At 46.4% G+C, this 72,089-nt stretch overlaps 3 long non-coding RNA genes across 3 annotated transcripts; 2 read left to right on the forward strand and 1 right to left on the reverse strand.

Annotated features, from left to right (window-relative positions):
- The first annotated feature begins 3,372 nt into the window (after positions 1–3,372).
- On the forward strand, positions 3,373–29,277 carry LOC148684894 (uncharacterized). Its single transcript, XR_015951249.1, has 4 exons — positions 3,373–3,769; positions 5,309–5,395; positions 24,741–24,917; positions 28,062–29,277. It is a non-coding gene; the product is annotated as an uncharacterized LOC148684894 (long non-coding RNA).
- Positions 29,278–32,593: 3,316 nt separating this feature from the next.
- LOC148684895 (uncharacterized) lies at positions 32,594–56,513 on the reverse strand. The gene is made up of 3 exons (XR_015951250.1): positions 56,352–56,513; positions 54,714–54,796; positions 32,594–33,845 (listed from the first exon to the last, which is right to left on the reverse strand). It is a non-coding gene; the product is annotated as an uncharacterized LOC148684895 (long non-coding RNA).
- Positions 56,514–57,983: 1,470 nt separating this feature from the next.
- On the forward strand, positions 57,984–65,758 carry LOC148684896 (uncharacterized). Its single transcript, XR_015951251.1, has 4 exons — positions 57,984–58,237; positions 58,755–58,848; positions 59,054–59,168; positions 65,444–65,758. It is a non-coding gene; the product is annotated as an uncharacterized LOC148684896 (long non-coding RNA).
- Positions 65,759–72,089: the final 6,331 nt, after the last annotated feature.

A 72,089-nucleotide genomic window follows, 5' to 3' on the forward strand; every position in this document is an offset into this window, starting at 1 on the left:
GGAAGAACTTCCTGACAGTAAGAGCTGTTCGGCAGTGGAATTTGCTACCAAGGAGTGTGGTGGAGTCTCCTTCTTTGGAGGTCTTTAAGCAGAGGCTTGACAGCCATATGTCAAGAATGCTTTGATGGTGTTTCCTGCTTGGCATGGGGTTGGACTGGATGGCCCTTGTGGTCTCTTCCAACTCTATGATTCTATGATTCTATGAATGGTAACAGCTCTATCAAGCCATTTCCTACATCTAGAATAATAATAATAAAAGGCTGGTTCCTGAATAGAGGAAATGCTTCATCAAAGATTTGCATTAAAAATGCATATGCTAATTTATTTATCCCCCCGCTGCCGCCTACCAGCTAACATGACCAATGCCATGCAATGGCAATGGTCAGGATCAATGGGAATTGGAGTTCAGCAAAGGCTTCTTGGCCTTTCAGCCAAGATCAAGCGCATATTATAATTTATATGTATAGATGCATATTTAGAAATCATTGCTGCATGTCAAATGAAAACACAGTGCATCTCACCATACGGGGGAAGACTGTGGGCAGGTGGCCTATGTGCTTGTTCAGTCTGCAGTCTGGGTGCTAATTGTTGACGGGTGACTTCAAAGCCCCTGTGGAGCTATTCCCTCCTTAGGGTTCTTTTTCTTTACTTGAGCCAGACAATTCTTCACATAGAGGAAAGCATCAGACAGAGAATTGTCCTCTAACAGCTCTTAATGTAGAGGACTGTCACCTGCAGAGCCACTCAGCTCCTGAATCTCTACTCCCATCAGCAATGTGCCTTTGACCACCAAAACGGACAATGTCCATCTTGATCATTATGAAGAGTGTCGAGCCAAAGAAAAAAAACAAACCAAAAAAATACGTTGAATAAGCTTGCAGTAAAAAGCAAGTTTGCATAGAGAACAAAGGACCTTTTCCTGGAATGGCATCGAGGGACTGTTGTTTTATTAGATTCAGAGTTTATAATTAATGGTGACATATCCTGCTGTAATAAGCGGACAGGCGGCCCCATAATTTATCTCCACAGCTTATGTTTTGTAAGAGTTATTATTTACAATCAGGGCAATTGGATTTAGAGAAGACAAAGGTGCTGGTGTTGGTTTGTAAATTAAACATTTTGATCCCTGTGTCTGGCCATTGCAGTAGTACCGTCATGAATACAGTCAACCCAACTGGGGAGTCCTGGTGACTGATTCCATGGCAGTCACCATGTTGGAAGATGTCAATGACTATGGTAGTCACCATGTTGGAAGATGAATGCTAAATATGGTCACCCTACCATAAGTTGGCCATCAACTTGCATAGAATCATAGAATCATAGAGTTGGAAGAGACCACATCTTGTTTTTAGATTATGAACTAGGACAGCATAGTATTTGAGAAGTTTCAGGCGCTCCACCAAAAATGAATGCTAGGTAGAGTTTGGTTCTGAACATCTAGGGCTAATTCAGATGACCTGTTCATTCAGCACTCACCCTGATTTGCTTGTACAAAACTTATGTAGAGGTTACACTCTGCCTGGTCTTTATTGAGCATTTGTTCTGATTTGTTTACAGGGCAGTTATATGACAATGGGCATCAGCAACCAGTTGGCCACTGTGAGAATAGGATGCTGGACTCAATGGGCCTTTGGCATGATCTAGTGCGGCTCTACTTATTTACTTACCGTATTTTCCAGCGTATAAGACAACTGGGCATATAAGACGACACCCCCCCTCTCTCTCAACTATTCTTTTCTTCCCAATAAATTCCTCAGTCTGTAATCCTTAGGAAGAGTATCTCTCAAAAAATGGGGGGTGTCAATTAATGAAATTCGTCTGAGGAGTGGGGGAATATAATATACCTATTGTGAGTGCATTGAAGAGATGAATGGCTTTAGTTAAATTACTGATCAGTTCAAATATGAAAATGAGGAAATATCTATATTTTTATAGCTTCCAGCTTGCTTTCTACTGCTATCCAAACCAGACTGGTTACAGCAAACAATATTCTCCAGTGCATTTTTGTTCGAGGGTATTACACCAAACTATTTTCCAAATAGTTGATTTAAGGGGCATTTTTACAACGTGATTCTGCCTTTTCCTCGTCAACTGGAATGGTATTTGCCTCGTAAACTGCATTTGGTCAAGGAAAGACATGTAGGAGGGAGAAGTGCTGCTGTTAGGAAAAGCCGTTGGGGCAGAAGCCAAGGCAGTTGCATTCAGTGGGCAGGGCAGAAGTCGCTGCTGGGAACCTGCCCGGTTCAGTGACAGGAACACTGAATTGGCTACAATTCACTGTGTACACTACACTGCTGGCTCCCACCCCACTCAGTTACTGTCAGTGATCTCTGCATTGGTAAAAGCAGGTAAGCAACACTGTTCCAGATAGCTGAGCCAATGGAGGAGGAGGAGGAGGAGGAGGAGGAGGAGGAGGAGGAGGAGGAGAAGAAGAAGAAGAAGAAGAAGAAGAAGAATTTAAATAATTTGAGTGGCTTCCAACAAAATATAAAGGCACCCACATCAAACATCAGGCCCCCCAAGTGTCCCTCTTTTCCAGGGACATCCATGATTTAAAGAAGTCGTCCCAGTTTCTGATTTGATCCCGGAATGTCCCACTTTTCCTTAGGAAGCCCCTATTTTCATATGAGAAACGTTGGAGGGTATGGTAGGGTGTCCCTATTTTCATTGGAGAAATGTTGGGGGTATGGAGTTATCTGCCCCCCCCAAGCTGTTTGAAGTCAAACCTGTATAGGGGAGATTTTTTTAATGTTTAATGTTTTATTATTATTATTTATACATATGTTGGAAGCTGTCCAGAGTGCTGGGGCAACCCAATAAGATGTGTGGGGTATAAATAGTAAAGTTACAGTATCATTATGGAATGAGATGTCCATATTTTCATCGGAGAAATGTTGGAGGGTATGGAACATTAACAGCTTTCTGAAACAGGACTGCCTTCAAATGTCTGCGAAAAGTCATATGATATTTTTTTTACCTCTTTGACATCTAATGGGAGAGCGTTCCACAGGGTGGGCACAACTTCTGAGAATAAGCAGCAGGACCCAAAAAACATAACAAGGATGACAACACATTTTTAAATAATGCACATTACCACCTGAAGAAGGTTGGAGGGCAATACTATAAAGGCCAGAGTCTACCTGTGCCGCTGGGAGAAAGACAGGGAAAGCTATCTTATGCTGAGCCAAACCGTTGGTCCATCGATTGGCAATAGCTCTCCAGAATTACAGACAGTGGAGTTCCCCCACCCTTCCTGAAGATGCTAAGGATTTCACCTGGAGATTCATGCAAAGCAGATGCTCTGCCATTCCTCTAGAGAAGAGTCTGTTCCTTCTTGTCTGTGAAACAGCTGACTGGCAGTTACCCAGCTTCTATTACCAGGCAAGATGTGAGCTCAGCCCCGGCTGCTGTGTGTGCAGCCTGTTGGATCGGGGCCATCTCCTTCACAGCTCGGATCAGCCAGAAATACCATCCTGACTCTTGCAGAGATGTTCAGAGTAAGACTCCCCACACACACACTCCTCCAAATCAATTGTCAGCACGTAATGCATGGCGTATTGATTAACAGCCTGTATTAAATAGGAGACAGTTATTGCCGCAGCAAACCGCTCGGTGAAGATGACATGGGTTTCAGATAACTATTTCCAAGCGTGAGATATTTGCAGCATTGTCGAAGCCAGCTGTGTCACGTGGTTGTGAACATAAAGAAGGATGCGGCTGGCCGTTAACAACTTTCCCCTCTTGGTGTCACATTATGCAGAACCTTTGGGTGAGTTTATTTGTTTGCTTTCTGCTCCGTGATCAATGAAAACTTTATAGGGCAGCCTCTTTTTCAGCCATCTCTGGCAGTATAAGCAACGCCAGCATAGTCAATGCGGGGGAATTGATTGGCTCAGCTCCAGACAGGATACTGCTAATCAATTACAGCCATACCCTCCAACATTTCTCCGATGAAAATAGGGACGTTGATTTCCATAATGATCCCCCCACCCACCCATTTATACCCCACACATCTTACTGGGTTGCCCCAGCACTCTGGACAGCTTCCAACATATATTAAAACATAATAAAACATTAAACGTTTTTCAAAAAAACTTCCCTCTACAGGATTGCCTTTGGACGGCTTGGGAGTTAGATAACTCCATACCCTCCAACATTTCTCGAATGAAAATAGGGACATCCTAAGGAAAAGTGGGACATTCCGGGATCAAATCAGAAACTAGGATGGCTTCTCTAAATCAGGGATGTCCCTGGAAAATAGTGACACTTGGAGGGTCTGTTACAGGAGGAAAAATTCTACAAGTGCCACAGAATCAGCCCTTTAGTGTGGCAGCACTTTATTCTCTACATCTCCTTGCATATGCATATTGCTGTTAGGCAAACACCTTCCTTGTACTGTTTCTGATGCCTGCTGAGAACTTTTTTGTTTCAACAAACCCTGCCTGTAATTGCACCATGTATATCTCCTCTTTAAAACGACTGATTTTATCTTTCTTTTGATAATTTTATTGTGTCTTCTTGTTTTTTTAAGAGTGTTGATTTTATCAATGCTTCCCTATGAATATATTTTAATTTACTTAAACAGCTTAGAGGTTTGTTTGCTTGGTTGTGTGTTTTTTTTAATTAAGCGGTATATAAATCTTGTTAAACATAAATAAATAGATCTGTTCATCTAGCTGTAGGCAGACTAGATTTCCTATAGTCTGGAGCTCCTGTGCTTTAAAAAAAGATGCGAAAAAGTGGGATTGCTCCCCGACTCAGCTTTTCCCAGGACACTGCTACAGTGGTCGGAAAAGCTTGCCTCAGCCTTGCACTTTTTCCAAATGAAGGAGGAAGCCAAGCCCTGCCACCATTCCCTTTGATTCTGTTTACACTATTAATTTGAGCCTAACCAGTTCCTTTCCCAAACGTCTCTGAAAACAGTCACAGTGAATGGAGAGAGGACTACACTGAGCAGAATTGCCACCAGGAACACTCTGTGTAGTTACCGTTGCTGGGAAACCTTTTCGGAGATGTCCTACTGCTTCAATGACAGATTTCTTTCTCCCCCCCCCCCACCCAGAAGAAAACCTCGGAGAGTGAGAAAGACGTGCCTCTTTAAAAACGGGGCGGATAGTTACAGTGACAGATATTGGCATTACAGGACAGATTCTCTGTAGAGCTTCCAAATGCATCAAAGGGAAATAATAATAAAGAATTGGAAGGTTCTCTAATTTTAATTATTGAGCCCCAACGTGATATCAAAATATATGCATTTTAGGAAGCTGCTTATTAGACCTTACTAAGCTTTTCTTTTTCAAAAGCACAGGCTGGTTAAAATGATTACGAATGTCATCGCTGGCTGCTTCATTTTGAAATGTGGTTCGGCTTCCAAGGGAATGATCGCAATAAAACAGTCAGTCATTTAACTGAACTTTCTTTGTTAAATGTTTTCCTTTTCACATTTTCTCATCTGGGCCATCTTCCCAGCGCACGGTCTCGGCGGTTTCGTTATTAAACCTGAGCGGTGTGATCCCATTAACCACTTCACTGCCGTGTGTGTGTGCCCACACAGCCTCTCCTTGGGATGCTGGGAAAGTTGGGGTGCTGGGCGTGCTGTTCTACCCCAGCATCTCTAGCTATGGCCAAGGAAGACTCCTTGCCTGAAACCCAGGAACAACCTGACTTTCTATAAGGAACCTTCCTACAATCCCGTGCTGTTCACGTATATTACTGGACTGCCACCTGATGAGAGAAATTTTAACTTACTAGATTGAGTCAACTGGCACAATTTTGCATGAGATAAAAAAATAATGAGTTGCACCCAAGGAAGCACAGATAGGAACTTTGCCTTTTGCATAGCTGCAGTATTACACCAGCTCAGTATTTTCAAAGAGTGATCCATCTTGACCCCAAGATTCCTCTCCTTGTCGGCCACTGAGGCTTGTCAGGTGGGGCAGAGATGCTACCCTAGCTTCCTGGCTAGTGGGTCACTGTTGCTTACTGGGATGGGGAGGGAAAAGGTGAGATGGAGTTTGTTGTTGTTGTTGTTTAGTCGTTTAGTCGTGTCCGACTCTTCGTGACCCCATGGACCAGAGCACGCCAGGCACTCCTGTCTTCCACTGCCTCCCGCAGTTTGGTCAAACTCATGTTTGTAGCTTCGAGAACACTGTCCAACCATCTCATCCTCTGTCGTCCCCTTCTCCTAGTGCCCTCAATCTTGCCCAACATCAGGGTCTTTTCCAAGGATTCTTCTCTTCTCATGAGGTGGCCAAAGTATTGGAGCCTCAGCTTCAGGATCTGTCCTTCCAGTGAGCACTCAGGGCTGATTTCCTTAAGAATGGATAGGTTTGATTTTCTTGCAGTCCATGGGACTCTCAAGAGTCTCCTCCAGCACCATAATTCAAAAGCAGAGATGGAGTTTGGAACAGTCTAAATGCACTGCACCAGTGCATTTAACTGCACCAAACTTCTCACCACCTCACACCCCTCTCCATTCCAGTGAGCAACAGTGTTCTGTTAGCCAGGAAGCTGGAATGACAGCTCTTGTCCCACCCGATAAGCTGCTTCTGCCCAATATTCTGGTTTGTGCATCATGCATGAACATGAAGGCTCCCAGAGGAGAGATCAGAGCAGCTTTGCTACTCCCCGGTCCCTTTTGCTGCCATGCCAAGGCTAAGACCCTCTGCAGATGAACCATGAGCTGCACAACCGAGAACAAACCTTGGTTACAGCTTGTGGTTAGGCTGGAGAGAACACGAACCCAGGTTCAGGCAACATGCTATGCCAAACTTTGGCTTAGATTGCCATGGCAGTGAAAAAGACCAGGGAGAGGCAAATTGGCTGTGCAAACTGGGCTGTTGGGCATCACTTTCTTGCATTAAACTGGATTTGCTGTTTTAATGTTCATTCTACCCACTTTGGAGAGGTTCTTTTGGATCTTCTAAGGTATATACTTAGCTTTGGGGGGAAGCTGGAGATATGGAAGAACGTTGCTTTCATGGCAAGGCTGGTAGGTTTTTTTTTCCTGGCTGGTTGGCAATCCAACCGTCAACCAGCATTTCTTAATCTGTGCTGCTTTGGAGAGGTGAATCAAATCTGGAACAGGACAGGCTGTGATTTAAGGAAGGCCCAGCATAGGACTGCTTTCAGGAACAGCATCCACGGGTTTGGCCTGGTGGCACTCCAGATGGCATTGCCCCAGCTGCTGGTGTCCCTACGTCCAGCCCATAATATGTAAACCTGCATAAATGCCCCGCTGCTCTGATTAAGCCCATGGAGCAGAGAGATTGTTTATGCGGTGAACTCAACAGCAGAAATTCTCTCCCAGTTCCAGGACAGCTTTCCCAAAAAACCGACCTTCAAAGGGCAGGGTTTGACATGCTACATAAACAGCCCTGTTTCAGATGCCTTGTGTGTCACTGAGCAAAAATAAATATACTTTCCAAATATACCTATCTATATAATTGAGGGAGAGATGATTCAGCATATAAGTATCTATGTACACTAGGGCAGCTGGAGATTTGGCCAGCTATGTTGGATCACTATGATTAAATGTGAAATTCACCCCTCCCTGTGTTCCTTGGGGCTGCCAGTTCACTACCCTCCTGCCTCTCTGTCCCATCTGAACACATCCCCTCCTCCTAAATCCTGAGTGTGTGTTTTTTCCTCCCTCTAAGGCAACCACCTCTTTCTCCTACTATAGCTGGTGATTGGCCCTTTCCTCCTAATCATTAGAATGCTTAAGAAGCTCATTCTTCTATTATTATATATTGGCAAGTATGAATGAAAAGCACACATATTTATAGAAAACACAGATATTTATAGATGAAAGACTCTCATGCCCTGCTCTGATGCTGCATAAGGTTGCAGACTCACACTACCCAGTCAGCATTTATTTATATTTATTATGGTATTTGTGTCAGGGGCATACTCAGTGTGGCATGTGGAATAGGGTAGGGTTACATGTATGTATGTTTATGTGTGTGATATAGAAGCTAAAATACAATTCTGAAAACTATGGGTGACGCCCAATGTAAATCAAACTCAAAGCAGAAACATGAAATCGATGACATTACGGAACTTAAGCCCACTGATTCCAATGGGTCTACTCTGAATATGATTTAGGCCAGGGCCGGCTCTACGGCCAGGCTGGGTGGCGCAGGGCGCCATGGCACCGGCCTGCCAGGGGAGGGGGCGCCACGCAGCCGCGTCTGCCGGCCCGCCGGCCACTCCGCCACGCAGCAAGCCCACCCGCTCGCCCACCCACCGCACTGGAAAACGGGGCGGCGGGGGGCAGTGGAGGGATCCGTCGCACCACTGCGCCAGGGCGCCAAAGGTGCTTGAGACGGCCCTGATTTAGGCTGCTTTCAGATGATCTGTTTACTGAGCATTTTACTTGATTTGTTTGTGCAATGCTTGGAGGGTGTGTGGGTGTGTTAGACAACATGACTTATTTATTCAGCATTTATTCTGTTTTGCTTCCTTAGAGGTTAGAGTAGACGATGTTGTTGAACAAATATTATTCCACACTTTCAAGTGCATTTTGCTGTCTCTTTCTTTATTGCATAAAGCCAGATTTTTTGAGGAGGGGAGTCGTTGCACAAGAACTCCAAATTAACTTTCCTTGTGCATCTTTACCTTGCTGGTATATGATTAAATCCCACCTGAAAATTGAGAGACAGTCTGGAAGTACTCCCTGTTGGAAATCTGTATCAGAAACACTGCAATGAAACATATAAGTGATTGTACATAAGAAACACAGTCATCAGCCAGGGGCTCTAGTTTAAAAATGTCCTCCAAAATAAGTCTTAAAAGCAAGTAAAGAAGTGGGGGAGATACACCTGCCTTAGAAAGCTGTTCCATAATTTTGGTGCTGCAACCCAAGAGTTGTGATTCCCCAGCTGTAGCATGGCTGGTAGAGAACTGCAACCATGGTACTCATTCCTGGCCACTGGGATAATGTGAGATAGTCTAGGTCACTCCAAGCAGCCTGCGCTGTGGCACCTCCCCATGCCACTATCGGAACTCAGAGAACTGGGTCAACAGTGGTGTGGGGAGGAGCCAGAGCCAGAGCTCCTCCCACAAGGTCCAAGTACCTCTACCGAAGCTTCTGCGACTTGTACATCACCAGGGTAAACTGAACACCTGCACTGTGAGAAGTGAGTGCCACCCGCTGGTCAACTGCCTCCATTTCCTTTGGCACTTGTGGCTCCCCCATCATTACATGGCCCTGTTTGAACTTTGCTAGTTCTCCTATCCATGTTCTCCAATCTTTGATTGGCCGAGGGGATTCCATTTATTCTAAAACAGGTGTGGGAAACCTATGACCTTCTAAACGTCGTTGGACTTCAATTCCCACCCTCCCTGGCCATTCCTGTTCTAAGGCATCCCATATCTTAGATTTCCAGGTAAACCATTCACTTAAATCGCAGTAGCTGAAGAAACCTACCTTGGCCTTAAACTGTTACTAATAGTTTCCATTTTAAAAAAAGAAAGTGGCACTTGGAGGACCAATCAGGGAGCTCAGTAGGAACTGCTGGACAGGCGAACTAATGCCACTGTACTGGAAGAAGCAAAGATCACCAGTGTCGAAGCAATGATTCTTCAACATCAACTTTGTTGGACTGGTCATGTTGTTCGGATGCCTGATTATCGTCTTCCGAAGCAACTACTCTATTCTGATTTTAAAAATGGAAAGTGTAATGTGGAAAATGGAAAGCCAATCGGAAGCTGCAGAAGCCGTGCCAGACGCTCAGCTTCCGAAAATCATTCAAAAACTAGAACACTCACTTCCGGTTTTTGATTGTTCAGGAAATGTATGAGTTCCAAAGTGTTCGGCAACCAAGGTACGCCTGTATAAGCATTTTGTACACATTATCTGGCTGAATGATAGTTGCGTTTTGAATTAGCTCAGTTCACCTTTAAATGCAGACTGAATTGCATAGCTTCCCCTTTCCTATCAGGTCCACTAGCCTGATTAAGCTTTCCACCCCTGCCTTTAAATACTGTGTTCCATCATTATGTTAAACAGAATATATTATGTAGGAAACCACCCTGAAACTAGTGTGGGTGATGAAGGGCAGTCTAGAAATCTGGTTAATGGATTAATAAACAAATCTGAGCATACTGCTATGTTTATAATATGAACTGGAGTGCTTATCACTCAGTTTAATTTGGCTTCATTAGTTCAAAGTTCTAAAGGTGTGTGTGTGTGTGTGTGTGTGTGTGTGTGTGTGTGTGTTTAAACACACACACACACACACACACACACACACACACACACACACACACACACGGCTTCATTTTGCCAAATGCTAAAGACATAAAGTAGATTGGGGAGAGGTGTGGCTGTTTGGCTCTGCCTCCAAGCTTTGGTAAGCTTGCAAATGTTATCTGCCTTATATTAATTAGCTGCTGTTAATTATGTATATTAACCCGCTGTGAAGTTTAATTTGTGCAAGAATTGATGAAGGGCAAGGCCTTCCCTCCCTTAACCTGGTTCGGAATAGGTATGAGTAAAACAGCTTTTTTTTAAAAAAAAAAAAAGAGAGAGAGAAATAAATTGAGAAGACAATAGGCTGTGTCACACCACTATGAGCCCCAACTCCCATCGCAGGCTCTTCCTTCCCCAATTTTCCTACTTTCCCCAATCTGCTTAGCAACAGCAGGAAAAAAGCTTGTAGAACCATGTTTCAGCAGTAGAACATTGTCGTCATCAACATTCCACCCTTCATCTGAGGATCAAAGGGCAGTTTACAATATAAAAATCCCAAAATATAACCACCCCCTGCACAGTTTAAAAGGCCATAGATGGTTTAATTAGCCAAAGGCCTGGGGAAAGAGGAATGTTTTTGTCTGGCACCTAAAGGTATGTAATAAATGCACCAGGCAAGCATCTCTGGAGAGAGCATTCCAAAAATTGGGAGCCATTGCAGAACAGACTTGTGCTCATGTTGCCATGCTACAGACCTCTCGTGGAGCAGGCCCATGAAGAAGGGCCTCAGATGGTGATCGCAGAGTCATTTAAGGATTTATAGGTCAAAACCAGCACTTTGAGTTGCACAAGGAAACTGATCGGCACCCAGTACAGTCAGGCCAGGATGGGTGTCACATGCTTAAACCGTCTTGCCCCAGTGAGGAACCTGGCCGCTGAATTCTAGCAGCTGAAGTTTCCGAACCGTCTTCAGAGGCAGAGAGGTATGGAAAAGGTTCCCAGGTCCCAATTCCCAGCATCTCCTGGTAGGGCTGAGAGAAGCTCCTGCCTGAAATCCTGGAGAGCAGCTTCCACTCAGTGAGGGCTATACTGAGCTAGGTGGACCAAAGGTTTGATTCAGTATGAGGCTGTTTCCTGTGTTTAGAGGGGTCTCAATTATGCTCCAGTTGCTGCCATTACATGTTTCAGGAGTGTCTAATGTTCATTGCCAAATAGGTTCATTGCCAAAAAGAAGAGGGAATGGAAGACAAAAGGGGATGCAAATCTGCATAAAAATGCCATGGGCTAATTTAGGTCTATAGATGCAAGTTTAGAAAATGTTGCTATGATTTGAATCATAGCAGTGGGTGCAACCAGCTTTCCATGTGCTAGTAACTATTGATTAACAACTTCAAGGCTCTCCCCAATACTTATGGTTATTTATTCTTAAAATAGACTTGGACTGGGCAGCCCTTTAAATATAGGACAGCACTCTGGGAAGTATGGGGTATTAGGGAAAGGGTAGTACCTCTGGTGGGGGACACGCCGTGCTCCTTCTAGTTTGTCCACCTTTGGTCCCCAACCTACACTCAGCTCTCACCTGTGGCTCCTAGAAGGTGTCAGCATGCAAAAGCTTTGACTGGCTTGCTAAACCAGGTGAGGGTAGTCAATGGGTCTCAAACCCCCAGTGAGTTAAGGATTTCTCCTGCATGTGAAGACATGCTCTGGCATATTTAGTGGACAAGACCAATAGTGGTCAAGAAGGCGGTTTCTGCATATGCTTTAGAGAGAAGTGAGGGGCAGACGTGGCTTGTCCATCTAGGAGAAGGAAAACTGATCCTAAACTTCTGCTGCCTTGTGGCTATACTTGTGAGAAAGGCTTTGGGAGTTAACCCCAAGGAAAAATCTGTACTTTGTGGGTCATCTTTGGGAGAAGAAAAGGCTAAGGTGTAAACCCTACACAAATCCAGAGTGGAGTCCCTAAGACAGTTGGATGGTGTCTTGTACAACTCCTTCTGGCAACTCCTGCAGCCAAGCTGGTGCCAAACGTATTGCTCTGCTTTCCTTTGGACCACATCAGCGAAGCTGAGAGGAGGGTCTTGTCATTTGGGCAGCCCAGGACCTCCATACACACTGCCCAAGCTTGTGCCCCACATGCTGCAAATGCAGCAAAAACAATGTGGGAAGCAGCAGTTACCAGTTACCAGTCTCTGCAGCCACAGCAGGCGATGTGATTCTCCAGCGGTGTGACGTCACCCCAGAGGCACATTCTGTTTTCTCTTGAGACGGATGGATGCCAACAACAACTCTGGAAAGTGGGGCACATACACACATCCTACTAGAGTCTAGAGATATTAGTGGTCATGAGAACTAGGTTCTCCATATTTATTGGAATTCCAGAACACTTCTGGTGTATCCCACAGCAGTGTCAGTGGCCAGCTGGAGGATTGACCCCAAACCAGCACTGTCATTGCTTGGGTAGCTTTTGGTGAGGGCCCCTCTTCTAAGGGGTCTAGGGAGGTTCTGGGCCTTGTTCAAACTGGTCTTTGGGTGGGTGCTGACATGCATTTCATGTTTCCGAGCACAGTTCAAACTGTTGGTGCTGACCTTTAAAGCCCTAAATGGCCTCGGTCCAGTATACCTAAAGGAGTGTCTCCACCCCCATCGTTCTGCCCGGACACTGAGGTCCAGCTCCGAGGGCCTTCTTGCGGTTCCCTCATTGCGAGAAGCCAAGTTGCAGGGAACCAGGCAGAGGAGAGGGCCTTCTCGGTGGTGGCGCCTGCCCTGTGGAACACCCTCCCATCAGATGTCAAAAAGGAAAACAGCTACCAGATTTTTAGAAGACATCTGAAGGCAGCCCTGTTTAGGGAGGCTTTTAATGTTTAAGAAATTAGTGTATTTTAATGTTTCTGTTGGAAGCCGCCCAGAGTGGCTGGGGAAACCCAGCCAGATGGGCGGGGTATAAATAAATTATTATTATTATTATTATTATTATTATTATTTGCAAAACCCACCAGCAGGGTTCTGTTCCCCTGACACAATGAAGCAAATTGTGGTTTTGTTTTTGTTTTTGTTTTTTTGTGATATGCTTACTTTTGATTGTAAGTGATGATGTTTCATTTGATAGTTACACCGGTTTGTTCTTTTTCTTAATTGTAAGCCGTCCATAAAATTTAGTTTTACGGGGTGGCATAAAAATATCGAAGAAAGATAGAAAGATAATGGGTATGCTTTTATTTTGGCACATTGCGTTTCTGCTGCTGTTTCCTCAGTGCTTTGGAGAACCCATGATGCTCTGCATCATGGGTTTTGTAGTCAAAAACGTAATAATATTTCATGAAAGCAGAAGTAATGGAAGTGCACTGTACCATAAGGACAATGTCTCCACAGACATGCCCACCCGATTACAAATATCAATACTAGAACTTCTTCTTGTACACATCCTGCTGCTTGCACCTGTGAACACACCATGCATTTAAAGCACACTGCCCAAATAAGGAATTCTGGGAACTGTATTTTGCTAAGGGTGCTGGGAATTGTAGCTCTGTGTGGGTAAACTGCAGATTCCAGGATTCCCTGGGAAAAGTCGTGTCCTTTAAATGTATGGCGAGTGTACCGAGTCTGAGTTGCCTGCTGAAGATGGCACCTCAGCTGTGAAATGTCCTCCTGAGAGGTCCACCTGACCTGTTCATTGCTGACCTTCCATCCTTCTTTGAGACGTGATTCAAAGACTTCTGGCAAGATAATAATGACCTGTTGTTTGTCCCGTGTCACAGTTTCAGGGCCCTCAATCCCCTCAAAACAAGAAATGACAGCTCTGGGACTAGGCAGTAACACCATCTTTCCATCAGATGGAAGGAGCTAGATCCATCATGTGTGTGTGTTAGATATAGCCCAGCTTATCCCTCCCCACCAGTCCTCCAGGTTCAGACATGCATTCCCCATGTGACCACTTCATGCTCCATCTCCTCCAAAGATTTCCTCTGCCTCATCTTTCTTTGACACAACTCCCTCTGGCGCTTAGAAACCACAGGGAGGATTCTGAAATCTCACTAGCCTCAGTCTCACTCAGCGCTGCTTATTTGTGAGTAAGCATCTGGTCTGGCGGCTTGTTCATCTCATTCCTCATTTCTGTTTACCTGCTCTTTTTCTTCTAACAGGGCCGTTGCAAGGCAAGGTGAGCCATCACCCCATCTTTCCCAGTGCCAGCTCATGCCATTCCTGAATTTGCAATGCTTTGGCGCCACTAATGTGGCAACAGCAGTGCAGCTCCCCCTCCCTCTGAAGAAATAACACCTGGCCACCCGAAGACAGTGGTGACTCTCCCAGAATGCATCACGTTGGGGGGGAGCACTGGCCCTTCCTTAGAGCAAGCCAGAAAGCTGGTGGAGGTTGCTGCCACCTCATTAACACCAGCAAACCATTAAAAATCAGGGAAAGTTGGATGAAAGAGAGTGGCTGGGAAGCAAGTAAGGCAGCCCAGAGCTAACTGGCTTCTTCTGCCTGAGGCAATTGGTTCATTTCGCCTGACGAATGGGCTGGCCCTGGCTTCTGTTTCAATTTGGTTTTAATATTCCATTGAGATTCCTTAGCTTTCTTGGGGAAGTTCACTCCCACTCTGAGCAGCCTGAGCTTCCTTATTTTACTAATTACAAGAGCAATTGCATCATCCATTCTATTAATGTAAATGCAAAAGGGCACCATCTTATCACACACTCGTTTCAGTTGCTTGACTATTGTAATTTAACTGGGTGAGGCCAGTCCTAAGAAAATAGCTAGGAGTGGAAAGTGAGAAACTAAGCTTGGAAAAGATACGGAGGGGATGACGACTAGTCCTGATGGTGATACAATGGTACCTCGGTTTAAGTACACAATTGGTTCTGGAAGTCTCTACTTAACCTGAAGAGAACTTTCCCATTGGAAGTAATGGAAAGTGGATTAATCCGTTCCAGACGGGTCCGCGGAGTACTCAACCTGAAGCGTACTGAACCCGAAGTATGAGTGTAATTGTTTCTGGAAGTCCGTACTTAACCTGAAGCGTACTTAACCTGAAGTGAACTTTCCCATTGAAAGTAATGGAAAGGACGATATAGGATATGAAATAAACCCCACCCAATGGACCAAAATGTGGTCTAAACCCCCCTTCAAATCCATGTCAATGAAAAGAAAAGAACTTTCCCTGAAACTAACCTACAGGTGGTACCTAACCCCAAGAAAACTAGCACTAATACATCCAGGAACCTCATCAAAATGCTGGAGAGGGCGCACCTCCACAGGAACATACCTCCACATGTGGTGGGAATGCCCCAAAATCCAATCATTCTGGACAATAACCATACGAGAAATTTGTAAGATAACAAAGCAAGTGCTAGAAATCACCCCAGAACTGGTCTTATTAAACATCTTCCAAGACAACAACGCCCACGCAGAATACAAAGAACTCATAACCCACCTACTGTCAGCAACCAGAAACATCATAACTAGACACTGGAAAGACCTGTCAGGAGTAAGCATGGACCAATGGTATCAAGCAGTATGGGAAACAGCCCTACTAGAAAAACTAACCAGTAAGCTGAAAATGACACGGGGACAAACAGAAGAAGACACCTTCACCCCAATATGGTTCCCCTTCATCACTTACACAGCCCAACAAGACAATGACAAAAACAAAAACCCACCATCAGCATACAAATCAATATGGTTAAACTAATCAAAAGCACCCACCCACCCCACTCACGCAAGAAACCAAAGACCACCACAGCCATCCACAAATGAATAATCACACCCTACGCCAATCCCCGACCTCTCTCACCAATAAAGGAACACAAGCGAACAACAGAGAACCCGCACAAACAACGCTGACACTGAACCCCTACATATATCAAGGAAAACAGAAACATAGACACCCCACCCCACCCACTCCCCCATCCCGCCCCCCTCTTCCCCCCTCTTCTTCCTAATGTCTCAACAAGCAAGATTGATGTGTAACAATGGAATAATTATGAGACACTGCATTACCTTTGTAAACCAAGAAAATCCTCAATAAAAATTAAAAATTAAAAAAAGAAGAAGAAGAAAGTAATGGAAAGTGGATTAATCTGTTCCAGACGGGTCCGCGGAGAACTTAAATGGAAAGTACTCAAACCGAAGCGTACTTAAACCGAGGTATGACTGTATGACTAACTCCAGGACCAGCCTTTCTGAATACCAGTCGAGAACATCTGTCCCCTGTTTTGGCACAGAAACCGCTTTGATATCATGACATCTGTTGGGAAATGTATCTGTATTAATTCTCCTCAACCTCTCAGTGGTACAATCAACCATGGCATCCTTCCACAGAGGCTATCAGAACTAGACTTGGGCAGCACTGCTTTGTGATGGTTCCGGTTCTCCTTAGATGGTCGCTTCCAGAGGGTGATGCTTGGGGAGTGCAAATTAAATAAATACACAAATAAATACATAAAATAAGACGGCAAGTCAGAATCAGTTCACCAGGTGGAGCAGGGTCACTTCGGTAGCTTCCCAGAAGGTAGCTGGCTGTTGCTTACCAGGAGGGAGAGACTTGAGGCAGCTGGGAGTCCAGAATTGCTTTGCTGGGGCATCTGAATCACATGGGCCATCTCACCATTCTGCAACTTGTACTTGGTAAGCAAAAGGGACCCACCTGACAGGAAGCAGCTCTGTCCCACCCAGCAAGATGCTCCTGGGGCTATTGCAGTCACTTCCTGTTTGTGAGTTGCCCAGAAGCATCTGTTTAGCTCCTGTGGGAAATGGGATGTTGAAGCAGAAGGACTTTTGGTTTGGTCCATCAGACCTCTTCTTCCAATCACCAAAAAACCCAGAGGTTTCTTCAGCTGCACCCTTCTCTACCCAGGTATGCGAGAGTTTAAGGTCACATTCCAAGCAGGCAAAAGCCCTTTATCTGTATCCCCTCATTAGCCGTTTATTTCTATGCCGCTTTCTGGCCAAGGTCCCAAAGCAATGAGCAGCTGAATTCAAAAGGAGATACAGTCATACCTCGGTTTAAGTACGCTTCGGTTTGAGTACTTTCAGTTTAAGTACTCCCCAGACCCGTCTGAACGGATTAATCCACTTTCCATTACTTTCAATGGGACAGTTCGCTTCAGGTTAAGTACGGACTTCCAGAACCAATTACACTCATACTTCAGGTTAAGTATGCTTCAGGTTGAGTACTCCACGGACCCGGCTGGAACAGATTAATCCACTTTCCATTACAGTGGTGCCTCGCTAGACGAATTTAATTCATTCCACGGGTCTTTTCTTATAACGAAAAATTCGTCTAGCAAATCCCATAGGAATGCATTGAATTTTTTTTTTTTTTTTGCCCATAGGAACGCATTAATTGAATTTCAATGCATTCCTATGGGAAACCGCAATTCGCTAGATGAATTTTTCATAAAATGAATTCGTCTAGCAAGGCAACCTCCGCTCAAAAAATCCTTTTGTTAAGCAGAAATTTCGTTAAGCAGGGCATTCGTTAAGCGAGGCACCACTGTACTTTCAATGGGAAAGTTCGCTTCACGTTAAGTATGCTTCAGGTTAAGTACGGACTTCCAGAACCAATTACACTCATACTTCGGGTTAAGTACGCTTCAGTTTAAGTACTCCGTGGACCCGTCTGGAACGGATTAATCCACTTTCCATTACTTTCAATGGGAAAGTTCACTTCAGGTTAAGTACGCTTCAGGTTAAGTACGGACTTTCAGAACCAATTACACTCATACTTCGGGTTAAGTACACTTCAGTTTAAGTACTCCGCAGACCCGTCTGAAACGGATTAATCCACTTTCCATTACTTTCAATGGGAAAGTTTGCTTCAGGTTAAGTACGCTTCAGTTTAAGTACAGACTTCCGGAACCAATTGTGTACTTAAACCAAGGTTACCACTGTACAACGAAACAGCAGTAAATGCAAAAGTACAATGCAACGGGCTTCTCCCTGGAAGCAGCTAGAGCTGTGGCACAGCCACTACAGTTGCTCTCTGGTGCGTCGCTTGCTAGCTCAACCTTCTGGCTCCTCAAAAGGCAGTGGTTCTCCCGGTGCAGGAGCAGATGCAGCAAAGAAGGGTTCTGTTCCTGCTACCTGCCACACTTTTGAGGAGAGCATAGATAGAGAGGTTTGGAGAGGTGCATTCAGCCCCTGTTCTCAGGTTGCAATCTAACGGTTCAGCTTAAAAAATAAATCCCATTGAATTCAGTGAGACCTACATCCCAGACAGTGGGGTTGTTTGTTGGAGGAGAGAGTAAACAACAAGGTGTCCGTACTCTAGTCGTGAACAGAAGTGCTGTGCGAGGCAACACAAAATGGCTGCCCAAAAAAGGGATGAGCACCATCACACATTAAAAACAACAACAACCCACTGTTCCCAGATATGAATGTATGGGACTGCAGCCTAAGGGTCAAATTCTGTGCATGTCTATTCTGAGTTAAGTCCCGTTGATTTTTAGGATTCAGGATTGTAACCTTCATTTTTTGAAATATACTCGGAGTCAAGAGTGAATTTCATGCTCTTTATTCAGCTCATAGTCATCAAGGAGGAGAAGAGAAGACGAATGGCTCTTTTCCCCAAACCATCTGCTTATATACATTATTTACACAATGGGCCTTGCGTGATTGGCTACTTCAGGGCTACACCTGTGGGCCAATTATATTATGGATTGACTTCTGCCTGCAGCCTGATTGGCTGCTCCTACAGGCCAATCAGGTAGCAGATTCACTTCTGCCAGCCGCCTGATTGGCTGCTCCAGCAGGCCAATCAGGTTGCGGATTCACTTCCACCTGGAGTTGGATTGGGTAGCTCCCGCTGATTCTGAATCCTATTGTTCTAGGATTCAGCTCAGTACATAACATTTTTCTTCTTCGAATACCAGATCAATCAAACTAGTATACAGTAGTTTGCAATATGCCATTTTAGCAGAAATCAATCACCCTTTGGAAACATTTTTTGGAAACAAAATTGAAACTTCCGTTTTTACTGTCTGTGTAAAGCTTGTCTGTTAAGTGCTCCCTCTACTGGTTCACTTTATATTGCTTCATCATAGCAGTGCACATTTGCTGGGCTTTTCGTTTATCTTTGCAACCACTACTGGTTCACTTTATATTGCTTCATCATAGCAGTGCACATTTGCTGGGCTTTTCGTTTATCTTTGCAACCACAAACGGTATCAAAAGCAAGATGGTGTATGACCTCCCCAACAGCATCATGTGAACAAATCATCATGAAAGTGCAATAAAAGAGAGGTGCAGGGTATAAATGCTTTGAATAATAACTGAGTGTGTTTTGTTATATTAGATTAAAATCTGCCTCATCCCACATTCAGTTTCCAAACAGGGGATCTGGCAAGCTCAAAAGAAGAATGTGAAGGCAGCGGTCCCCTGTTTGGTACTCACAGGTAAACTTCTACTGAACATGCAGGTTCCACTTGGCTTGCTCCATGCCAGATTTTCCAGGTATTTCCCTGCTTCATTTCTCTAAGCAATAAGCTATCAAAGTGAACCACCTTCACCAAGTCTTGTGATCCTTCCTGGGCATCCCTGTAGTGCCACCTCTCTGCCCGCATCTGCTTTGTGCAAATCTTTTGGCACAGAAAAGACACACCAGAATCACCCCGAGTTCCTGCAGTGGCAACAGCTTCCATGTTTCCCTAAACCAGTGGTAATGTGGCAAAAGTTCCTGATGCTGACATGATTCAGCCCAGGAAGCCAGACGAGCAGATCTTTAAAACATGTTTGAAAACCTGAAGCTGCATTCGCTAAGCTGGCACCTTCCAGACATTTTGGACTACAACTCCCATCAGCCCCTACCAACATGCAGTTCAAAACATCTAGGAGTCACCAAGTTGGCAAAGGAAGACCATGGCGAATCACACTATACATTTAAAGCACTGCCATGGCTTCCCCTCAAGGATTCTGGGAGCTGTTGCTGGTTTAGGGTGCTGAGAGCGGTTGGCTCCCGTTGCAGAGCTACAATTCCCAGAGTTCTCTGCAAAGAGGGATTATTAAGCCACTGTAGCTCTGGGAGGAGAATAGGGGTTTCCTACCAACTCTCAGGTGGCGCTGTGGTTAAACCACTGAGCCTAGGGCTTGCTGATCAGAAGGTTGGTGGTTCGAATCCCTGTGACGGGGTGAGCTCCCGTTGCTTGGTCCCAGCTCCTGCCAACCTAGCAGTTCGAAAGCACGTCAAAATGCAAGTAGATAAATAGGAACCACTACAGTGGGAAGGTAAACGGCGTTTCCATGTGCTGCTCTGGTTTGCCAGAAGCGGCTTTGTCATGCTGGCCACATGACCTGGAAGCTATACGCCGGCTCCCTCGGCCAATAATGCGAGATGAGCGTGCAACCCCAGAGTCGGTCACGACTGGACCTAATGGTCAGGGGTCCCTTTACCTTTACCTTTACCAACTCTCAGTGAGCGGGACGTGGGTGGCGCTGTGGGTTAAACCACAGAGCCTAGGGCTTGCTTATCAGAAGGTCCCAGCTCCTGCCAACCTAGCAGTTCAAAAGCATGTCAAAGTGGAAATCGATAAATAGGTACCACTCCAGCGGGAAGGTAAACGTCATTCTGGCCACATGACCTGAAAGCTGTATGCCCTCAGCCAATAACGCGAGATGAGCGCCGCAACCCCAGAGTCAGTCACGACTGGACCTAATGGTCAGGGGTCCCTTCACCTTTCACCTTACCAACTCTCAGCACCCTTAACAAACAACAACTCTCGGAATTCCTTGGAGGGTGAGCATTTGGGTGTTAAAACGGCATCACAGTGCTTTAAATGCATGGTGTGGATGTGGCCCTAGAGAAACTGAGCAGCTGCTGAAATGACTGCACAGCGTTGGATTTCTCAGTGGAATTTTAAAAGTATCTCTCGAGGCGCTCTCCCTTCCACAGCACTCCAGTTCTCTGAGAGAGAGAGAAGCGGCAGCTTAATTTCTCCCCTTTGACAGGAATGAAGTAACGTTGCTTTTGGCTAAATGTGTCTAACAGCCTTCAAACCTGTGTGTGGTCTTGTCTTGTGACTCTCTCATATCGGTACAAGCGTCCAATGGATCTGTCTGTCTGTCTTCTTCCCCCCCTCCAGTAGGGGTTGCACATAAATCTCACTAGTCAACAAAACACGTTCGTGATTAAGCATCCTTGATTCATCAAAAGGCGACGGAGCGCAGTTATCTGTGGCTTGTCAGGTATTTCATTCCAAAATATCTCGGTCGGAGTCGTTGCAAAGAATGGGGGGAAAACACAAAAAGAACAGGCTCTGGAATAATGACAGCACCAGGCTGCTCTTGGATTGTGTATCTCTCCCTCTCCCCCACCTCCCCCACCATCTGTGTCAAACAGAAGACTGCCTTTGACTGCGGCTGTCTCTTCTACAGCTTTGATGACAGCTGAAAATAGATGTGATTGATTTCTACCTACTGAGGGTGTGGCGGAATGGGACAGCAGGCTGGTTCTCTGCTTGCTCCCTCTCTGCAAGGAAGCAGATGTGAGATATGTGCAATTCCAGTTTGCAAAAGTTGCATTTTGTTTACCTGTGGCTTAAATTGCCACCAACTTTTTAAGTGTCTACGGGAATTGCTCGTAGTTTCTCAAAGCCTAAAAGGCTCTCCCCACCCCCACCCCCACTGCAATACGGAGCAAAAAATGTGTAAGCTAATACCCAAGGAACTTACCCAAAGGACAAAGGGATTTAGTGTGAGGAGTTAAATACTGTAGACCACAGGTGCGGGGAAACTTTTCAGCCTGGGGGCCACATTCCCCTCCACATAGACTTCCAGGGGCCACAATAGTGTTGGACAAGGGCAGAGGCAAGAGTGGGTGGAGCTATTTGTATGTCTACTTTACACACACACACACACACACACACACACACACACCCCTCTAGCCTCCTTTCCCATACCCTCCAACTTCCTGTTGATCAGAATTGGGACGCCCGTTATTTGGTCCCAAGCTCTCACGGGAGTCAGCTCATTTGCATGAGAGCGTGAGACCCCAAAAAGTGTCTTTTGGTCCAATGCTCTGGCATGAACCAACTGACTTGTTTCAGAGTGTTGGACCAAAAAACTTCTGTAATTCCAGGATGTCCTGCTTAAATTGCGATGGTTGATGGGTCTGCTATGCAGTGAAGCAAGAGGTAGTTCAAGGACGTATTCCATCCAGGCAAAAATACTCAAAAAGGGCGTGAAACAAAGTTGGTGAGAGGTGTGTCTTGGGGAGATGTGATGCAGTAGTCATGGGAGAGTCCTGAGAACTCACAGAGAATATTTGAGGGTTGTATTTGGTTCTGGGGGCTTACAGTAGGTTTCCCTCCTCCTACATTTGACTATGCCAGCAACACAGGCTTGTCTGAAGGTCTGGTGTAACTTGCCTTCAGGTTTGGCCCCTTATCTCTTGGTGAATTGTGGTAGGATTATCTGGCAGCAGCACTGCTCTGAGCAGTGGCAGGAGGCTGCCATTTTAATTTCCCACAATGCCCTGGAGAGATGCCACATCAGGGTCATAGTTAGTACCTAAAATGGCAGTCAGGTCCAGCCACCAGATGTTGCTTGGAGCACTAGGCTGAGAAAATTACAAATGGAGCCCAGGGCAAATGTCTGCAGTAGGCCCTGCCCTTGGCCCTGGGGCCCTGGCAGCTGCAAAGCAATATGAGGTGCTGCCACCATCCCTGTTTGCTGTAAACAGCGAGTGTTCTCAATCTTTGTTCACGGCCAATGTATTTTCTAATGAAAGTTTCCCAAACTACTGAATCATTCTTTACTCATAACCTGGCTTTCAAAAGCCAGCTCACAGGCACCACACACAGAGTTCACAGTTCTAATCTGCTCACATTTGCTCACCTAGAAGTATGTCCCACCAAGTTTAATGAATCTCCCTGCAGAGTAAGTGTGCATAAGGCTGCAATTACCATTAACAAGAGTGACTTGGGGGGGGGCTTTGAAATCCAGTTGTTTTCTCAATCTTCTCTAGCAACCCAGCTAGAGCATGACCTCAGAGCATCCAGACCAATGGTGGCCAGAGGACACACCACCAAGGAACAAACAGCTCATGTCCCAATTCATTTCAGAAGGTCACAGCTTCAACCAAGAATAGTAAGATTTTAAACTATAGTGCTGTCATAATCCAGTAGGAAAAGCCTTTCCGAGCTTAAGGTGAAGCTGAGAAGCCCATCACTCATAAGAACATAAAAGAACCTTGCCTAGGCTTCTCCCAGTGGCCAACCAGTTTTGTATGGGAAGCCTACAAGCAGGATTTCAAGGCAATTGTTTCTTCTGCTCATGCTATCCAGCAACTGGTGTTAGGAGCCTGCTTCATCTCGTACTGGAGGCAGAACTCTACTTGCTCAACTTCTGGTGTTCAGGCATCGGTGTTGGTGTTTATGTAGCTAAAACAGCACCACCCACACACAAGAGGGAGGTATCCGCAGACTTTGCAGAACTCCGAGGTTTGCAGGAATACAAAACAATCTTAAGGGGAGTGGGGAGGACACACTAAAGGGCTCGGCATTCTGTGTGGTGGGTGTCCAAGGGCAGTGAGACAAAAAACGGAATGGAGAAGGAATGGAATGAAGTATCGTGGCAAACTACATGGTTGGCCAACTGAACAATGAATACTGCAATGTGTTCTCGCAGGGCCCACTCATCTCAGCAAGTTCGTAAAAGCACAGGAGGAAAAGGTGATAATATAGTTCTTACATAGTTCCCTGCACTGGGCAGTCGTTGCATCTAGGAATTGTACATGCAAGGCTTTAAGAGCTCCCACTGGAACAGATGCAGGATCCATTTAGTCCCGCACCCTGCTTCCAACAGAGGCTGACCAGACGATTCTCAGAAGAAGCCCATAAGTAGGGCCATGCAAAGACAACAACTCTTTGCCATCGGTTTTCCTCCTAATGGTCAGGGATCCCTTTACCTTTTCATTTAATAATAACAGTAATGATTTATTTTACCCTGCCCATCTGACTGAGTTGGCCCAGCAACTCTGGGCAGCTTCCAACATATATAAATACATAATATAACATTAAACATTTTTTAAAAAAAACTTCCCTATACAGGGCTGCCTGCGGACGTCTTCTGAAAGTTGTATAGTTACTTATCTCCTTGGCTCGGGGGTTGCATAACTCCATACCCTACAACAGGCATAGGCAAACTTGGCCTTCCAGATGTTTTGGGACTACAACTCCCATCATCCCTAGCTAACAGGACCAGTGGTCAGGGATGATGGAAGTTGTAGTCCCAAAATATCTGGAGGGCTGAGTTTGCCTATGCCTGCCTTACAACTTTTCTCCAATGAGAATAGGGACTTCCTAAGGAAAAGCGGAACATTCCAGGATCAAATCAGAAACTAGGACAGCTTCTGTAAATCCGGGACGGTCTCTGGAAAATAGGAACAATTAGAGGGGCTGTTCCTGCTCTACATTTTCAGCTCCCTTGTCGCCCTCCAGCCTTAATAAAGTGCCCTGCCTACTTTCTAAGAAGGCACCTTCATTGTGGTGCCATTTGTGTTGCATTTTATGGCTGGATGTTTCTGCCAAACATTTATTTTGTTTTGTTTCAGTTGTTGCTTTCGCGCAGCTCTGGAGTGAATGGATCTCCATCCCTCCTTAGGATGGGGAAGCAGCTAACATGGGGAGGGAGAACAATTCTTCATCCTTGCTCCATCATTCCCCAGGGGTGCCTTCGATGGAGCTCCTTGCACACCAGGGAGACGTGGGATTTGGTAAACAGAAGAAAGGTGAAAACGCAAGTGATTTTTGGCAGCCCTCCTTTTGCAAATGTTAGCTTTCTCCCCGCGCGGGGTTTGCAGCCCTAAGTGAATCAGCCCCTTTTTCGTATTTTATTTGGTCCCAGACTTAATAGTATGTTGTACAGTGTCTAAAGGCTTAAGATTAAAATGATATGTATCCGGTAGAAGGACTAAGTTAATCCCCACCAGCTGGAATCCAAGCCAGAGGGGCCCTTCCTTTCTGGAAGAGGTTTGAATTAGTATTAAGACCTTCTCCTGAAAACAGAAACGCTTTGCAGAAGTGAAGACATGGAGCAGGGCCGCAAACGGCAGTTTCTGAAGCAATAACATTCGAGGAAACCTTTCTCTCTCCCCCACCCCAATCCCCAAATCTAACCTAGTTGAGCACAGAAGGAAAGGAGGGAGGGGTGGAAATCCCAAACGAGAATAAAAACTGCAACTGCCTTTGCTTGTTACCATGCCGTGGAAGACAGCTGTTCCCTGCAACCACACAGGAATCCCTCTTTTAAAACACACACACACACACACACACACACACACAACCCCTCCTACTCCTAGATTTGGAAAGAAGTATAACTTTTGGACTCGAGCGCGTCCAAAAATACATGAGATGTAAAAAAAATTAAAATCCCGTTTGCCAAAAACACATTGACGTTTTGCTTAAATTACATTCTTCCCTTGTTTGAAAGAAAGAAAATAATCAAGACACCCCCCCACACACACAAAAAGCGCACGCACACACACACACACACACCACTAAAGGTCCTCCTCACAATGATAAGTTTTAATTTGGACAAAAAATAAATAAATGCAGAAGTCAGCCCCCATAAGCCTTGTCTTGAAATCCTCCTTTACACCTCATTTCTGAAGCACGAATATGGACGCTGTCCAGTTTCCCCATTCTGAACAGCTTTTGGCTGGAGGAACGCGGTATGGAAATCATTTCCCTTGTAGGTGCAGTAGCTACTTTCCACAGACTCAACAAAGACATGAAATATCATTAACATCTGATTCCGAGAGGCTGACAACCACTTCTTTGTTTTAACACAGCCATCCGGGGGAAAGCTGTTGCATATTACCATATCGCTAGCAAAATTGTACTTATTAGACTGCAGTAGAGGCCGTGGAAGTGTTTCGCTCATTTGTGCTGGCGCAGGAGATCTCTGAATGTGCCTATTGTTTTCCGAGGCGTCGATCCTGCTCCACTGAAATCGCGGGGAGTTTTGCTGTTGACTCCAATTGGAGCGGGACGGCAGGCCCCCCTGGGTAACGATTCCACATGGCTTCCAGAGGCCCCCAAGCGCAAAAAATGGTTGTAGCCAGTGCTAAGTGATACATGGCCAAAGAAGGAGGGGCACGTGGACCACAGCTTCACATGGGGTGGCCCCCAATGGATCACCCAAAAAGAGGACAAAAGGGAACACAGATATGGATAGGACTGAGGTGTCTGGATGCACAGTTAGCAATACTGGCTTGAATATCAAATCATAGTTTTGCACTAGCAAACATGCACCAGCCATGCACAAGGCAGGGCACTTGATTTTTGCTGATTCTTTCCGTACAATGTGGCCTTTGGGGCTCCCTCCCCCCCCCAAAAAAAACATTTTTCATGAGGCTTGTAGAACAGAGGGCTGCAGATTGGTAAGGGACCTTGTCAGAAACTGAATGCCTTGCCTTGCATTGGTGAAAATGCTTCCGCTAGCACAAAACCACCTTTGGATACAACTCCATGACTATGATGAAATATCTTTCCATAGGCAGAGGGCCTTCTCAGTAGTGGTGCCTGCCCTGTGGAACCTCCTCCCATCAGATGTCAAGGAAATAAACAACTACAGTACCTGACTTTTAGAAGACATCTGAAGGCAGCCCTGTTTAGGGAAGTTTGTTAATGTTTGATGTTTTGTCGTGTTTTTAATTTTGTCGTGTTTTTAATATTCTATCTATTGGGAGTCACCCAGAGTGGCTGGAGAGACCCAGCCAGATGGGTGGGGTATAAATAATAAATTGTTTGTTTGTTTCCCCAGACATTCTGGGTGGCTTATAGCATATCTAAAAACATATTTAAAAACACCAGTCCTTGAAAACATCCCTAAACAAGGTTGCCTTCAATGAGCATTCATCCTGAATTCTTCCTCATTTGCTTGTGGTTATGCATCATTTGTCCACTGCACCTGTTTTAGTGCAGTTCCCCATCACTTTCCTAACTGCAAAAAGTGGATTGTTGTGATGGGCCAACAAAGAACTTCAGTTGCACACACTTGAATTTCCAGTATGTTCTTGAATCCCATCTGCAAAAAAAACCTGATGATTTGGAGGCCATGTCTCCTCATTATCATTCAGAGCAACCTGTCTCACAGCAAGTAAACAGATCTGTCCACCTTGCCCAGTGCTGTCTGCTCTGACTGGCAGAACCTCAAGCAGAAGTCTTCCCCATCACCTGCTACTGGTTCCTTTCACTGGAGATGTCAGGCACTGAGCCTAAGATCTTCAGCATGTGAAGCATCAGTAGCAGCTGGTGCGCTGGGGTCGGTTGTGTCACTGCTTCTTACAAGGAGGTAAAGGGGAGGAGGTTGACTAGATAGAAATGCAGGTGCAGGAGCGCTGGTTTGAATCTGTCGCTGCATCTGCACCGCACCAACCTTGCCTTCTCCCTTCCTGCCAGCAGCTGTGACACAACCAGCCAGACCTCAGATGAGTGACACCATTCCACCAGGTTGTCCTCTTCTGCAAAGCATCTACTCGGCCCTTAAGCTATAGTCCTTTATCCTATTCAGGGACCTTTTTAAAATAAAAAATAAAAATCAGCTTTTGTTATTCTTTGTAAAGTTAAGTCTTTACCCTCAGCATTTGGAGAGACAGAAGGAAAAGTGACAGGAAGAAAGCATTCCACGCAATTTCTTCCTGAGAAGTAAACCTGCTACAAACTGTTGAGTACCTGCCACTCACGATTTAATTTGGACTTTTAAAGGAATGACAACAGTATTGTTCAGTCAATTAAACAACTCGAAACTGGCTTCTTCTTCTTCTTCTTCTTCTTCTTCTTCTTCTTCTTCTTCTTCTTCTTCTTCTTCTTCTTCTTCTTCTTCTCCTCTTGTTTTTAATTGGCTTACGATGTTCTCTCTGTATCCTTAGACTCCACCTTATTGCCATCACCACAAAATTACTGGCTACAATGCTGTCAAGGAACCAGAAGACGGCCAGCTCATTTTTCCAATGGGTGTTGCTGAAATGAGCCAAACATTCACCTCTGCCTTCTCCAGACAAGCCGAAAGAGGTTCTGCAGGCTTCAGCAATGCTCTTCTGCTGCGCGGTGGAAGAAAAAGAAAGATGAAAGTCTGGCCTGGGGCACTTTTAATTCCACAGTTTATTGAGAGGGAATGAGAAAGTGAGAGAGAGTCAGACAGGACAGACAGACGGAGAGGGAGAAAGTAAGGGAGCAAAACAGAGAAACGACACTTTAAAAAATGTTCCCTACTTTCTAAGGCAATCAAGGTCTTTTTTCCTAAATGACTTTGAAAGAGGTAACACGTGTGTTTATTTTCTCTCACTTCCTGTCCCCGTCGACTGAGGTTAAACTAGTAAGGAAGATAAATTATAAACAGGTTATCCAACATAGGCAACATGTGTGCTATGGCGGCAGCATGGTGCATGATGGGACTTGAAGTGAAGGAAGCCTGAGCATAGGTAGCTGTGCCCTGGTTTGCAACCGATGATGTCACAGACTTGGACTTGAGCCGGGAAACTTCTGTGTCCAGCCCTGTGTCCAGGGTAGAGCAACATGAAACATCAACTGTCAACATCTGTGAATAGTATAAAGCTTTTGCACTGACCGGGCATGGTATAAATATTGGGAGCTAAACTTGCTGTGCCTGGTCATTACAGCACAGCAGTATATTCTGCTGACTCCAGCTTCCAGCACATGGATCTCAGAAATGCTTAGTCACAGGACCCACACTCCAGGCTTAGATTTGGGTGTGGATATCCACAAATGTGCCCTAGGCTAGCCTCGATGCTGTAAGCCTAAGCCTGGTCCTATAGACACTGGGGGGTAGGACCAGATCACACATTCTACATGACTGAGATTCAGATCTTTTGAGCATCTCTAGCTCAAAAGATCAGGGTGCTAGGAGAGACCTGAGCCACCACCACCTCCTCCCACCTGCTTTTGGAGCATAGAAAGTGGCTTTATTCTCAGTCAAACTGGGTTGTATCCAAGAAAGTTGCACTGCTAGTGTAAGGACTACTACTAAGATGGATCTAGGGAAACGCAACCAGTTAGGTCCCACCAGGTGCGAGCTTCTGGGTTGCCACAACAGGTGCCCAAACTATGAAGTCCAATGGAAGGCAAGAGGCACTGGATTTGGGGCACCACTGAAATCTGAGGTGCCAAGGTCCACCTGCAGAATGGAGCTTCCTGTCCTCTCTCCACACGGCCTCCATGCCACCCAGTTCTGCACTGGGGGGGATTGGGGGGGCCATAACAGATTTTATTGGGGTACAGAGTTGCACAGTTAAAGGAGAGTAACAGGAAGGCCTCTCTCACAGGCAGACATCCTTGAGCAAGCAGGATGATATTGCTGGATACAACCCAATATTTCCCTCTCTTCGAGCCTTTGTAACCAGAATGAAAGGAGCATGCATGGGTTTGTGGGTGAGTGTAAGGCATAGCTGCCAAGTTTTCCCTTTTCTCGCGAGGAAGCCTATTCAGCATAAGGGAAAATCCCTTAAAATAAGGGATAACTTGGCAGCTATGGTGTAAGGATGAGCATAATAGCTCCACTCAGTTGCCATCATAGCTGCCAAGTACCCCGTTTTCTCCGGGAAAACCCCGATTTTACTTACCTTTTCCCGGTGGTCCCCCGTATCACTTCGTCTCCCGTGTTTCTCCGTTATTTTCTCCTGCCAGCGGCCATTTTTTTCCTTTCCGATTTGCCCTTCTATGGGCACCAAAAATGGCCACCGCCAGCTTCAAAAGTCGCATCTACACATGTCCGGAAGTGCATAGACGCGACTTCCGGTGTCGGCGGCGGCCATTTTTGGTGCCCATAGATGGGCGGAGCGACACCGGAAGTTGCATCGACGCACTTCCTGACATGCGTACAAGCGACTTTCGAAGCCGGCAGCGGCCATTTTTGGTGCCCATAGAAGGGCAAAGCGACACTGGAAGTTACGTCGATGTAACTTCCGGTGTCACACGGCTGCCGGTCCCGGATTCTGCAGTCCGGGACTTGGAAGGTAAGGTTGCCATTCCAACAGCATTCCAGCAGTTGAAGGATGAACATATTAAGCAAGGTCCTCCTCAGTGGTGGACTTGGGGTGCTGCAGGCTGTTCCCCCCCACCCACCCACCCACAGGGCACTGAGCCAAGGGAGAGCAAATTTGAAAAGATGCCGGGATGTTGTCAGCAGCTCCCGGCTAGTTGCCCCGGAAAGTATAAAGACAAGTTTCTTACAGTCCTTTTGTATTTCAAACTTTACAGAGAGAGGCTATAGAACAAAGCTTCTTGGATAATGGTGCTGTCCTGAGTGAATCTCCACCCACTGTATCTCCCATTTCCTCATTTGTCATAATCATCACCTCCTCTACGGGTGCTGCTAAGTGCCCTCTGTCTTCGAGCTCTTTACTCTCCTACTTTTAAAGCTCGCCGAGTTCTGGGAGATGGAGGGTCTGGAATGCTTTCTAATGACAACATGTTAGCCTGCTGCTGCTCTGGCTCTGGCTCTGCCTCCTCCTCCTCTCCCATATTTTCCCAACTTTTACCCTCATTTGCCTCTGAGCTGTGACCTCCCTCAAACCACTATTGTAAATCTGTACTGTCTTCCTCTTCCTCCTCCCTGTAGAGGTCAGGATGGGGAGGCAGTCCCCACCATTCCTCCTCTTCTGCCCAGCCCCTGACAGAAGATCCATAATAGAGAAGATCCACTTGGGGGTGCCGAAGATTGGCTTCACACAGGGCACCATATTGTGAAAGATTTCCAAATTCCACCCCTGGTCCTCCTGCACCCATGGAGTCTCCCTGTGTATTTTAGAATCCTGGGAGTTGTTAAGAAACCCCCTTGTCCCCTCACAGAGCTACACTTCTCAGAGTTCCCAGTGAAGAGGGATTGACTTGTTAAACCACTCTGAGAATTGTAGCTCTACAAGGCGATCTCTTAAAAACTCTTAACAAACTACTGCTGTCAGAATACTTTTGGGGAAACCATGACTGTTAAAAGTGGTATCACAGTGCTTTAAATAGATGGTGTGGGCAACAAAAAGTGGGAGAGAAATAAACTGAAAAAGTTACATCAGGAAGTTATGGGGCGTGCTTTGATTGGAAACAAAAGCCCCCTATCCTTTGTTGGTACAGACAGTACTGAAAGTAGGGTCTCCTAGAACCACCCCATGCACACAAATCTTCATGGGTGTACAAGAGATAGGACATCTGGGGGAGCCCTTGAACAAAATACAATTAATTGACCTAAAAATTGAGGGGCAGCCCTATGCCCATCTATGCTGAAGTTGTAAGCATGCCACAGTTTCAAGGTAATGAATTAAAAAATATTGTGTGATGGCTCCTTCTTTTTAAAAGTGCAAAATTCTAGGAGAAAATATACTTTGTGGGGGTTTCTTTATTTTGAAGGAAGTTTTAGCTAAAATGAATCTGGTAGGGTTTCATATAGCTGCAAGCAGGAGACAGAAGCTGTATATCAGAAAGGAAGTTGGAACGGCAAGCCTTGTCGTATAGGTAGGATATACGTAGAAAGTTTATTTTTTCAGATTGAATATCCAAGTCCCTGAGGTGAAACAGTAATGAATGACATCTCACTGACTGCCCAGGCAGATCTCATTTTGCAGTGCAAGATAATATACAGTAATCTGATCACAGAAGTCATAAAACTATATTTTAAACAATGTTCATGGAGGCCAAAGGAAAAGAAACCACTTTGCCCAAATTAGTTTTCAAGCTCAGAAGATGAATGCCGGTTTTCTGCAATTCACAATTCATGTTTTACACTCTCTCTGTCTTTCTTTCTGTCTCTCTGTCTGGTGCACATATTTCATTTTTTCCCCTTTAATATATATCTCAGTGTTTCAAAAAGTTTTGCTTCCTGGAGCACATTTCCCCTGTCCCTCTGGATTAAAACTGGAGGCATGCTTTAGGCTCACTAGTAGAACTTATACTGCTTATTTTTTATTGTATTTGCATTCCACCTTCCTTCCAAGAAGCTCATGGTTCTCATCATCCACCCATTTTATCATACAACAACCCTGTGAGGTAGGTTGGGCTTAGAGGCAGTGACTGGCCCAAGGGCACCCAGTGAGCTTCATGGCTGAATGGGGATTTGAGCCAAGGTCCTCCAGGTAGGACCTAGTCCAACACTCTAGCCACTACACTGTCTCCTCTTACAATTGCAGATCCATTTTCTTAATCCAAGAAAAATAATCAGTTCATTTTGTTGTTCCAGCTTCCCATCTTCAGCCCATGGGCCAATAGGGTTGCCAGACTCAATAGAGGACAGGATTTCTGTGCCTTTAATTGCCCTGCTCTCTTTTGAGTCTGGAAACCTTAAAGAGAAACCAGCTGACCCTTTGCTTGGAAATTAAACAAAGGGTCTGCTGGTTTCTCTTTAAGGTTTCCAGGCTCAAAAGAGAGCAGGGCAATTAATGGCACAGAAGTCCTGTCCACTATTGAGTCTGGCAACCCTATGGGCCAAATTAGGTCTAGCAGGGGCCCTAATTCGAGCTGTGCAGCCATTTCCTTCAAACTTCTCCCACACCTGAAATAGTAAGATATGGGGCAGCACAGCAAAAGGGGGCCCAGGGCAACTGCCCAGGACTGCCAGCCCTGCAGGTATCCTAACTCCTTCCTTCAGGATGATGTCCCAGCTCAATTTGCTGTCCAGGTGCTAAGTGTTGACTGGCAGCTTAGTGGGCTATATGACTGAGGAGCCAGGAATGGAGGGGAAATTCATTTCAGTTTGCGTGTAAAGCCAAATGTATCAAATTTGCACTTTCTGAAATAATATGAGAACCGAAACCTAGCTGCCCTTCAAAATTTGCACTCGTTCAAATTTTGCAATGCGGTTCTCCAACCAACAGAAATAATTCAGCACATTTGCTGGGACGTCCCTGGTCTCTCCTGTCATCTGCAGCTACTCACGCTCATTGGACACCATGCCAGTTACGCAGCCAGCCATTAATTTCAATGGGTCTACTGTGAGCAAAAGTTAGTTGGCTACAACCCTGTGCATAAACACACACAGAGAATAAAATGCAGAGGCCTGACAAAGCAAAATTCAATAGTGTTTACAATCCCTGAAGTATTCACAGCCATTAGTTTACTGTAGATTCAAGAGTAAACCTTGGGGGTGGAGGGAGGGATAAAAGAGAAAATAAATAATAGCTATTGGCAAGAAGAGAGTCAGCTGCAGGTGTAAACTCTGCTGCCCCCCCCTTCCTGAAAGAGATCTATGCTCAACCAGGTGTGCTCAAACAGCTTGGTCCTCTCTGGAGGCCTGAGGTGACCACAGCCTCCATTTCATCCTGATGAAGTGAAAACGAAAACAGAGTCCCTAGATCCCTCCGTCCAGCCCTCACACCTTGCTGCTTTCATAAACAGCTGCAATTCTTTCGGGATGTGATTACAACAGACAAACGGTCTTGCCTTGTGCAGAATAGTTCTCCCAGAAGTCTTAGTGTTGCTCACTCCTGCAGCAATTTCTGTTGGTGGCTTTTGAAGCTGACCAGCTCTCCCGAATGCCTGGAGTAAGGTCATGGCTGTTAGACTGGGCTCTGAGGCTAATGGGTAGGGCTGTGTGCCTCAGTGGCAGAACAGTTGCATGCAAGCAGTCCCGGGTTTCTAATCCAGCATCTCCGTTCTGGAACATTCTGACGGCTACTTCCAGAATGCTCCCCGTGCGTTCTCTAGATGGCCTAGAATATAAGACTCCTATTAGGACTGGTCAGGGAAATAGTAGGTGGTTTTTATAAAAATGAAAAGTGAGAAAATGAGTAGATTGTCAAATATCCCCACAGGAGCGATTCAACGGTGGCAAAAGCTGGTTCCACTTCAAGTACAGTTTTGTGATCCAACTGAGATGCCGCCCCCTTCCATGTTTTCTCAAAAGTAATGGATCGGAGGAAACTTCTTTTTACTCCCCCTCCCCTCCACAATTTATATATTTCTCTATAAATTGTGTCTGTCACCTTACTTTCATACTGTATTACAGTGTGGTATGCTGGTTGCTCCCTGGAAGGACAGATCGTGAAGCTGAGGCTCCAATACTTTGGCCACCTCATGAGAAGAGAAGAATCCTTGGAAAAGACCCTGATGTTGGGAAAGATTGAGGGCACTAGGAGAAGGGGACGTCAGAGGACGAGATGGTTGGACAGTGTTCTCGAAGCTACCAACATGAGTTTGACCAAACTGCGGGAGGCAGTGCAAGACAGGAGTGCCTGGCGTGCTATGGTCCATGGGGTCACGAAGAGTCGGACACGACTAAACGACTAAACAACAACAACATGCTGGTTTGACAGCCATGGACAGGAAGTCCCTACAGAGGGTGGTGAATACAGCACATGATCTCATGGGCTCTCCCCTGAGTTCGCTAGATGACATCGCAGGAGACCGCTGCCTCAGGAGAGCGAGGAAAATTCTCAGTGATGAATCACACCCTGGCCAGCACCTCTTTAATCTCCTACCTTGACTTCCGACAAGCAATTGACTTCCGACAAGCACATAGAGTGCGAACAAGACTAAGTGTATGTGGGGGGAGGGGGACTCGTTTAATTTCACTGCACACAGGTGGTATAGTGACAATAAAGGATTATTATTATTATTATTATTATTATTATTATTATTATTATTATATTGCCTAAGAAGAGTTAAAAATGAGATAAAACATTAAAAATACAAAACCCATCTGTAGCGACATTTAGTTCGTCGCTGGGGGCTTGTTGTAAACAAAGGGAAATGTGTGGTTTGGGGGTCGCAATCCAAAGCTTAGTCGGACTATTCATTCAGCCAGAGCTGTTGCAGCTGTTCCTGCAGCTGAAGAGGCAAGCCACGTTTTTCTAAAGTAATTTTATAATGGGATCAAAATACATAAATTATGTATTACATGAAATCAATCAGTGGGCATAAGACTCATACCCTTAGTCTATGCTGCCCGATCATCACATGCACTCTTTAATACAGTATTAGGTAACAGGATACCGTCTGCATCTGCATGCTGCATGTTGCCCTGCAACCAGTCCATGCAGAATGTTAGGCACCCTGTATATAGAAATGAGCAAGCCAGTGATATTTTAGAGAGCAGGCTAGCAGGCGGGGCCCATTACAGTAGTACCTCGGTTTGCAAACACAATTGGTTCCGGAAGTCTGTACTTAACCTGAAGCGAACTTTCCCATTGAAAGTCATGGAAAGTGGATTAATCCATTCCAGACGGTCCGCGGAGTACTTAAACTGAAGCGTACTTAACCTAAAGCGAACTTTCTCATTGAAAGTAATGGAAAGTGGATTAATCTGTTCCAGACGGGTCCGCAGAGTACTCAACCTGAAGCGTGCTTAACCCGAGGTATGAGTGTAATTGGTTCCGGAAGTCTGTACGTAACCTGAAGCGTACTTAACCTGAAGTGAAGTTTCCCATTGAAAGTAATGGAAAGTGGATTAATCCGTTCCAGACAGGTCCGCAGAGTACTTAAACTGAAAATACTCAAACGGAGGCATACTTAAACCGAGGTATGACTGTACTTACATTATTGGAACCTACACAACACAAAACAATGTTGCTGTATGTGGGTTTTATTTTATTTGCTTTTTATCTTATGTTTTGGAAATGTATATCCAGGTGTTTTTTTCTTTAAAAAATTTTTTGGGGGGGCAGAGAGTGGGGCCCTAAGCTATAGCTTGTTTAGCTTATACATAAATCCGGCACTGTCTACAAGTTCTCTGTCCCTGCGTCACGGCAGAGGCTTCTGAGCTTGTCGTCCTGAGATCCCATAATTACACGCTTCCTGATAATGTCTAACTCCTCTTGCAGAAAACTGAACAGCAAATTTGTCATTAAACAAAAAACAAAACAAAAAACCCCACACGCAATCTTTATATAACTTTGGCTGAAAGAGTTGATTTTAAGACCCCTGGAATCCTATGCTCAGTACAGGATGATAAATTATCGCACCCACACCCACATACAAAAAATATGGGCAAATTATGGAAAATTAATAAATGGATGGCCTTATTTCAGTTTATAACAGCTCCTCGCTCATCAGCAGAAGCCCATATTTTTGCTCTTGGCAGGCATGCAACTGTTGCAATCGAAGCCATCTCTTTAGCCCAACGCTATATATCAGAATTGCTCTTCCCTTCATAATAACCCAAGCCTGATCATGCTCCAAAAATCTCACTTAAAAGTACAAAAGAAACATAAATTTTCCACTCGGATAATTACCCTGCTTTAATAGGCAATCTTCTTCCTTGCCTACCGTATATATTTCATAGGCAAAGGATAGATAGAGAGAGGTGGGCGGGGGAGAGAGAGAACGAAAGAGACTGGCATCAAAATTGTTCAGCACACTTGCTAAGACTCTCCAAGTCTCCCCTCTCAACTGCAGCTACTCATGCAGCCACCCAGAGTGTTGTTGTTGTTGTTGTTGTTGTTGTTGTTGTTGTTGTTGTTGTTGTTGTTGTTTTACATTAGAGACCACGCCAGTCACCCAGCTCTTTGGAGCTTTTGGGAAGGGGGCATGAGTGGCTTCCGTGAACAGGGCAGGACCGTCTTAACCACATCAAGCGCCGTGGCGCAAAGGTCCCTCCGCCGTCGCCCCCCCCAACTCACCGCAGACACAGAGGAGGGACATGGCATGGGCGAGCCAGGCGCTGAGGGTGGGCCGGGCTCAGGGGCGCCGCAGCAGGTGGGCCGGGCTGCCTGGTTGTCCTCCGGGGCGCCGGCGCCGCCTCCTCCTGCACGGAGGCCTCTGCTGAGGGGGGGTGCCGCGCAGCGCCCGGCCTCTTATCCTCCTCATGCCCCTGACCCAACCTGCCAGGCTGAGGCCAAGACTCGAACCCACGGTGGGAGGGAGGGAGGCAAGGAGCAGGGCGAGCGGGAGGGCGGATGGGCTGTTTGGCGGGCACAGCGTGCCGCCCCCTGGCAGCCTGGCGCATTGCGCCACCCAGCCTTGCCTTAGGGCCGGCCCTGGAACAGGGGCATGGATAGATCATGCCTGAGGCTTTTTAGACCCCACCAATAGTGTGAAAGGAAAGTAACTTTTATAGTGTATAGCAGGAAGTCTTAAAAAATCCAGCAGGGACTAAATAAGTTTGGTGCACCAATTTGCCTCTTTCAGCATCGCATCTTTCCATTCACATACATACTAAGTCCCAGTCTACTGTACATATAACTGGCTTTAGCAGAAGTTATGTGAGACGTTTCCCTCACCTTAATGTCTGTGAATCCTGCCTTAGATAGCAAATCCTGCCTTAGATAGTGAATCCTGCCTTAGAAGCTACCTCATACTAGGAATGGGGCAGAGATTTGATGCTGTTTGCATCTTAATGAGAAGCTACCTAATTCACACTGAATTGGTGCACAAATCAAAATGCATCCATCCTGCGAAATCCTTGCTTCTCCAAATTTTGCAACGTAGCCAGGCCCGGCTCTAGGTGCAGTCCCAGTGGCGCGGTGCTCTAGGGCGGTGCGCTAGGGCGCCGGGCCGGCAGGGGGGCGCTGCATGACGAAGCCGCGCGGAAGCCATTGCTCCGCGGTGTGAGGGCGGGGGCGCCGGAGCGATCTCCGCGCCTCAGCGCCAGGGTGTCCGACCTGCTAGAGAACCACCAATGAACACATATCATAATACATACATTAGGGGGGAACTGCAAAAAAGTAAAAAGCATATATTCATGAAAATAACATACAAAATGCTTTTTATCAGTGAAAACTGCTGCAAAAAATGTGCATGTTACTGAAAACTGCATGCAAAAATGTGCTTATTGGAAGAAGCGTTCAGTAAAACAATGAGTTTTCAAGAGGATTTTTTTAAAAAAAAAAATCCCAATTTTTTGCAGAATTTAAGATTTAAAAATAAGAAAACCAGAGAACAGAAACTGGCAGATTCATCCATCTCCACCTTATAACAACTCAGACCATTGGTCCTTCTAACCCTGTATTGACTGCACTGGCTGGCAGCAGCTTCCAGGATTTCAGGCAGGGGGCATTCCCAGTCCTACTTGGAGATGCTGGGGGTTGAACCTGGACCTTCTATATGCAAGACAGCTGCTCTTCCACTGACCTATGACCATTCCTTACGGATCTTCTGTACATCAATCATTCCAACCTTCTCTCCCTGACCCTTGCAATCCTCAGCCTGTTCTTATACACGCCACGTTTATTCCTTTCCAGCTCACAAGTATTCCCTTTCCTTCGGCAAGAGGTTGCCTTGTGAAAGACGGCGCCGTCCCTAGCTATATTGTTTGCACGTCCTTAGCATCAGCTCTAGAGGAGAGACGGAATATTGGATATCATTTTGTGCGGGCCTGAATCTATAATTGAGAAGATGAGAGTTCATTACAGACTTTGGCCTCCAAGTGCTTGTCTTGGCAAGCAGCTCAGCCGAGTGTTAAAATCATTATGGGGTTGCCTAAATCTAAACAAACACCCACCTTTTCCATTTATTGCCGGGACAAAATGACTTGCCTTGTGTAATACCTCCAGTTGTCAACTCCTTGTTCTGCTGTGGGAATTAGGCATTTCTCCCCTCCTTCCCTTACATTAAGTCTGCAACAGGAACTGCAATGTGCCTGGTAGGGTATCTGTCAGATACTCATTATTCCTCCTTGCACAATACAGGGGCCTCATTATTCGGCGCTAAGGCTCTTCTGGTCTCCTGTGAGATGTGGTGAAAGCAAAACAAAGGTAAAAGGAAAGGAGGAATTTGTCTAATGCTGTAGCAGATAAATTACTACAGTAAGGCAGGCACCTCAATCTGTGAATCTGGGGGGTGGGAACAGATAATGTGCATGTAGCAGAATTTTCTCAGTAAATGTAGGATCAAAATAGCCATAAAGGAGCTAGAGTGTTTTGGAAATCTTCGGTACAAACAGAACTTTTTAATCTTCTTTCACCTTACTAATAAAAATAGGAAGGTAAAGCTGCAAAGCTGTTCTACATTTGAGTGGTGAAGACTACATGGGCACTAGCCAGTCAGTGCTGTCCACAGCTGGCTTTGGTTGGAAACGTGCAGAATCAGCTTTTTAAAAGCTCAGAGATGGGGAACCATGGGCCTAGGGGCCAAATATGGTTCTCTGAGCCTCTCTGTAAGGATTTTACCCTGCTCCTCAGGCCACACCCCTCACCAGTGCTACTTCAAACCCAACTTCTGCAAGCAGGAGACACACACTGGATTGCGCTGTTGTGCTATGCTTAGACCAGGGCCGTCTTAAGTGTATTGGGCGCCATGGCATGATGATCCCTCCGGCACTCCTCGCGCTCCGCCGGGCAGGGCCAGGCGCAGCGAGCAGCCGGAGGGCACGGCGCGACAGGCAGGCATACTGCCAGCTGTGCTCCGCCTCCGCCTGCTTGGCTGAAGCGACGGAGCAGTGCTGCAGTCTAGGGAGTCCTAGCTGCCGCCCCGACAGAAGGTTTGCTGACAGAGCATTGTGGGCCAGCGCCTGTCCACACTCCTTCAAGTCACAGTGAGCACAGTGAGCCCCACAATGCTCCGCGGCACCTCATTTGCATGCACGCTCACTGTGCTCACTGTGACTTGAAGGAGTGTGGGCGGAAGGTAGCCCAGGTCCAGGTCTAGGTCTCTGTGGAAAAGCAGACGAGGATCAGCCCATGGGGCAGAGCAAGCAAAGAGCTTTCAAAGCGGTTGGTGGGTGGGCGCACTCACGTCAGATTTGTTGTCCGCAGACTGTATGTCTCGGCTTTGGGGGGCGCTGCCCTTCTCTTTTGTTAAATACAGGCAGCCCTGCTCCTCTTCCCTGCTGCCCCTTGACAGAGGCAGCTCTGCCGCTGCTGCTGCTGCCGCCTCGCTTCACCCACCGCTGCCGGGAAAGGAGCGAAGCGGGCGAGGCGGAGGCGCGGGCGGCTCCGCGTGCCTCCTTGATGTGCCACCTGCTGGGCGGGCACCCTGGCGCACTGTGCCAGTCAGCCTAATGGGAAGGATGGCCCTGGCTTAGACTCTCACTAGCAGGATGGCTGTTGTGCGATTGCCACAATTTGGTATCACCCTAGTTCAGACCACCTCCAATATGGCTTGTGACAGTCTTGATTTCTGTGCAGTAAGAAAGCAAAAGTAACAAATGAGTAATGCATTTTCAAAAGAATTGACATTATGCCTGCATTTTGTCATTGAGTATACACCTTGAGCAGCCGAGAGTCAATTCACACTTTCCATTTTAAGAACAGGTATGAAAAGTCCCCAGATTTAAATGACAACATTCATGCAGTCAGCTGCAAGTGAAAATATTGCAGGCGTGTTTCAGTGGCTGGAGTTTTTTGCCAGGAAAAAAAGGGAGGCAGGCCTCATGAAAAGACCATCCCTCACCTCAGGTCTCCTCGCTTCTCTGCTTATTGTAACCTAGCTATTCCAGTGTGTCCATCCACCACAAATAAAGAAGAGACATCAAATGAAACTGAATGTTGGAAGATTCAGAAGAGACAAAAGAAAGTTCTTCTTCTCAGAGCACAAGATGCAGTGATGACCACCAACTTGGATGGCTTTAAAAGAGGTTCAGGCAAATTCATGGAAAACAAGTGAACCTAAGAACATAGGAAGAGCCTGCTGGATCAGGCCACTGGCCCATCTTGTCCAGCATTCTGTTCTCATAGTGGCCAACCAAGTGCCCATTGGAAAGCCACTTCCGCGCCTGCGTCGGAGGTGGGGTTGTGGGCTGCCCGACTGTACCATCGCGTAGGGGATGAGAGCTCATCCCCTACGCGTTGGTACGTTCCCGCCTGCGTCACCCCCCCGGCCGACCAATGAGGTCGGACGGGGCGGGGTCAGTTCGTTTAAAGGCCTCCGCAGGCGGGAAAAGCTTCCTCTCGCTTCCTTGTTCGCCGGAGCGAACGATTCATCCTTTGCCTTTAGCGTTAATCCTTTTTATAGCGTTAATCCTTTTTACCTTTTGTTGCATTCCTGCTTCGTTTGGGCCGGCTAGTGATCGTCCTCCAGGGGCTTCGTTGGGCTGGTGTGCGGAGCCAGGGACCCGTCAGCCCGGTAGCGCCAGTCAGCTGTTTCCTCGGTCGCGCCGGGAAGCCAGGGGAGGATCGCCTCACCGTACAGCCGGTAGCGCCAGGCAGCTGTTTGTGAAGTCAGGGAGGATCGCCTCGCCGTTGGAGGGTCGCCGTCTCGGACGCCGTTTCCGCACCAGGGGGCCGCCACAGTTCCTTGCAGGGTTCGCCGCGCTCACTCCGCAGCTTACCGCCAGTCAGCTGTTCCTCTGCGCGCCAGGCCCAGCCGTTTGTGCCGCGCGCCTGCTAGGGTCGAGGCGGTTGCCTCCCCTCGTCAGCTGTCCTGCAGGAGTCTTCTGACCCTTGGGTCTGCCCGGTGAGCTGGCTGCTTCGGCGGCTTCGATTGTTTGGTATCGCTGTGTGTGGGTTAATAGCGGTGAGGGCACTGAGGGCATCGTCGCCATCTTTGATTAGGGAGTTTAAGACCCACGTGGCCGGCGCCATTTTGTGAGGGTCAGTTTGTTAGATGCAGCAAACCCCGGCCGCCATTTTGGGAGTGGCTTTGCCCCTTTTTAAAACGGTATCGCTGTGTGTGCGTTACTAGCGGTGAGGGCACTGAGGGCATCGTCGCCATCTTTGATTAGGGATTTTCAGACCCACGTGGCCGGCGCCATTTTGTGAGGGTCAGTTTGTTAGAACAGCAAACCCCGGCCGCCATTTTGTGAGTGGCTTCTCCCCTTTTTAAACTACTGTCGCTGAATCGTTGCAATTAGAGGGGATTTTGGTGGAACTGGTGCGGGCATCATCCTTTTTAGCTTACTGTTGTGGCCATTGAGAGGGAATTGTGGGGAACTTGGGCAGGGATCATCCGTTAGCTCTCTGGGTGTCGTTTTGGTGCTGCCGCTCTTGTAGTCCTTCAAATAAACCGGCATCTCCCTTACAGGGGGGGGTTGCTTTGCTGAGTGGTTACTTTAAATTCATTTGCTGCCTTTCTTTAGAGATTGTGTAAGGGTCTGGGGTTTAATCAGTTTATACTGTTACACCTTCCTCGTTTATTAGTGAGTTAATTGCTCTGTTTAAAAGCTACATTGCCTTGCTTGAAGTGCATTTTAGCCTGCTTCGTGATTTCCAAGGGTGAATTAATATACCCTGTTTTCGGCAATTATTGGGATTCATCTGTGCTGCCCCGGCGGCTGCATTCCCAGGGTTGGTGATGGTTGCATGATAATTACAGTGCATTTAATTAGTGGGTTAACTAGTGGGTTTGACTTTGAATTGTTCTGTAGTACTATTTGGTCCCCCAGGCACAGTATTAGCACATAGTAAATTTGATATAGGTGCTTACACATATACACACGCACACACACGCACACACGTATATACATATATATACGCACGCGCTCACACACACGCTTACACATACACACGTATATACATATATACACACACACGCTTACACATACACACGTATATACATATATATACACGCACACGCTCACACACACGCATACACATACACGCGCACAGGTTCACGAACACATAAGCACATAGGTAATACATATAGCTAGTGATAAAAAAGCTGCTGGGTGAATCTTGTGAGTATACACTACCCTAGCAACTTACAGTAATGGCTCCAAAACGCCAGCAAGGAAAGGCCTCTGCGAAGGGCCCGGCAGCCCAGGATAAGACTGAGGCCTTGGTGCGTGTGGTCTCCACGCTTCAAAAAACCCAACTGGATGTTTGCAAGCAGCTTGCGGCCATTGCAAAATCGCTGGTTCCAGCGGCTGCTGCCATACCGGAGGACCCTTGTGAGTCACAGGAGGGGATGGCTGAGTCACAGGACTTCATCCTTGACACGGGTTTGACATATAGCGATTTGCCTTGTACCTCTGCTTCTCTATTTTCCAGCGCTAGCTCCGAACGGGATAACAGCGTGAGTCAAGCCCCGCGGACGCGGGGGCAGAAGGCACGTGCTAATGCCCCCAACTCCCAGGGGCAGGGGATGGGGTCTCATTCCACAGGTTCTCCCAGTCAGTCAGCCACAGGTCCCCGGGCGGCCCAAGCTGGGCAAGCCTTGGTGCAACAGGGGACCAGGGATTCTGATACATCTGGGGATGAAGGTACCTCCAGACCTGGAGGGGGTACCGAGGAGGAGCCTGTGATCGAGGAGGAGCGTCAAGGAGGAAAGGCCAAGAAGAAGTCCAACAAGCGCAAGAGGAACAGGGACGACTCGGACTCTTCAGGTACGTCCTCCGACTCGGATGGGGACATCCCGATGGAATATTACTGGGGGATTGCGGAAGACCAGATTGGTCTTCCGCTGTGGATACACAGGCGGAGATCGAGCGCCCATCGCAAGGGTTTTAAAGGCACACTAGAATGGAGGGATGGCGCCTTGGTGCCGGATTCTAAGTATTCCACCAATTTGGACACTGACATTATCCTGGGGTCACATTTGTCTAATAAAAAAAGGGAAAAGATCCTGAACGGTGATTTCGTCGACATTTTCACCCTTCTACCTCTGGCGCAAACATTGGGGAAGGGTGAAAAGAGGAGGGATTACGGGAGGCGCAGGTATACAACCCCCCGCGCCGATCGTACTTTCGAAAATTGGCTAGAAGGTATCCACATTTGGGCGGCGGTTATCTCGGCTGCATACCCTAAGAGGGCTATGCACTTGTGGGCCTATGTAGCCGACGTTCGGTTGGCAAATAAGATGGCAGGGGAGGTGGCCGCCTTAAATTACGACGAGGCCTTTCGTAGGAACGCGTCCCAGAATCCAAAGACCCGTTGGGATATGCGCCATCAGCATTTTTGGAGTCACCACGTCGTTCCATACGTTGAGAGGAAGCAGACGGATCCCCCTAGGTCAGGGAGGCTAGAGCTCAGGAGGGACCCGCGCCGTAGGGTCTGCTGGGAATATAATAAGGGCATCTGTCAGCGGCCCAACTGTAAATATACGCATGAGTGCGAGAAATGTTTGGGTCAGCACCCAGGAGTGTCATGTTTTAAAGGGAAGCAGTCCTTTCGGGGCGGTCGGGCCAACGGGCACCAGGGCCCCAGACACGCCACCAGCGCCCCCCCGGGGACAAGTGGTAGTAGGTTCCAATAGATCCCTCTCTCTGGCTTTCTCCCCTATAAAGCTCTGCCCCCTAAAAAAGTTATTGGATCTCTATCCTAATAGAAAAGCCGCTAACTACCTTTGGGAGGGGTTCTCCTTCGGTTTTCGTATCCCAGTAAAAATTCCACCCCTATCAAACAACCCCCCCAATCAAAAATCCGTTAGAGAAAGACCCGACATAGCGAGTAAGAAAATTAACAAAGAAATTGCAGCCGGTCGGGTGGCAGGTCCTTTTGCGCTTCCACCTATACCTGAGCTGCATGTTTCCCCATTAGGTATAGTCCCAAAAAAAGCGCCAGGCGAATTTAGGCTCATTCACAATCTCTCACATCCAAGAGGTAGATCCGTAAACGACGGCATACCCCAGGAGCTTTGCACAGTGAAATATGCTTCCTTTGACCAGGCGGTGAAGCTTGTAAGGCAATTTGGTAAGGGCGCCTTGATGGCGAAGTGTGACATCAGCATTTCGCCTCTTGCCTGTCCACCCAGAGGACTTCAGATGGCTGGGTTTTAGGTTCAATGGGGCATATTTCATTGACAAAGCAATGCCCATGGGTTGTTCCGTTGCATGCTCTGCATTTGAGGCTTCAGCACGTTCCTGGACTGGGCACTTCGTTTTAAAACTGGACTTTCTGGAGTCTCACATTATTTGGACGACTTTCTCTTCGTGGCTAGGGCTAATAGTTCGGAGTGTGCAGCCCTCTTGCAGGCATTCTCGGCTCTTGCGCAGGAGCTGGGGGTGCCGCTAGCAACAGAGAAAACTGAGGGTCCCGTCTCCCGTTTAACTTACTTAGGCATAGAATTGGACACCGTAGAGCAAACCTCGCGTTTGCCTGCCGATAAAATCAATTGCCTCAGGGAGACTATTACACAGCTCATCCCATGTAAAAAACTCACTCTTAGGCAAATTCAATCTCTACTGGGTCACCTGAATTTTGCGTGTAAGGTAATATCACCGGGCCGCCCCTTCTGCCTGCGATTAGCCAGACTCACGGCAGGTCTTACGAAACCGTTCCATAGGAAGCGACTCCCCCGCGGCGTAAAGGCTGACCTAGAGTCCTGGTTGACTTTCCTAAAAGACTATAATGGGGTATCCCTATGGCAGGACAGCATGGTCCTGCACTCCGACTTCCAGGTTCAGTCGGACGCGGCGGGTTCCTTGGGTTTCGGAGTCTACTTTAAAGGTAGATGGTGCGCTCAGCGCTGGCCAGCCAGCTGGCAGGGTACTGACATCACGCGCGACCTAACATTCTTAGAGTTCTTCCCTATAGTCGTAGCGGTGCATTTGTGGTCAGAGGAATTCAGGAATCGACGGGTCTGCTTCAGAACCGACAATCAAGCGGTGGTCAGCGTTCTAGCTCGCCAATCATCAAGATCTCCAAGAGTGTCATCTCTCTTACGCCATTTTGTCCTGCTGAGTTTGAAATTCAACATGCTTTTTTCAGCCAAATTTGTACCTGGGCTCAATAATAACATCGCAGATGCTTTGTCTCGCTTTCAGATGGACCGCTTCCGCTCGTTGGCACCGGAGGCATGCAGGTGGCCGGAGCTGTTCCCGGAACATCTATGGAACCTTGGGAGCGCGAAATTTTGAAGGGAGTATTTGCGTCGGTTGCCCCATCCACCCTTGGCTCTTATAAGCGGGCTTGGTCGGATTTCAATAAGTTCAGGCAAAATGGTATCACTGGTTCTACCCCTGGACCGCCTACCCAGGAAGAGGTCATGCGATACTTAGTGCATTTGAGGAACCTGGGTAGAGCCGCAAAGACCCTTCAAATTCACACCTCGGCCATAACGTTTTTCTCAAAATCGCTTTATTTTATAGACCCATGCGATAGCTTCCACGTCCGCAGAGCCATGGAGGGCTGGCGTCGGCTCCAGCCTCCAGCCAGTGATGTTAGGCGGCCTATCACGTTTGACATTTTGGTTCAAATACACAAACATCTGAGGACCCTTTGCTGGTCGAAATTCGAAGCGCGCTTATTTTCAGCAGCGTTTTCGATAGCCTACTTCGGTGCGCTCAGAGTAGGGGAGGTGGTCTGTGAGGACCACGTAGATGGCGTTACACGGGGCATCTTAGTAGGTGATGTGTCTTTGTCTGACGCCCAGGTTCTAATACACATCCGGCGGTCTAAAACTGACCAGAAAGGAAGAGGCGCTGTTATGCGCCTCCCAGCGACAGGGGCTCATGGGCCTTGTCCAGTAAAAGATACCAGGAGGTTCCTTCACCTGCGCCCGGCCGGCCCTGGTCCCCTGCTTATTCACCTGGACAAGGCAAGGCTTACCCGTCATCAATTTACTAGGGTCCTACGCAAGGCCATTGCCCATTGCGGGTATGACCCCAGCGAGTTTTCGGCCCACTCTTTCAGGATTGGCGCGGCTACGTCAGCCATGCACCTGGGCCTGTCGTCCGAGAGAATTCAGGACCTGGGGAGGTGGAAATCAAGCGCATACAGGAAGTACATTCGCACGTAGCAGTGACTGGGTAGCCACAGCTGATCCCCGGTTGTCATCTTTTGTTTTTCCAGGTGGCCAGATAGTGCGCATTTGGATAGCTGGGCACAGCATAGTCCATTGGGCCCGCAATAGGGCGGTGGAGGTGGGCCTGGGGAATGGGCTGGGCCTCCCAGAAGCCGTGGAAGTGTCCTGGATCGCAAAGAGAGGCATGAGATGGAACGAGTTGATGCCGGTCATTGAATCCCGGGCTGCTTCGCTCGGCTACCCCGACCTGCTAGTGCTGCAACTAGGGGAGAATGATCTAGCTTACCGGAATGCGGTGGACTTGAAATTGGAAATATTCCGTGACCTGAATATTCTATTGGATTCCGCCCCGGGGATGACGCTGCTTTGGTCCTCTTTGCTGGAGAGGCGCATTTGGCGCGATGGACGCTGCCCTATTGCTATGAACAGGACCAGGCGGCGCCTAAATTCCTTCGTGATTCGCAGGGTGATATCCCTGAATGGCCGTGTTGTCTCGCACCCGAGTTTGAAACAGAGCGAAGCAGCCCTTTATCGCTATGATGGCGTGCATCTGTCGCCAATGGGGAATGATATATGGCTGGAGGACATTATTGCGGAAATCCGTGATTGGTTACAAGTTAGAGAATATAACTAGGTAAATAAGAGACTAGGACCACTGCCCCTGTAATAACGGTAATGCTACAAATAATTAATTAATTAATTTCTAATACGGTGTAGGGTGGTATGACCGTAAGCGGATTGGCGGCGAGCCAGGAGGGGCTCGAGTGGCGGTTAGGCGTTGGAAATTTACATAACAATTAGTTGGAGGAGGGGCAAGACACGTCATCAGCTGCCCTAATCTGGAGAAGTAATTCCGTTAAAGGATTCCGGGGGCGAGGCTTGGTCCTGAGCCTGGAGTTGCCTGGGCCGTAAGGCACGCCCCTTCGGTGGCCACAGGGGGAGCTCTAGTAGATTTACGTCGCGGGGCTCCTTGCTGGTGGTTAACTTCTCATAGACTTCAACACACGGGTTGGAGTCGGATATAGTCCGTTAGGTTCCAACGCCTAAGCCAATTCCGCTTTACTTGGATTAATAAAGTTGTGGCCTTAACCACCCAATTAATTAAATCTTATACCGGTGTCACGAGTCTTTATTCCGGGGAAGGAGGGCATATTGCCACACAAAGCCACTTCCGCGCCTGCGTCGGAGGTGGGGTTGTGGGCTGCCCGACTGTACCATCGCGTAGGGGATGAGAGCTCATCCCCTACGCGTTGGTACGTTCCCGCCTGCGTCACCCCCCCGGCCGACCAATGAGGTCGGACGGGGCGGGGTCAGTTCGTTTAAAGGCCTCCGCAGGCGGGAAAAGCTTCCTCTCGCTTCCTTGTTCGCCGGAGCGAACGATTCACCCACCCGCCCACCCCTTAAAAAGAGGAAAGGGGACGCTGCTATGGACGTCAGTTGGTTGCCCTGGCTGGCCAGGGGGCTGGGTAGGATTTTTCCCATACTGGAGTAGCCATGATGGGTTTTTCGCCTACCTCGTAGCATGTCGTCACAACTTAGGTTAGGCGGTTAGGCGTTGGAAATTTACATAACAATTAGTTGGAGGAGGGGCAAGACACGTCATCAGCTGCCCTAATCTGGAGAAGTAATTCCGTTAAAGGATTCCGGGGGCGAGGCTTGGTCCTGAGCCTGGAGTTGCCTGGGCCGTAAGGCACGCCCCTTCGGTGGCCACAGAGGGAGCTCTAGTAGATTTACGTCGCGGGGCTCCTTGCTGGTGGTTAACTTCTCATAGACTTCAACACACGGGTTGGAGTCGGATATAGTCCGTTAGGTTCCAACGCCTAAGCCAATTCCGCTTTACTTGGATTAATAAAGTTGTGGCCTTAACCACCCAATTAATTAAATCTTATACCGGTGTCACGAGTCTTTATTCCGGGGAAGGAGGGCATATTGCCACACAAACAATTGCTCTGCTCTGTTTTAGACCAATCTCCATAAACTCTACTAAACTCTGTTTTATCTCACAAGAATGCTGCCTTCCCAAAGATCCCCAGGAATTATAGTTTATACTTGTGTATAGTGCCTTGTACCCTGGCAGGTTGATCTGTCTTGTTGTTGTTGTTGTTGTTGTTGGTCTGATCGCCTTCACAGCTACTAGCTTTGCTGATAGACTCATGCTCCTCCGCCACCCACAAAATCCTGAAGTTTTCAAAGGGATAGAGAGTTTGGCCACGGATCCTAAAAATCTGAGATCAAAAGCTGTAATAGCTGTTTTGGCTGAGCTCTAAAACAAATTGCACAAACCAGACAGATGTTGTTTGAGGCACCCCTGCACTTACATCAAAGAGTAATTTCATCTCTCCTCCCTCCCCCCCCTTCCAAAAGCTTTTGACTTCACAATGCAAAACAAAGTGAATACCTGAGAAACCATGACCCATTTTACAGGTCTTTCCCACTGTGTAATCATTAACAAGAAAGCATCTACCATGCTATGCTTAAGAAAATTGGTGTGTGTGTGTGTATTTCAGCAGATAAATATGGCTGGATTACAACTCCCATCATCCTTGACCATTTTGCCTAGAGCTGATGGGAACCAGAGTCTAGCAACATTGGGAGCACTGCAGGTCCCCCATCCTGGTGCCTTGGACTACAACACCTATCTGCCCCAGTCAGTTTTGCTATTGACCAGGGATGGTGTGGGTTGTTGTTTAACAACATCTGGAGAGTCACAGGTTGTAGATGCCTGCTGAATCTTACCATTGATTCCAACAGTAGAGCTCATAATGATCATAACAGCTGATATGAGAGTATGCCTTGGGGCAGTGGTTCCCAACAGGTGGTCCGGGGACCCCCAGGGGTCCGCGAGCTATGCCAGAGGGGTCCGCAAGATGCTAAAAAATATATTAAATATATTTTGTATGATAACAGATTTTTTGTTTTGGCCACTTCCTGCATGAGCAGAGTCTAGCGCAAAACTAGAATTAGATAGAGGCAGTAGTTCTGCTGTATGCCGTTAGGTGGCGCTTTACAAACACTACTGTTTTGCAAAGAGGCAGCGTGCGCATTCTACTAACGCTCACCTCCCCAAGATGCTTTGCGCGCGTCGGCTTCATTTGTGCGCTACTGCGCAGGTACCCTGTCTTCTGCATTCCCCTCCCTCCTCCCTGGAGCGCGCTGCCTCTTTGCAAAACAGTAGTGTTTGTAAACAAAGTGTTGTTTTTCACGGAAGCTACAGTTCGCGTAGTTAAAAATGGACCGTTGGTTAAAAAGTGGTTCATCTCATTAAGAACTGAAAATTAAAACTAACTGTATACTGATGAAGTACTTTGTTGTAACTGTAAAAAAAACGTATAAATATAAAATATAAAAAGACTCTTAATTTGGCTCTCACTTTTTAATTTTAGGATTAGGAATTAATGGGGGTCCTTGTCACAATAGCGGCTCGATGAGGGGTCCTCGAGAAAATTTTGTTGGGAACCCCTGCCTTGGGGTACCAGCTAAGGGAAGAGGGTCCTATTGCCCTCCTGTCCTGACTTTGGACTTCCCATTAGGCACCTTGTTGGCTGCCCTGGACTAGAAGGGTCTTTTGCCTGATCCTGCAAGTGTCTTCTTCTATCGTTCTTACATCCCTAGCCTAAATGCAACACAAGCACTCAAACTCTTTGTGGTATCAATAAGCTTTATTTGCATAGCTGACAGCCATAGCAACAGAATACACGCAATATACAAATAAAAACAACATGGATAAAAGGATCAGTCATATGACTATGATTATCGTTTAAAAGATAGCCCTTAGTCTCATCGCACCCTTGATGAATCTGGCAACTTGTGTTGTTCTCAGGTCATTTTGATCTGATAGAAGAAAGAACAATGTGGCCTCAATTGAGCGGCCTGGGATAGTTATGAGTAGTGGTGCAATGAGATCGAGCCGCAAGTCTTTATAGAGGGGACATGACAGAAGGATGTGAGCCACTGTTTCCATGTTGCCGATTCCACAGGGGCAGAGTCGTTTTTCCGCTGGAATCTTTTGAAACCTGCCCTCTTTGTGGTAGTGTGCACTTGGTCTGTCCAGAAACAGCTTACCAAGTGGGGTCAAATTGCTATACTAGCTTCCCAGCAGGTACAGTTCTCTTGCTTACTAGGAGGGGGAGTAGGGAGGTGATGGGGAGGTCAGCGCAGTGCAAACGCAGCAGCAAGAGTGCCAGATTGGCTCTGCTGGTGCTTTGGCACCACACTGACCTGCCTGCCTCTTCGCTTTGGTTCATCTGCTACTCCTGCCTCATCTGAGGTGGTGGTGATGGGGAGAATTTGCTTCACAGTGAAGCAGTAATAGACAGGGATAAGTATCTCTCTGGGGAAGGAATTCTTGAGGTGGGTGCCACTACTGAAAAAGGCCCCATCTCTGTGATTGCTAGCCATCTAGTTTCTGACAGTGGGGATTCTGAAAGCCTCTGTTGATGATCATAGCACATCAACATGTTGATATGGATCTCTGTGTGCTGCAAAAGGAGCTGGGGCGTGCCTGGAAGAAATAAGCCACTGCAATTAAAAATATATATCGAAGCAGAGCACACATGCCCATTAAAAATGCATAAATGCGTAACATGGGGGTGGGGGGCATGTTAAAAGCAACAATGGCAGAGATCACAGATAAAAATAACCTTCATAGATACTACAGCGTGGCAAAGACCGGCCAGAATACAAAATGTCTTTACCAGCTGGCAAAAGACAGCCATAAAGAGAACCATACACAAAAGCCTTCCCTTCCCCCACCCCCTTTCCAAGCCCCCCCCCCCTATTTATTTTCTTCAGCAAGAAGCACACGCACACTTAAATATGTTGCAGAGATCGGTGCAAAGAGCAACTGGAACCAAATTAAAACGAGCCGTGTTTAAATAATTAACACCTGCCAAACTAGGCACAGAGGCCTTATTGCTGATATTAAATCATATCCTTTAACGTCTGAAACAGATGACAGTAAGTAATTCCAAAACAGTCAAGACAGGAAACCCAATTTTAGTTCTCGGAAAGTTGAATCCATTTCAACAAAGTAGATAAAAAGCCTACTTTGAGTCTCTTACTCCTACAATGGAAAGGTGGGTTTGCATTAACTTTCTTTCCCTTTCTTTTCCGCCTCCCTAATTCAGTGAATGTTAACTTGGATGTTTTGGAATCATGATTTAAAAGGAAAGTCATTATGCGGTAAACAAATGATGTATGTTCCACCTGGTTGTTGCAAAATCCTGTACAGTAGAAAGCTGTAAGGATCTGGTTTCTGTGCCTTCGCCAAGGTTCCAGTCGACAGTAGCAGGGCCAGATAGACAAACAAGGATGCCCCGTAACAGAAGAGAAAACTCAGGAAAGATGAGAGGAAGTTGTGTTGAATGGCTCTTCTTTAATGTCCAGTTTACTCAGGCAAAGCCCAGCATTACAATTAGTGGAAGATTTGCCTGAGGGAGAGCTTTTGGATTATGCTGGAACTTGAAGCAAATACTATGTTGTTCATTTAAAGCAGCCATCCCCAACCAGGTGCTCCCCTCATGTTTTGGACTGCAACCCCCATTTAGCTCCAGCCATCAGGGACATACTGGGTGGGGTCCATGGGAGTTGTAGTCCAAAACATGAGCACCTGGCTGGTTTGAACAATAGTTTCCAGTACTTCTGGTAGGTGGGGCTAGGGTTAGAAGGGTTTTCTTTTTCATTTGGTTTCTCTTAGTTTGGAGGACAAAGCTAATAATAACTATGACCCATCATAGCAAGGTTCTGTTTCGACTTCTGGAGGCAGTGTGCCTCTCAATCCCAGGGGCGGGGCAGAGTGCTGCTGCTCTCAGGCTTTGCTTGCAGGTTTCCCACAGCCGTATGGTTGGCTGCTTTGAGAATGCTAGACCAGATGAATCACCTGTGTCCAGGGCGGCTGTCTACCAGCTCCATCTGGTACGCAGGCTGAGACCCTACCTGCCCGCAGACTGTCTCACCAGAGTGGTGCATGCTCTAGTTATCTCCCGCTTGGACTACTGCAATGCGCTCTACGTGGGGCTACCTTTGAAGGTGACCCGGAAACTGCATTTAATCCAGAATGTGGCAGCTAGACTGGTGACTGGGAGCGGCCGCCAAGACCACATAACTCCGGTCTTGAAAGACCTACATTGGCTCCCGGTACGTTTCTGAGCACAATTCAAAGTGTTGGTGCTGACCCTTAAAGCCCTAAACGTCCTCGGTCCTATATACCTGAAGGAGCGTCTCCACCCCCATTGTTCAGCCCGGACACTGAGATCCAGCGCCGAGGGCCTTCTGGCGGGTCCCTCACTGCGAGAAGCAAAGCTACAGGAAACCAGGCAGAGGGCCTTCTCGGTAGTGGCGCCCGCCCTGTGGAACGCCCTCCCATCGGAGGTCAAGGAGATAAACAACTACCTGACATTTAGAAAACAGCTAAAGGCAGCCCTGTTTAGGGAATTTTTTAATCTGTGATATTGGTATTTGTTGGAAGCCGCCCAGAATAGCCGGGGAAACCTAGCCAGATGGGTGGGGTATAAATATAATAATAATAATAATAATAATAATAATAATAATAATAATAATAATAATAATAATAATCAGCCTGATCCAACAGGGCCATCCTCATGATCAAATGCAGCTTCTTATTTTTCCAGCCTCGGGTTCCATGCCAGTTTACGAACCTGCCCAAATATTTGTGTTCATTTGTACCTGTGCACATTTCTCCCAATTTGGCAAGCAAAGTTTTGCAACGTGGTGCTTTGTGTAGCTTGTTTTCACTACATACTTTTGTGCAGACTTTCCCCACAACATACCAGAGCTGAGTGTGTGTGTGTGTGTGTGTGGACAGGGGGAAGAGAGGGGGAGGAAGTTCCATTGTGCCAACAGGACTCATTGTGCTGACTCCAGCTAGTACAACTCTTTCACTGAATCTGGCCCCAAGAAGACACTCCTCACTCTTGCAATGGAAAAGCATTACTTCTAGAACACGCAACAACAAAAATTACTCCTTAAGATCCCAGAGGCCCTGATCATGTGAGGCACCCCTGTCATGTGAAGGGGGGCACATGGCTACCCAATAGATGGATTCTCTGTTGCTGGTACTTCAGCTATGGAACAACAGCCTCCTCAGAGCCTCCTCTCATGGCACCTTCCTAGGTCCCCCCCCCCATGCAGACTTTTTATTTAACCGTGTTTAAAACCTAGACTGTGGACTGCGTTATGCTGCTATGCAACGAGCTCTCTTCGATTGCTGCATTGCTATTTCCATTATTATTACTATTGATTGAGTTTTTAAAACTTTGTTGCATGCCACCCAGGAAATGCTTCCTGATGGGCAGTTAAAGAAAAAGGTAAAGGGACCCCTGACCATTAGGTCCAGTCATGACCGACTCTGGGGTTGCGGTGCTCATCTCACTTTATTGCCTGAGCTTCCAGGTCATGTGGCCAGCATGACAAAGCCGCTTCTGGCGAACCAGAGCAGCGCACGGAAATGCCGTTTACCTTCCCGCTATAGCGGTACCTATTTATCTACTTGCACTTTGACGTGCTTTCGAACTGCTAGGTTGGCAGGAGCTGGGATCGAGCAACGGGAGCTCACCCCGTCGCGGGGATTCGTACCGCCAACCTTCTGATCGGCAAGCCCTAGGCTCTGTGGTTTAACCCACAGCACCACCCGAGCAAATCTAAATCATTTACTAAATGATTTATGCAAATCTAAATCATCGCCATCACTCTCACCCTTCCTCTGCCATTGCTGCTATCACAAGGAGGCCTCACTCAAAACCAGCACAAACTCAATTACATGTTGCCAGACTAATGGAAGTTATTTACCGAGCATCGTTCACAAGGATGTATCATTGCCAGGAGGTGGGGGAGGAAAGCCTGGTTAGAACCAGCTGCTGGCTGATTGCCAAAGAGTCAGGCGGACATGCAAGTTTACCAGCCCAATGACACACAATCTAGGTAGGAGAAGGGTCACCGCTCCCACCCAGTGTCAGCAATGAGCCAATCCCATTGAAAGAAAGGTCTTACAACTTTGTCAGTCTTACCATGCTCATAGCTCTGCGTAGGTGTGGGTATCACTTTAGGTGACGAAATGCTTTAGGCTTGCTTGGGATTCACCGGTAATTACCTGAGGTTAACAATGGACAGAGTGTTTATTTGAGCAGCAGTGGGAACAAATTAACAATAAACTGAAATCTGGGATGAATGGGGTGATTAATTTCTAATCTCCGAAACCCATTCCCACCCATCTAATCCTTTCAACCCTCCACCCTGTTCCCTCTCCTCCTTCCAACTGTTAGTCAACAGTATTCCCACCACCAAACCCAGTAGCATTCTACCCTCCCTTCAATTCCCCCCTTCCACTTACTTTAACATTCTACATTCCAAGCAACCTTCTTGCCCTTTACCTCCAAATGCAACCCTCTGAAGGCTGTGCAGGCAGACAAGTCACATGGTGCCGAGGCTGATTGGAGTTGGGGTCCCGGAACTTTCCAACAAAATCTAGAGGTCCACAGGCTCCCCAATGCTCCCCTACACATTAATTAGATTGATCCATAGCACAAAAGGGGTGTGTCAGCATGCACCCTTCTAACTAATGGCCACGGAAATGTGCCTTTCTTCTTGACTTAGAGCCCCTCAGCTTTCTAGAGATCTATGGACTGGGCCAATGATTAATGACAAATATCGTGGTCCTTGAAAACAGGAGGTGAATAATCTTGAAATGCAATCTCACTGTCTCAGAGCTGTTGCCAAGAACACCCAAGGAGATTTCACCACGTAGTTTATTTCTGGCTTTGTTGTATTAACCTGCAGGGAACTCATCTGATATAAACGCTCCACCCATAAGTAGATCAAGCTCTCTCCATATTTCTGAACAAAGCCCAACTGATTAGCCCTAAAGGAACTGATAGAAATCCTTTGGAAGGAGTGTGTGGTGTGCTCAGCGAGGCTTCTCAATATCTGTGTGGATCTAATTTTGTTTTAGGAGCTGTAGTTAATCAGATGGCCAGGATCAGAGATAGTTCAGCAAGGGAAACACAGATTTGTGTCCCATTAGAAAAATTGTAGGTGGAGGGGAGAGCAACCTGTTATTATGCACTGTGCATAAAAGCAATAACAGGCTTTGGAGTTTAAAGTATCTCCTTTGAAAGTTGGCAAGGTTCTTAAGTGTTTAGTCCCAGAACTCTGCCAGTGGTACAAAACACAGCAGAAGGAACAAAGGTAGATTAACTCTGAGCATGCACAGAGCATTTCCCCTAAGTAGTAAGGAATTAGGGGGGAAGGGTTAACAGCTTGTTCACCATCACTCTTTTTTATTACACTTATACAGAGTGAGGCATTTGTAGCATTCTGGTCGTTTTGCATTCTCGTTGCAAACCAAGCGAAGATATAAATTTCTTATGCCTCACAACTGAAAATATAAGCCTCGGGCTTCTGATCAGCACTCTTCTGATTTTAAAAATTAAGTGTCTGCATACAGGAGGGAAAGATGAGCAACTACTAAACTGATGTTGTGTTTGTATTAATCTGCAGCATGACATCTTAACATTTATTTACAGCCCCTTCCCAGGGACTCAGATTGGAGATGCTCCAAGAGAATTGCTGCTGTTGTCTTTCTGCTTGTTTTGTGCTTAGGAAGCATCTCGGAAAGCTGCAACTAATGTTAAGAACATAAGACATACCCTTCTATATCAGACCAAAGGGACCATCCAGTCCAGCATCTTGTTCTCACCATGCCAACCAGACATCTATGGGAAGCTTTCAACCAGGACCTGAACATAACAGCACTCTCCCCACCTTCACTTGACAACAACTGGTTTTCAGAGGCATCCTGGAGGTAACCATAGTCCTTATGGATAGAAACTATGGCCTTATTCTTCTACAACCCCTAGAGTTCTAGATGGAGCTCCTTTTGTTAGTCTAATAAAGCAAGGATTTATTTATTTATTTATTTATTAAAAAACACCTTCCTGGTTGCTTGACAGAGACCAGATTCAGTCAACAGCCCTTCTGTTGGAGTCATGATCACAGGATAGCCTGGTTAAGCATGAGATGGTCTTGTCATCTGCTAAGATTAGTCACCCTCCAAGGGAAGCGAGATCCTTCCACATTGCCAGATTGTCACACGTGATGTTGATGGCTAACAGGTTGCCTCAATCCAGCCAATGTCACCACTTGGATTTTGTTTTAAGTCTTGCTCTGCATTTGGAAGTTCTCCATTTTAAGAAGAGATGGTGGAGTTGTAGTCCACAACATCTGGAAGGTGTCAGCATGGGGGAAAGCTGCTCCTGTTGCATCCTGCGTTGTAGATACTCCATGGAGCAGGGTTTTGATCTCTTCTAACTCTATAATTATTTGGTTCAATGAAGTCAGTTGCCCTGGCTTCTGTCCGCCACATGCAGACAGAGGCTCTTGCTTGGAAGTAAGAAAGGTGTATTTATTAAGGCAAATAACAGTACAGGGTCAGCAGAAGACACAGTGCTCGGGAGTGACAATTCAGGAGTTCAGGAGCAGGGAAGATGTTCAGAACTGGACTGAGCAATGAAGATGTCCCAACAAGTTTCCCTACCCCTCTCACTAAGCTATTTAAAAATAAGAAGCACCACACTCATTTGCAGGACTCTCTTTTCTTATGGGAATGTTGAGATTGTAAGCATCCACTTGGTTGGAGTGGGTAGGTCTGCCACCATCTACAAAGGCCATGGCTGCTTCTAAGCAACAAGACTGCACTTTTCTGCACAGGCTCCTTTTCAGTCTCCACTGCCTCCTGTTCAGAATCAGAACCCTCCCCAGCTTCTTCTGGTGCTTCCTGCTTCACAGGAAGGCTGGAGGGGGCAGCAGCATTTCTGCTCCCCCTTTCAAAGGGTGGAAAGGGGCGATCCCCCCCTCCCTGCTATCTCAAATTCCCACAATTCAGCCTCTCTCCTCTCTGATTCTTCTTCCTCCTCCTCTGCCTTCAGAGACTGCCAACCCATGCCTGATCCCAACCGTACTGTGGGGCTCATGGCACCGGTAGTGGTTGTTGAATAGGCCATGTGAAGGTATGGAAATTTAAGCAAACAAAAATGCTCACACTGGGCTTCTGCGCTGCCCAAAAAAGAGAGAACAACACAAGTAAATGCCCCTAATTCTCTGCAGCAGCAGCAGCAGCAGCAGCAGCAGCAGCAACAACAACAACAACAACAACAACAACAACAACAACTATAACAACAGCTCTCAATAACAGAGAAACTCAAAATGAGGTTATTCAGATGTTTCAATATTTCATGCATGGCAGATGCTGCTAACCACTTCCTTTCGTGCCCACAGGTCCCTGTGAGGAATGCTGTGCTACAGATGGTGGAAACAGAGAGGCAAGTCCATGTGAAGTGGAGGAATGGGAATCTGAGGAAAACAAACAAACAAACAGGCAACTGCGTACCCTAGTGCCCTGCCGAAATCCGTCCTCCAGTTTCTCAAGTTGTTGCTGTTTTGCTTGTGAAAGAAGCCCCCATTTATCTGCCTCATTCCCATGGGACACCAGAATTTTGGTGGATGGTGGGTTTCGAGGTTACCTTATCATTGCGAGGTGGGTGATGAATGCTCTCTATTTCCAGTAAACATCTCTCCACCATTCTGAAGCCCAGTGGCATGTGGTCATTGGACTAAGGGCTAGTCCTCTAAATGTTTCCTGGGTGTCTCCTTCCCAAAGCCCAGAAAGCTTCTGCCCATTTTAGGGAGGGAGGTGCGAGACTCCAATGGATCCAAGATCCATCCTGCCATCATCCCAAAGTCCACCTGGCTTTTGGGAGTAGGCAGGAGATCTCCGGCGTCCTCCCAGAGCTCCAGCACCGGCACCTCCTTCACAAAGCCCAGGAAGTTTTTGCCCAGCTTAGGGAGGGAGGCACAATGCTCATGTGTGCAATGTCACATGCATGGCACACCCCTCACAAGCTAGCGCCTCTGGCCCCAACTATTCCCCTATGAAAAATTTCCCAGCACGCAGCCTCCTCAACCCCATGGGAGAAGTCATTATCTCATGCTCTCCCGGGACCTGGTCCACCACTCTAATCACTACGCCACACTGCCTCTCCTTACTATTGCAGAGAACAGACAAGACAAAGGAAGCCGCCTCCGATCCATTTCGCTTTTTGGAAAACTGCCTCAAGGCACAATAAGCCTGAAACACGGACCGCCACGGTACAATTTCTATTTTATTTTTAACAGGATAAAAAAACTTGGCACGCCTTGGGCTTTCGCCCTCAAGATAGGCCTTTCTGGTACTTGCCAATTTCAGAGTTAGAACTATACTTTAAATACTCTGCAGACTGTACTTAAGTGCCGGAGAATGTTAAACTTTCCAGTATGCCATACGTGTTTCAATTGATTCTTTGTTCTCCTTCAGAAGAGGTTAATGAAGCTAAAGAGGAGAGGCGGATTAAACGTTCAATCAAATTGCAGCATATGGAAAAATCCTGCCTAGCCCTGGAATCCACAGAAACGCTCCTACTTCCAATCTAGTGAGACCGGTATTAATAATAATTTATCCATCTGCTGCAGTCTTTCATTTCAGGTTCTGAAAGTATTTTATGGATACTAATTAACCCTCGTGGTACTTCCTCGAGGAAGAAATTATATTATCCACATGTTATGAGAGGGAGGGTCCACGGGGAAGAGTGAGGGGACAGTCCCAAACCACTGGCCAGACTCATGCAATGAATCTTCAGAGTCTCGCACTCCTTTTTTAGAGGCATCAGACTCTTCCCTGTTCCTCCGCAGAGAGGGAAGATTAAAACCAGAGTGACTGTTCAATATTGCTTCATTCTCAAGGTCTTGCCTTAGCATGCCACCTTGTATTTATGTCCTTGGAAACGGCATGAAAGCAAATGTTGGGAAGGGCTGCAGATCAGAGGTTCCACCAAGTCGGCAGCTAGACTGGTGACTGGGAGCGGCCGCCGAGACCACATAACACCGGTCCTGAAAGACCTACATTGGCTACCAGTACGTTTCCGAGCACAATTCAAAGTGTTGGTGTTGACCTTTAAAGCCCTAAACGGCCTCGGTCCGGTATACCTGAAGGAGCGTCTCCACCCCCATCATTCAGCCCGGACACTGAGGTCCAGCGCCGAGGGCCTTCTGGTGGTTCCCTCACTACGAGAAGCCAAGTTACAGGGAACCAGGCAGAGGGCCTTCTCGGTAGTGGCATCCACCCTGTGGAATGCCCTCCCACCAGAGGTCAAAGAGAACAACAATTACCAGACCTTTTGAAGGCATCTCAAGGCAGCCCTGTTTAGGGAAGCTTTTAATGTTTGATGGATTTCTGTATTTTAGTGTTTTGTTGGAAGCCGCCCAGAGTGGCTGGGGGAACCCGGCCAGATGGGCGAGGTATAAATAATAAATTATTATTATTATTATTATTATTATTATTATTATTATTATTAGTTCAATAGAAATTTAGGAAGCTGCCATATACAGAATCAAACCGCCGGTCCATCTAGCTCAGTACCGGTTGGCAGCAGTTCTCCGGAATGAATGCGGAGACCCGTCTGCATGCAAAAAAGCATGGAGTCTATCATCACTGAGTGACGACCATACCTGGCCTCTGCAGCAGGATGGATCCAGGCATGTTCAGCCCTCCATGTGCCTCATTGATAGAATCTACAAGTATCTGGGGTAATCGCTTATTGAAATGGAGATGGCAGATCTGGAAGCTGGCACTACTTGGGGAAAGTGGCGTAGCGTGGGTTGCCAGCACCCGGTGCCATGTGGAGGGTTAAGGGAGGGAAACGGGCAGTGTACGCATGCACATTCAACTACCTACTGGTAACCGTGTCACCCAAGAGATCGCAGCCACAGAGATACGAAATTTCGTTGTCTGGAGATGTCACTTCCTGGCTTGCATTGAGAAGCCGTTTTCAACAGAACCCAGCAATGGACGTATGCAGCTGTATTGAGGCAGCACCAGGTGTTGAAAAATTGCACCCCTAACCATTTTTCACCCTGGCAACCACCCTTGTGGCCCCACACCCTACGCTATGCCACTGCTTGGGGTGAGTGCAACACAATATGCACCTAAAATGGGGCATATGGTTAAACGTTAAGTTTTCAGAGCAGCTACCAAGCTAGGAAATACAAAGCAGTTAAATGCTCCCCAACATGCAGTCATTTTTCTACACACCTCTCTTGCCGAAAGTTGCCACCCTTTACAAAGCCAAAACATTCCCAGTATACCAGCCCTTCCACAGCATCCTAATCCCTTGGTTTCCTCTCTGCATTGACCTGGGGGGGTGGGAGATTTGTTTGGAGTGCCTTCTCCCACCCACCACAAAATCCAGCTGTAAGTCCGGCAGTAAATAACGTGCGCCTAAGCCTGTCATCTAAATCCTCTTACGCTAAAAGTGATTTCCAGTCATAAAGTCACAGAAATTAGAGTGCAGAGAAGAAGAGCTCTTAGGCCACCTAGTCCCAAATCACTTTTCCCCCCCCTCCCCGCAGTACATTTGGGGCTATTTTGTTCGGTCTAGTTTGGAATGACTCCGGGGTGCTCTTTAAACATCTTCAAAATGGAGCTTCAGCTCCTTACCTGAGAAGTCTGCTTTAATGGTTTAATGGACATGTTTGCTTAATGAGTCATCCTTAGTTGAAAGCTTTCCCCCCCCTCTCTCTCTCCCAAGTATATGGAGTTGAACTCTTTTATATATGCTAACCAGGCGTGGCTAACCTGTTGGACACTATCATCCCTGACCAGCGTGGCCCATGGGAGCACAGGAAGCTGCCTTAACCTGAGCCAGTTCCTTGGTCCATCTAGGTCAATATTGTCCACACTGACAATATTGTCTCCAGAATTTCAGGTAGGAGCTTTTCCTGGGAAATTCTGCATGCAAAGGTAGATGCACAACCACTGAGCTATGTCACTTCCTAAAGAGACTGGGAGTGATAGGAGTTGTAGTTTGGGAACTTCTGCTGATTCATCACCCCAGATAATGACCAATGAAAATTCACATGGGGCAAGGTGTTTAGAGATGGGATGGAGATCCTGCCCTTGATTTAGTCCCCCACCCCTTTGTTACAGCCCTTTTCCAGCAGATCTATGAGGAGGACTCTTTGGACTCAACAGGCAATCTCCAGCAAAGCAGGAATTGCTAGTAGCGCAATAAAGCTTCCCTTCTCTTTCCTCTCCCCTTGCACCTCCTAAGCCTGTGCTGCTGGTGGGTGTGGGGACACATTGGAGGAGGGGTCCTGTTGTGCAGATGGAAGTCCTTGCACTAATGACATTACTCTGTTAGATAACTCCCATTGTTCAAATGGGGATTGCCTTCTGACCCTTTTTTGAAGCAACATTCACAAACTTGGAATGGATTTTAACTTCCATCTGCATGTGTCGGCTGGGACTGATGGGAGATGTAGTCCAAAACATCTGGAGGGCACTGTCTTGGTGAAGGAAGCATTGGAGCAATATCTGCTCTCACTGGGAGCTCTCCTTGGTCTCTGAGGTTCTTTTACTTGCTACGTGGCTTCTGTTACTTAGCACCTGCTTCCTGCCATTTGAGAACATCAGAAGAATCCTCCCAAAGTCTTGAGCTGCCCAGTATCTTGTTTGCCACAATGCCCTACCAGATGTCTTCCTAATGGGAAGCCCACAAGCAGTAGCCCTCTCCTGCTGTCGTTCCCCAGTGACTGATATTCAGAGGCATACTGAAAGGGTGCAGCTAGCACTCTAAGGTTCTCTTACTTGCTCGCAGGGCACTAAATGACCTTTTTTGTATTTTCCATGGATGTAATAGGAATGTAAAGCGGAGGTTGCCCACTGGTGCAGCCACAGAGACTTTCCCTCCTGCCTGGCAGGGTCCCCTTCCCCAGTGAAGTCAAGCTTGAAAAAAGCACCATATTGTAGCCAGTAGAACGGGTTGTGGTGACCATAACAATTTTTCCGGTTTGCAAATGTGCCTGCAGGCCCAAGGCTGGCAACCCCTGATGTAAAACATACAGTAGCTACAACCATTTCTGGTCCTCATAAAGGACCAGAAGCTACAGCCAGCTTTCTGGTCCTCATAAAGATTCCCACATGTCCAAAAAAATGTAGATGACAAAAGCCTCAAAGAGGGTCCCCCCCCCACACACACACATTGTACATTTGAACATGCCCTTTTAGAACCGAAACCAGCATTTTGAAAACATTGCAAATGTCAGTGTGTTGGGATTTTGGATTTGCCCTCAGAATTCCAAAGCTTGATTTCATAGCCTCGGCATCCTCTTGATGGTTTTAGTTTTTGCCTGGTGTAACGAATCGACCCACCTCAGAAATTTTCTCCACACATTTGGCCGACTGGCTGCTGGAAACAAAATGTTGGATTCGATGTTGCAGGACAATCCAGGGCCTTGTTATTCCTGCTATTCTGAGGAAAGCAAAGGGTGTGAGGGAGGCTCAACCTAAAGCAAGAATGAGGGCAGCGGGAGGGCAATAAAGAGAGAGAAGTTATACATAACTCACATGACAGTTCTCTACATACAGTAGCTACTTCAGGAGTAAGGCCCGCTGAGTTCAATCCATGGGGCCTACACTCCCCAGTAAGTGTATGTAGGAAATGTAGGGTAGCAGTTGGCATTTAAAGTACATGCACCCCTCCCAAGAATCCTGGGAATTGTAGTTTCCCTCACAGGGCAGTGAAATTCGCAGCACCCTCAACAAACTAACGTTCCCATCATTCTTCCAGACGTGCAGGGTTTAAACACATGATAGGTACACAGCTCTATTATTGCATCTCATTTTGCAAATTGCAAATCCTTTTGATGGGCTAGAAGACATATGCAATCTCTCCAAGCGATCAGCTTGCTTCCGTCATAAGGGCTTCTGCAGCTTAAAAACAGAAACTCCAGCACAAACGCGTTCTACGGGTGCATCTGAGAAAGGGGGCGGGGCAACAACAAAGAGCCCTGCTAAATGCAAATCATTTCCCATCCCATAATAACAACAGCAGCACGGTGATTAACAAACCTGGTTGATGAAACAAGTGGAATAAGAGTGACACACCATGGCAGCTTCAAAAATAAAATCCCTTTCCCTTTGAAATGACAGGGTCTAGGGGCACATTTCTGCCTGGAGAATGTAATTATCTCCGGGAAATATTATGTGTAGAATATAGTGTGTGTGCATATATATTCATTCTGCACTTACATGTGCTTGTAAATCCAGGAGCCCAGCATAACACTGTTCCTTTGCTTTTGAATATTTTAAAGCATCTTTAAGATTTCAAACGAAAGGTCCTCTTTGGTTCACCTGTTGCAGGAATGACAGCATCCTTGGCCACTGGCTATGTTTGCTGAGACTGATGGGAGTTGTAGTTCAGCAATGGCTGGAGAGCCAAAATTTCCCCACACCTGAACTATTGGCTCAGAAGATGTGGATCATAGAATCATAGAGTTGGAAGAGACCACAAGGGCCATCCAGTCCAACTCCCCTGCCAAGCAGGAAACACCATCAAAGCATTTTTTACATATGCCTGTCAAGCCTCTGCTTAAAGACCTCCAAAGAAGGAGACTCCACCACACTCCTTGGCAGCAAATTCCACTGTCGAACAGCTCTTACTGTCAGGAAGTTCTTTCTAATGTTTAGGTGGAATGTTCTTTCTTGTAGCTTGAATCCATTGCTCCGTGTCCGCTTCTCTGGAGCAGCAGAAAACAACATTTCACTCTCCTCTATATGACATCCTTTTATATATTTGAAGATTGCTATCATATCACCCCTTAACCTTCTCTTCTCCAAGCTAAACATACCCAGCTCCCTAAGCCGTTCCTCATAAGGCATTGTTTCCAGGCCTTTGACCATTTTGGTTGCCCTCCTCTGGACACGTTCCAGCTTGTCAGTATCCTTCTTGAACTGTGGTGCCCAGAACTGGACACAGTACTCCAGGTGAGGTCTGACCAGAGCAGAATACAGTGGTACTATTACTTCCCTTGATCTAGACGCTATACTGTACTCCTATTGATGCAGCCCAGAATTGCATTGGCTTTTTTAGCTGCTGCATCACACTGTTGACTCATGTCAAGTTTGTGGTCTACCAGGACTCCTAGATCCTTTTCACATGTACTGCTCTCAAGCCAGGTGTCTCCCATCCTGTATTTGTGCCTTTCATTTTTTTATTTTTATTTTTTTTGCCCAAGTGTAGTACTTTACATTTCTCCTTGTTAAAATTCATCTTGTTTGCTTTGGCCCAGTTGTCTAATCTATTAAGGTCATTTTGAAGTGTGATCCTGTCCTCTGGGGTATTAGCCACCCCTCCTAATTTGGTGTCATCTGCAAACTTGCTCAGGATGCCCTCAAGCCCATCATCCAAGTCAATGATGTAGCAGGTGAGAATTAAATGATGTGACAGGTGAGAATTAAAAAGTGAACTGAGTAAACTTCATCCCCGTTCCTACATGGGGATACTGCAGGGTGAGGTAGAAGCTGCCACTTGGGAGATATGCAGAAAACGAAGAAGCATTGTCGCATGCTTCCACTATTCTCCTCTTCTTTATATGTAAGAAGAACAGGATATACCATAAGGGGAAGGGGCATAGCTCAGTGGCAAGCATCTGCTTTGCATGCAAAAGGTACCAGGTTCATTCCCAGGCATCTCCAGGTTGGGCTGACATCCCCTCTGAAAACTGGGACAGCCATCGTCAGTCAGTGTTGGCAATGTGAGCTAGATGGGCCACTGTTTTGACTTGGCTCAAGGCCGTTTCCTCTGTGTGATCTCATGCTCTTGCCCTCGTCCCAAGAAAACCAAACACTTCTGCACTTTTCTCTCCTCAGGCAAGTTGGGAGTGCCTAACAGAGTATTTAAAAACCTATCTGGAATACGAAATGAAAATATTAACCACCGACATATTTTCAGCCCGTGTCTTGCACTGCCTCCGTTTGACCGTAATAAAGCCTTATCCATCCACACTTCATAATTCAAAAATAAAAATAAAAAAACTGACAGCCGGCAATGGGCACAGCCGACGTCTCGTCTTGCAGAGATTTCAGTATGTATATACTTTTATTCTTACAAAATATATGGCTCTGCTTATACATGTACTGCTAGGATTTTCATTAGTTCCATAAATATCTTGCAGAGACGTTAACTATCCAAATTCGTACTGGCACATGAAACATTTCTTGCCCTGTCCCCCATTAAAAAGCATACGAGAGTGGGAAGGGTGACATTATGATCTAAGAGCTGGGCTCCGTGACTTTTGACAAAGAATAAAAACACAACTCAATAATTTTCTGAGTCTGCAAGAAGTTGTGTAAGCAAAACAGAAAGCTATGTCCAGTTCTGGGCCCCATGGTTTTAAGAGGAGGGCAACAAAGGTTTTCAGCAGAATGGAAAACAAGTTCTAGAGAGAAAGGTTGAAGGAACTAGGCACCCTAGTGAAGAAAACATAGGAAATGTGGTGTAGGAACCACATTAAAGGAGAGAAGTATCAAGACTCTGCTCTATCATTTCCCCCGAATTTTGTGATGCAGAAGATGGAAGGAAAATGCATAAGAATTAATATTACCAAAAAATAACATACAAAAATGCATGAAATTAGGAGAAATCACTTGCAAACATGTGGACATTTATCAAAGCTGCATACAGACACGTGTTGCTTAGGAGAGATTCAGACTAATACATTGAAGAATTTTCATGAGGATTTTTTAAAACTTGTTTTATTTTTGCAAAAAGTTGCAGAAATGTGGAGAACTGAATACTGTATTTAGTTCAGAAAAATGAGAAACAGAGGGAAGCAAATTGGCAGGTCCTACTTGCACTCTTCCCCTACCTGGCACCAAGCTTGGAGTTGCTTCCACCAAAGTCAAGGAAACTTGTGCCATACTGCTTGCAGAAACCAGGACAATGAGTCCCTGTGCGCTCCCCTCCCCTTCCATTACCAATGGGCTGGTTTTCATGCTGCTTTGCTTACAATGGAAATTGCAGGGGGTTGTGCCACTACCACACACTGCTTTTGGAGTCCTAGGAAGAAGGCACCTAATGGGAATAATGTGTATACGCTTTCCTCATGCAAGAGAATTGCAGCAGTGTGGTTTTAAAAAGAAATAGCATCATGCTAGCAGATACACTTTTACACAAAGCTACTAATTTTCTGAACTGCTAGAACTCAGTGTGCTCCAGGCACTTGGAAATCATTCGTTATCCAAGCTGGCTAATACTCAAATATCCCAAACTGGTGCAGTTTTGACTCAGAATTTTCTCATAGATTTCAGAAGAGAGTGGGCAAAGGTGAATGGAGAAATCTGGAGGATGAGAGTGAAAGTTCAATCCCCCCCCCCAGAGATAAGAAGCTTTAAATTCTTTCTTTTTCCAATTCAGTGGGGCCATCTTTCTCCCCACAATGCATCTGAAACAAAACCCACGTCATCATGGAATCATGGAAGATATGGTAACTGAGGCTCTTTCCTCACAAGCGTCTACTAGCCCAGCTGAGGAACTGTTTTTCCAGGCAAGACTCCATTTCTGAAACTCCGGGGAGCCACTTCCCATCAATGTAAACAATATTGAGTTAGATGCTCTTATAAAAGCAAAGCTGATGTATAATATTCAGGACCACTGTGTAATATTAAACAGTGCAGTTCCCCATGCTCAAGATCTTTTCATAATGTTTGCTCACAAGTACTGTATTTTTCCATATATAAGATGCCTCCGTGTATAAGACGACCCCTATTTTATGGAACCCAAAATTAAGAAATCAATATTTTAAATATAAAACAGAACAACTATATTTTATTAAATATTCAAAGCACCGGCACCAGCATTGCAACCCCTGGCAGCGGGCAGCAGCAGAGGGTGCCCCAACAATCCCCCAGACCACCCAAAGTTGTTGAGCTTGAAGTTTTCCATTGAAGGCACAATAGGTCTTCTTCTGCATTTCATTACTAAAAAACCCATTGGAATGCAATGAGGTAATGATGCCTACTAAGGGACTTGCCATAAAATACTGTATGGGCGTTTCCATGCACTCTGGCACTCGTCATGGTCCTCTGTGCACCAGCAGAAGCGGTTTAGTCATGCTGACCACATGACCCGGAAAGCTGTCTGTGAACAAACACCGGCTCCCTTGGCCTAAAAGCGAGATGAGTGTCACACCCCATAGTCACCTTTGACTGGACTTAACCATTCAGGGGTCCTTTACCTTTACCTATTTACCTGTGGGTGGTCAAAGAATGACAATTCTAAATAAATGGTGAATGATAATAATAATAATAATAATAATAATAATAATAATAATAATATATTATTATTATTATTATTATTATTATTTATACCCCGCCCATCACTAATTTTTTAAAGATTAAAAGCTTCCCTAAACAGGGCTGCCTTCAGATGTCCTCTAAAAGTCTGGTAGGTATTTTTTCTTTTTGACATCTGGTGGGAGGGCATTCCACAGGGCAGGTGCCACTACCGAGAAGGCCCTCTGCCTGGTTCCCTGTAACTTGACTTCTCGCAGCGAGGGAACCGCCGGAAGGCCCTCGGCACTGGACCTCAGTGTCCGGGCAGAGCGATGGAGGTGGAGACGCTCCTTCAGGTATACTGAAATGCAACATCACACTATTACAATAGTTTAGGCAACATAAACTTTGCCAGATGGAGCAATCTCCCCTTTCCTCCCCCTTCTTCATGCTATTCTGGGGGTTCTCTTGACCACTCAGAGCCAGGGGGGGCTGGTGAAAGAAAAGGGGGGGAGTCCTGTTGCATTTGTGGGTCTCATTGCGCTAAGTCCTACGAGTGCAACTGCTTAGTTCTGTCCATCAACACTTCACCGCCTTTCCCAAGCAACACATTTGCTGAGGTGGTGTACTCTCTCCACCTACTACTGTATTAGGGCCCATCCAGGCTCTCATCCCCGGCTGAAACAAAGCTAGTGTGCTGCTGGGGCATTTCCTCACAAACACATCCCTCTCTCTCACACCTTCTAAACTCCTGCTCAGTTGTCCACACACCATCACCTTGTTTAAATTTGGTGAGTTCCCCAAGGCTGATTCGGATGGTGGAAGTGAGGGGGAGGAAGTCCCTTTTTGCCAGAAGGCGTTGTTCTGCTTGCACACTGAGTTGTTGTTGTTTAGTCGTTTAGTCGTGTCCGACTCTTCGTGACCCCATGGACCATAGCATGCCAGGCACTCCTGTCTTGCACTGCCTCCCGCAGTTTGGTCAAATTCATGTTCGTAGCTTCGAGAACACTGTCCAACCATCTCGTCCTCTGTCGTCCCCTTCTCCTAGTGCCCTCAATCTTTCCCAACATCAAGGTCTTTTCCAAGGATTCTTCTCTTCTCATGAGGTGGCCAAAGTATTGGAGCCTCAGCTTCACGATCTGTCCTTCCAGTGAGCGCTCAGGGCTGATTTCCTTCAGAATGGATAGGTTTGATCTTCTTGCAGTCCATGGGACTCTCAAGAGTCTCCTCCAGCACCATATGGTGATGGTGCACACTGAGTTAGTTGGGTTCAAAATAATAATCCTAATACTGTAACAATAATCCTCAAGCCACATTCCCTTTGCCCGATATTAAGCATGCAGCCGCTACAATATAAATGCCACCCCCCCAAAAAAAGTAAAAAGATAGGAATCATATGAGATTTTTTCTTGCAAATTTATGTACGTCTAGCTGATCCATTTTCAATAACCCTTGATTATGTCCAGACTACAAACCCTGCAAGAACAAGCTTCCCCTTCCCTTAATCACAACATGTCCCCTAGACGTTCCGGATAATACAAGGAAGCGCTGATATGTGAAGGAAAGGTGGGAGGGTTTGCCAGACATCTTAAAATATCATAAACAGTTCTGGTTCAAGAAAATTCCATCTGGCTAATAGTTAATTTGAATCTGTTTCCCCTCTCCGTTTGCAGGTAATGCACCGTGAAATAACAGCCACAGAGAAAGGTCGGCACATTGCAAGGTATCCGCTAAACTGTTGAGGGAGCTCTTCCGTAGCCTCCTGTCACCTGCATCCAGGAGGGAGGATCTGGAAATCGCATAATGGAACCCTGAATTTTATTAGACTAGATTTAATATTTATACCCCACTTTTCCATTAACACTCCAAGGAGCTTACAGTATATATAAAAAAACTATCCCCGACCAAAAAAAGATACATTTGTTAGAATTCAATGTAGGGCTAAGGAGATTGTTCTACCAGCACAAGCATTTCCATATGTGGTCACACTATAAATTTGTATAAAGGCATCACGCTATCAGAATACAGATTTCCTATTCTTTTCCTGGTAATCGCTAAAAGGAATCTGCTTTTATCACAGCGGCTGCACACTGCTTTAACAGATTCATTGGGCTAGCCTCTGTGGATTCAAGATCCTTCTTCTGGTTGATCACTGCCAGCTCAAACCCCAGGAGCACCCATATTACAGGAATAATATATATGTGATTTCCTCATGCAAGAGAACTGCAACAGGGTGGTTTTTGAAGAAGAAGAAGAAGAAGAAGAAGAAGAAGAAGAAGAAGAAGAAGAAGAAGAAGAAGAAGAAGAAGAAGAAGAAGAAGAAGAAGAAGAAGAAGAAGAACCATGCTAGCAGATATTCTTTTAATGTAAAGCTACTCATTTTCTGAACTGCTAGAATTCAGTGTGCTCCAGGCACTTAGAAATCATTTGTTATCCAAGCTGACTAATATTCAAGTTGTCCCAATCAGCACAGTGCTAAAGCTTTGACTTAGAACTTCAGAGGAGGGTGGGCAAAAGCGAGTGGAGAAACCTGGAGGAATTGAGTGAAAGTTCTTCTTTTTTTTCACAGGGCGCTGAGCCAAAATAGAGAACATCCACAATTGAGAAGATTCATTTGGGGGAACCAAATGTTGGCCACGCAGAGTATTACAAAAGATTAGCAAAATCCATCCCCGACACCAGTCAGTCCTTATGAGAAATCAGAATTTTTTGTCCCACTGTGCATCATTTTACACACCTCATTTGACATTTTATTGCCAAGTCTTGGACTTCTGTGCAACCGCTTTTGGTTTTTATCACCCTGCCATGACCTTTTATAGGGATCTGCAGTATCAGGTACTAGAGAAGGGGAACATTGTCTGATGCTTTTTTCGGGGTTAGATCATGACACCCAAAATGGCCCCCATGCTCTTGTGTGAGAAAACGGGATGCCCATGTTTTCCCAAGAGAGTTGAGGAGTATGCTTAGAGAGCTATGGCTGATCAATAAACGAGGAGTACGAAAACTCAGGCCTGGTAGCCAAATGCAAGTCTCTCCCCAGGTAGGGATGTCAGAGAATTAAGAACAAAATGGAAACAGGAGCGGAAATTGAAACTCTTCATGAGAGATGAGAGATATTTGCTATTATTGTTTCATTCAGTCTGCAAATGATACATAACTGATTGCATTTCCCCCTTTTTGCATTGTGTGGAAGTGTGTCAAGCTAGCTTACTGAACAAAGGTAACAATTGCTCTGCCAACTTTTGCCTCTGGCCTCATCCAATCAGCATGTGGCCCTGGGAACGTTGTCCGGAGGAGAATGGATCAAAACAGTTCCCCATCCCTGCAGAAGACCAAAGAAACTTCATACCTGCTTGACCATTACTTAGAAATAAGTTCTGTTGAATGAAGTGCCTCTTACCTTTAGTTCAACACGCATAAGATTTGTACTCCATCTTTTGCAGCATTGCAACTAATCTTACTTTGGACAATTTCAGAGTGTGAAAAAACAGAGCCTATACTTTGATGATAATGCAAGCCCCTTTACAGTTCCTGTGTGTGCTCTATTTGATTGCACATTAAAAACATGATGCTAACAAATTCCAGCTCTTTCTAAATTACCCTGATGGAAGTGCTTTTCCTATTTGTTCTTAATGGTCAATGCAAGCCATTAGCGCATGTTACTTCCACAAAGGGCCACCAATATGAGTCTTGTGCATTCTTCCTATTTATGACCCACATGCGAAACACTCTACCCCACTAAGAACAGTTAAAAATAACAAAGAATGCCATCTCTTGCTGCTAATGGATTTATGGCTCCATGGGCAGGGGAGGGGCTATTTTGGGTGGATTTTATTTTAACATGCTTCCTTTTATGTTTATGCTCGATTCTTAACCTGAGCAGACGAAATGCATTTCATGTATGAATTATTTTCTTTCCAACAGGGGGTGGGGGTTGGGGAACTCGGAGATTTATGATCCTGTTATTTTTTAACAGTTGCGAAACAATAAGGTTTCTTTTGGTTGCATTGTAAATAATGTCCGCCATTTCAAATAAAACCTGATCCCTACAAATTAAATATAAATTAGAGGGACAAACTGGGTCGTCTTTCATATTTTGGTTGTTCCGCACCCTTCTAATATGGCTAAAACATTACCTCATAAGAAAGCGTCTAGAGAACAAGGGATAGCTCAGTCTGCAGAGCATGAAGCTCTTAATCGCAGGATCGTGGGTTTGAGCCCCACGATCCACAGAAGATTCTTG

Source organism: Zootoca vivipara, chromosome 8, assembly GCF_965207765.1.
Source record: "Zootoca vivipara chromosome 8, rZooViv2.hap1.1, whole genome shotgun sequence".
NCBI classification, from domain to species: Eukaryota; Metazoa; Chordata; class Lepidosauria; order Squamata; family Lacertidae; genus Zootoca; species Zootoca vivipara.